The sequence below is a fragment of the Muscardinus avellanarius genome, assembly GCF_963383645.1.
Source record: "Muscardinus avellanarius genome assembly, chromosome: 11".
NCBI classification, from domain to species: Eukaryota; Metazoa; Chordata; class Mammalia; order Rodentia; family Gliridae; genus Muscardinus; species Muscardinus avellanarius.
This window is the reverse complement of record NC_137797.1, coordinates 11,317,993-11,387,932: the sequence shown is the minus strand read 5'-3', so window position 1 is coordinate 11,387,932 and position 69,940 is coordinate 11,317,993. Positions and strand designations below refer to the sequence as shown.

At 57.3% G+C, this 69,940-nt stretch overlaps 2 protein-coding genes across 2 annotated transcripts; both read right to left on the bottom strand.

Moving 5' to 3' along the window:
- Positions 1-20,528: 20,528 nt before the first annotated feature.
- MFNG (MFNG O-fucosylpeptide 3-beta-N-acetylglucosaminyltransferase) lies at positions 20,529-35,269 on the bottom strand (the record flags this gene model as incomplete). Its single annotated transcript, XM_080704789.1, has 8 exons — positions 20,529-20,595; positions 22,389-22,474; positions 24,971-25,136; positions 26,793-26,878; positions 29,628-29,781; positions 30,172-30,274; positions 30,660-30,708; positions 35,021-35,269. The coding sequence occupies 8 exons, from the start codon at positions 35,267-35,269 to the stop codon at positions 20,529-20,531; spliced, it is 960 nt and encodes a 319-aa protein (XP_080560915.1).
- Positions 35,270-40,450: 5,181 nt separating this feature from the next.
- CARD10 (caspase recruitment domain family member 10) lies at positions 40,451-63,447 on the bottom strand (the record flags this gene model as incomplete). The annotated part of the gene is made up of 20 exons (XM_080705059.1): positions 40,451-40,688; positions 40,827-40,939; positions 41,316-41,431; positions 41,502-41,660; positions 42,590-42,683; positions 44,227-44,296; positions 44,448-44,691; positions 45,281-45,392; positions 45,832-45,991; positions 51,057-51,180; positions 51,500-51,528; positions 52,447-52,562; positions 52,815-52,949; positions 53,881-54,072; positions 55,409-55,534; positions 56,016-56,171; positions 56,981-57,172; positions 60,080-60,405; positions 62,498-62,635; positions 63,213-63,447. The coding sequence occupies 20 exons, from the start codon at positions 63,445-63,447 to the stop codon at positions 40,451-40,453; spliced, it is 3,075 nt and encodes a 1,024-aa protein (XP_080561185.1).
- Positions 63,448-69,940: the final 6,493 nt, after the last annotated feature.

Genomic DNA, 69,940 nt, shown 5'->3' with positions numbered 1-69,940 from the left:
GGCCCAGGCCTTGCCTCCTAGGGGAGAGGCTCTCAGCTGGAAGGAAAGGCCCTGGAGGCGAGGCAGCTGCAACCTCCTCCCCACCAGGCCTCCTCCCAACTCCACCCCTTCCCCCATTGACTCCAGGAGCAAAAAGGCAGGATTTGCCTTCCCGGCCAGAGGTGATCTTTTAATCTCTTTGGCTTTAATCTTGCAGCCCAATATAAACCCAAATCCACACGGGGGAGAGGAGGAGCAGGGGGGCCATCTCCCGTCCCGGGGGGAGGCGGGTAGTCTAGGCTTCAGTCTCACTTTGCCACAGATCACACAGGCTCCTGGGAACAGGATCCAGAAGGGGCCCAGGAGGCAGCCAGACCAGGTGAGGTAAAGTGGGTTCCGGAAAGACGCCACTGCGGTAGGCAAAGCTTTCTTAAACAGGACACAAAAATCATTAGCCACAAAAGAAAAACATAAAATGGGCCTCACTGAAAAGACATGGAAAATAATAGTTTAGGGTTAGAAAAAATTAAGAGGAAGAAAAGGCCAATCCACAGATCAAAGGAAGATAGCTCAGCATTTATCTGACAAAGAACTAGTATCACCATATATAAAGAGCTCCTAAAAATCAAAACTAATAGCCCAGTATTTTATTTATTTATTTATTTATTTATTTATTTATTTATTGGTGGTACTGAGGGTGGAACCCAGAGGCTTTCTACCTCCGGGCTATACTCCCAGACGTATTTTTTTTTTTAAACAGGGTCTCACTAAGTTGCTGAGAGCCTCACTAAGTAGCTGAGGCTGGCTTCGAACCTGTGCCATCCTCCTGTCTCAGCCTCCCAAGCGTAGGGATTACAAGCGTGCGCCACCACGACCCCCCCCTGCAAAACTAATAACCCAGTAGTTTAAATAGGGTAAAGATGTTAAATAAAGAAAAAATGTATCATAAGGGCCAATATACACTTGAAAAGACACAGTGTAGCAACCATCAAAGATATACAAGTTGAAAAGCTGGATGCGGTGGTACAAGCCTGTCATCCCAGTACTAGGGAGGCTGAGACAGGAGGTTTGCAGGTTTGAAGACAGCCTCAGCAAGTAGTGAGACTCTCATCAACATTAGGAGACCCTGTTTTAAAATAAAAAATAAAATAGGGCTGGGCTGTAGCTCAGAGGTAGAATGCCCCTGGGTTCAATCCTTAGTAACACACACACACACACACACACACACACACACACACACACACACAGATATACCAGTTGAAATTATCCCAAGTTATTCACACCCATCAGACTGGCCAAAATTTAAGAGACTGAAAATAACAAGAACTGGAATAATGAGAATCAGCTCTCGCCCAGATAACAGAGGTGTCAACTAAGCTGCCGATGTGGTAGTACCCCGCCCGGGGTTAGAAGAGAGGCTCAAGGTAGCCCCTTCTGCTATCTGAGGGTACAGCAAGAAGGCACGTGCCCTCACCAGACGCTGCACCTGCCAGCGTCTTGATGTCGGACTTCTCAGTCTCTAGAACTCTGTGCAATGAATGTCTGTTAGTTAGAAGCTTCCCAGTCTCCAGTGTTTTGCTATAGTAGCAGGAATGGACCAAGACACTTAGATAAATAGACACCTGCCCACTTCCTGAAACCAACCCAGACGAAATGAAAGCATTTGTCTATACAATAATCATAAATTTACTCCAGACAGAAAACACCCAAACTCGCATCAACAGGTCCCTGGTGATAGTGTCAAGCCGCTTGCTGACCCTGGACTCCTTCCCCATGACACGTTTTATGTAAGAGAGACACAGCTTCGATGTTGCGTGAGTCACGAGTACCCAGGTCTACCTGCAGCGGGAAGCCGTCCAGGCCAGTCCAGTCCACCAAAGCCCACAGGAGGACATGCACCTCCCTCATGCACCCCCATCCCACAGGGGTACCCCTGGCCTCCCTGACTCCCTCCCACACCTCCACAATGCCCCAAACACCAGCATCCACGTCCCAGTGCCAGCTGCTGTGAACCAGCCTCGGTGGGACCTGGAGCGGCTCCGTGACCACAGCGCCATGCACCCAACACGGGCGGCCAACGCAGGGCTCCAGACGTGAGCCCTGAGACGGCAAGTTCCATGTGAGGGCAGGGCCTGCTGTGCAGGAGAAGGAGAAGCCGGTAGTATTTATAAATCACAAGGAACAAGCAAGTGATACAGATCCTAGCTAGGAAGGTAAATTTGGCCTCTTCTGTTTGGCCATTAAAATAGAGTAGCCCACAATAAAACATTCCTCTGAGGCTCAGGCTGGTGGGACCCCGAGAAGCCACCCATGTCTGTGTCTCAGGGCGGCCTGTGGCAGGGTGTCTGTCAAGGGCACCAGACGCCCTGAGCTCAAATCTCTTACCAGGCGTGGTGGCGCACGCTTATAATCCCAGTACTTGGGAGGCTGAGACAGGAGGATCGCAGATGTGAGGACAGCCTCGGCAAGACAGTGGCACTCACAGCAACATAGCAAGACCTTGCTTCAAATGAAAAAATAAAAGAGAGCTGGGGGTGTGGCTCAGGGGTAGAACTTCCATAGGTTCGATGCCCAGTACCACACACACACACACACACACACACCTCCTACCCAGAGGCCATCATGGACACCCAGCCCAGGCCAGCTGAACCACTGGACAGCAGCAGCCCCAGCACACATCTGGCTGCTGCCATGTGAGAACCACCCAGCTCAGCTCTTCCTGAATGCCTGAAAATTCAAACTTGTGAGCAGAATAAAATGGTAATTTTTTTTTTTTTTTTGCAGTACTGGGGGTGGAACCCAGGAGCATTCTACCTCTGAGCTACACCCCCAGCCCTATTTTTTATTCTTTATTTTGAAACAGTGTCTGACTGAGTTGCAAAGGGCCTCACTAAGTAGCTGAGGCTGTCTGCCGAACCTCAATTCTACTGTCTCAGTCTCCGAATGCTGGGATGACAAGTGTGCGCCACCACGCCCAGCTCACCACTAGAATTTTTTGTTGTTGTTGTTGTTTTGGGTTTTTTGTTTGTTTGTTTGTTTTTGGTGGTACTAAGGGTAGAACCCAGGGGCTTTCTACCTCCGAGCTATACTCCCAGACCTATTTTATATATTTTTTGGAAACAGGGTCTCACTAAGTTGCTGAGAGCCTCACTAAGTAGCCGAGGCTGGCTTCGAACCCGCGCGATCCTCCTGTCTCAGCCTCCCAAGCGCGGGGATGACAAGCGTGTGCCACCACGCCCGGCTGTTAGAATTTTAATAACCATTAGTGAGCAGAAGGCTTAGAACTCATCCGGTCTCCATTTGTCAGAGAGGAACGGGGCTGCTTGCCCACGTGCTGAGTCCCAGCCAGGAGAGGGGAGCAGGCGATCCCCGTGCTCCACCTCTGATCCTAAGGGGAGAACGCAAAGCTGACAGCTGAGGCGGGACCGTGTGAGAGGAGCCAGGCTGGCCCTCCGTGGGGTGAGGGAGGCCAGGCCTCGCCCATTTTGGACAGAGGTGCTGGGCGGCACCGCGGCACCTTCAGGCCCTGAGCGCTTCTGCCCAACTCACCACTGATTTCACATTGCAAATGTGAAAAATGTCAGGGAGTAAAAGTTGACCAACCCCTCCTTCATCTAAAGACCCCAAACCACCGGGGACCCGCAGGGCTGCGAGGAGGCCATGGGGAGGCCCCATCCCTGGCGCCAAGCATCTCGAGTCAGGGCACCCAGAAGCTTCCCGGCAAAAGATATTAGAACCATAAAACTTAAAGCACAGGATGTCTAGCTGCACCTTGGCCTCGTCTCCTGCAACCTGCCAGCCCGGGCAAGGCCAGCAAACCCACGTGCAGCGGAGCCCGGCTCCACACTGCGGCCGGGGCGGCAGGGCCGGGGGTGAACCGCCAAGGAGTCCGAGAGGAGACCTGCCCTGGGCCCCTGGGGCGGGCAGCCGCGGGGGGGGGGTGACCCGGATGGCGGCCCAGGGCTCCCACCGGAAGGCCCCACACATGATCTAATGCCTGCTCCTGCTCTCTCGAACCCCTAATACTCTCAAACGAGGGTCCCCATCTTCATGCCTGCGGGGCCACAGTCTGCCCCCGGTCCAGGCTGGAGGTCAGGGCTGGCCGCAGATGGAAAACCTCGGGCGGGCACAGGGCAGGCAGAGCTGGAGCCAGGGGACCTAAGGGAGTGCAGGCAGCCACTGGCCCGAGACCTCTCAGCTAGAAAGTTGAGGGCACGGAGACTTGAAGCCAGGCTAAGGGGGTCCAAGGCCGTGCTCTTGAACACCACTCCCCTGCCTCCTGGGCTGGACCTCACAGCAGGATGCTCTCCCATGCCTACAACTGTGGCCCTCTCCTCCAGGGAGCCCTCTTGGGTCTCTCCTTCCCTGTCGTGTGCGTACCACGCCTTCCTTCCTTCATCCTTCCTTTCCTGTCATGCACCAGCCCCTCTCTACCTTCCCATCCTGTAAAATGGACTCCTGAGAAAGGCATGGGGACTTGGGGAGCCACGCTAAGACCGAAGCGGCTATTAAGCATCAGTCGGTGTCAGTTTCATGGCGAGAACTTAATTTCCTCATTGTGTGTTTCTTAGAGGAGACGGAATTTACTCACCAGTGTTGGAACAGTCCGCGCTCCTATTATAATTAACCCCCGCGTGGTCTCTTGGCAGCAGAAGGAGCAGCCCCGAGCTTCCCCCTTGCTTGGGTTTAGGGAGGTGACAATCGGTGGTGATTATCAGTGATTTGTTTGTCAAACACAAGGTCAAACAGCCCATTTTGTCTCGCTGTCACTAAGGCGGCGTCAGGAGGCTCCCGCATCCCAAACTCTCCCGCCTCTGACACCAGCGGAAATCCCACCGTTAGATCCAGAGGACCCCGAGGGCAAGAAGCGATTTCGGAGCATCGTGGGGTAAATGCACGTATCCAGGTCAGCGGGGAGGAAGCCGGGCCAGGAAAAGGAGGAAGCCACTGGCAGTCTTTGGGATCCACTCTGGGTAGCTGAGGGTTTCGCAGCCCGAGAGGCTGTGTACTCAGACACACACACACACACACACACACACACACACACACACACACACTGGTAATCCCTTTGCCCAGCAGTAGGGGCTTAAGCCTCTATCTAGGCTAGCCCCACCCACGTCCTCAGCTGCACTGGCCGCCAGTGTCCCTAGGCGCGGTTCCCAGTCACTGAGCAAGGAGACCCCGCAGGGCTGGGAGCTGAGCCCCACGGAGATACCCGTGGAAACATTCAGCTCACACGCACACACTCATGTGCCTGCGCACACGGACACACAGCCAGAAACAACGTGCTAGACACAGGCACACACGGGTTTGTCCTTTCAAAGACAACACAAATCCAGAGACGCCGAGCCATCCCATCTTGGGGAAGCCTACGGAAACATGGGAGATGCACGCTGCCGCTCCCACATAGACCCCTGCCCTGGATCTGCCTGGCTCGCTCCTCCAGGGAGCCCCAAATCTCCACAGGGAGTCAAGCCCAGCCGGGGTTACCCGCCTCCCTCCCCTCCTCCAGGGATCCCTCCCACCCAGTTCTCCTCCTTCGCTGCCCTCTGAGGCTGGGACTGTGGAAAGCCAGGCACCAGCCCTTGCCATTCTCCGCTGGCCTCCTGGCCCTGCCACTGAGGCTGCGCAGTAGGTGAACACACCCCCCTTGCTTAGGGCTCCCCACCCCCTCTAGGAGCTAGCAGCTCTTTTCTAGCACGCGTGTGAAAACACAGATCAGAGCAATCAGAGAAGAGTCATCGCAGGCGAAGGGAGTCGCCACGAGCCGCCATCACCTAATTACAGCCCCGTGAAGAGGGATGGGAGGCCCGCAGCCGCGGCATTCCAGAGCAGGCCAGCGGCCCGCTTTGTCTAGGCCCTTCTCTGTTCTCTGCAGCTCGCTTAAGAGGCAGACAGGGTGGGAATGATCTCAGCCCTGTTTCACAGAAGGGGAAACTGAGGCCCGGGGCCGAGGCGACAGACAGCTGCAGAAGGTCCAGTCCACCCAGGCTGGTCTCTTTCTGCCCGGAGGTGGGGATGGGGATGGCGAGGCCTGTGACTCTGCTCAGAGGTCCCCACGGGGTCACGGTCCTGCTCTCTGTCCTTCTCCTCCCTAGAAAGAGCCCATGGGGCTGAGCTGGAGGGCGGGCTGGGCATCAGGCCTTGGCGAGCGCTCAAAGAGTGGGGCAGACTTGCTCTTCCCAAATGAAGGATTACTTAACTGATGGCTTCTGTCCCCAGCCGGTCCTGTTTGTTAAGCCTGGTAAAGAGAGACATGCTGTGTCACTTTCTTCCCCTGGTCAGGAGGTTTTTCTTAGAATCTGAGTACAAGAAGCCCAGGGTGATGCCCTACCTCCCGTAAGGTCCCTCTCGAGCCTAGTCTGATCCCCCCAGCAGCACCCCAAACATCCCAACCTTCTGACCAGGCCCACCTTGCCCAGGCTCCGGCCTGGGTGAGAAGCCGGCGGTGAGGCATGGACGCCCCCTGCTGGCGGCAGCCTGCACTGCCCACTGGGACGCCAACCCTGGGCCCAGGTGGCGGCTGTCTGCACGCGCAGGCTCGCACATCTCCAGGACCGCTGACCGGGGACACGCAGGGCACCTGTGGGGTGCACTGAGGAGAAGCCTCAGCAGGGCATGAAGAAGTCGGGGTAGCTCCATTACTGTCCCAGCAGCGCAGAGTGTAGCTAGGGGGGGGGGCAGGTTCCTGGGGGGAGGGGGACACCAGGCAAGGTCAAGCAAGAGGGCAGGAAGGGACCAGACATTGAGCATGGACCATCAGGAGCCTCAGGAAATGCGGGCTGGGAGAAGGAAGGATGGATATATGGGTGGATGTCATGTTTCCTGAAAGGTTATGTGAATAACTCGAGTGACCCACGAGGCCATTTTTAGATGATAGTGACGAACCTATTTACAAGTTTTTATTCTGATGCATATTAGATAAGATGTATCCGCCCATCACATCCATGATGTTTAAAACAATGCCTTTCACCAGGCGTGGTGGCGCACGCTTGCAATCCCCGCACTTGGGAGGCTGAGACAGGAGGATCGCACAGGTTCAGAGCCAGCCTCAGCTACTGAGTGAGGCTCTCAGCAACTTAGTGAGACCCTGTTTCCAAATAAAATATAAAAAATAGATCTGGGAGTATAGTCTGGAGGTAGAAAAGCCCCTGGGTTCCAACTCCAGTACCACACACACACACACACACACACACACACACACACACACACACAAAATGCCTTTCGGTACAAAAGGGCAAAGGTGGGAGAAAACCCCGAGTAAATAACGTGTGTCTCCTCAGCACGGAGCCCGGGGATTCAATGAACGGTCGCCACGAATGGACGGAAGGAGGGCAACCAGATGCGGTAGTCTCGGTAGTCTCGGCAGAGCGGTGGGTCCCCCTTAGCTGTTCAGCGCGGCCACCTGCAAGCCTGTGTCTCCGGATCTTGGGGGGCTAAGGAGGAAGCTGCTGTGTCCTGGGCGGCCCACAAAGGACAGGAAAGCCACAGGCACCGGATCTGGGCGCGCCATAAGGAGCAGCCCGGCTGCCCTGTCTTTTGAGAGTGAAACCGCCATCACTGGAGGAATCAAGCTGTGCTCAGGCCACCTGGGATTCCTCTGCTGGGGAACAGCTTGAGCTGGATGGACGCCAAGGTCTCATGCGTGAGAAGAGAGCAAGCTGGTATTTATGTAAACCTGCTTCTGGGCTGACGCGGTGTAAACGGAATGTGTGTCGACTCGGGTGTTAATGGGTCCTGATGAGGTGTCTCGTGTGTTCACCCCGCAAACCATGTTTTACTTGGCATATGTCTTTATTAACAGTTAGTATCAATATTACATTGGCTGCGGTGCAGAGCATATAGGATCTGCTGTCCTGAGTTCCTTTATAAGCTAGCCCATCATGAGACTTTTCTTCCCTTAAAATAATAAGTGGTGACGCACACTCGTAATCCCAGTACTTGGGAAGTTGAGACAGGAAGATCTCAGGTTTGCGGTCAGCCTCAGCAATGTAGTGAGGCCCTCCACAACTTAGTAAGACCCTGTTTCAATATAAAAAGAATGAATTTGGGCTGGGGTTAGAGCTGAGAGGTAGAATTCCTCAGGGTTCCAACCCCAGTGCCACAAAAAGCCCCCCAAGATGGGCAGAGTGGTGCACACCTGTAATCCCAGGACTTGGGAGCTTGAAACAGGAAGATCACAGGTTCAAGGATAGCCTCAGCAATTTAAGGAGAGCCTCAGTAACTTAGGCAATGTGTCAGAATATATATATATTTTTTGGCAGTACTTACTGGGGATGGAACCCAGGAGCACTCTACCTCCAAGCGACACCCTCAGCCCTATTTTTTATCCTTCATTTGGAAACAGGGTCTCACTGAGTTGCAGAGGGCCTCACTAAGTAGCTGAGACGAACCACGATCCTCCTGTCTCAGCCTCCCAAAGGCTGGGATTATGAACGTGTGCCACCACGCCTGGCCCAAAATAAAAATTTTTTAAAAGGGCTGAGGTATAGGTCAGAGCGAGAATGCCCCTGGGTTCAATAGAGAGACCATGTGTAAAATAAAAGATCTTAAGAAGCGCTGGGGTACGCCGGGCGTGGTGGCGCACGCTTGTAATCCCCGCGCTTGGGAGGCGGAGACAGGAGGATCGAGCAGGTTCAAAGCCAGCCGCGCCGGTTTAAGAGACCCTGTTTCCAAATAAAAAAGTATAAAATAGGTCTGAGAGTGTAGCCCGGAGGTCGAAGGGCTTCCAGAAACCCCAGTACCACCACCACCAAAAAAAAAAAGGGCTGGGGTATAGCTCGGAGTAAGAATGTACCTGGGTTCAATCTCCAGTACCACAAAAACAAATTTTTTTTTTTTTTTTTTTTGGTGGTACTGGGGTTCCTGGAAGCCCTTCGACCTCCGGGCTACACTCCCAGACCTATTTTTACATTTTTATTTGGAAACAGGGTCTCCTAAGCCAGCGCGTGCAGCTGGCTTCGAACCTGCGCAATTCTCCTGTCTCTGCCTCCCAAGCGCGGGGATGACAAGCGTGCGCCACCACGCCCGGCTAAAAATAAATTCTTTTTATACTTGAAAACTGTGACTGGTTTAAGTTTATCGTAAACATATAAAAATATAATGTAGCTAATATGGTTATAATCTGTTTCTCTCTTTTTATTGGGCCCTGAATTGTCCATAACAATTTTTAGTTTCTCTCAATTGAAGTTGGAGGAGCATACACTCAGATGTGGACTTTGTTTGTATCTAAATACAAACAGGGTTTGTATCCCTAAGCCCACACACACTATAGAATGTGCAAGTTAAGACTGTTTGATGTGTGAGGAGTTCGGTTATCTCATTAGATGCCCCTGATAAGAGATTTTCAGTCATAAATTTTCATGGCCATACCTCTGGGAAAGAACTGAGAAAAATAAATTTTGTCCTCGTCAAGAAGATTGGCAGACACGCTGCCATTAAGTCTGATTTTTATATCAGTTTAATGGTACTCACATGGCAGATTTTTTTTTTTTTAGCTTCAAGGGGATTTTTAAAACATAAAGCATAAATAGATTTGTCATAGTACAGGGTCAGAATTAGTTCGGTTAAGGCAAGTTATTCAATATTAATTCTATTTTATGAACAAATGCAATTGAGTTGCAAATCCCTTAACAGAGTGCAATGTTAGGCCAATGTTTTAATTGGTATTAGAAAATGTCAGATTAGCATCCCCAAGGAAGACAAAATCTTTGGCACAATACTGAAAACATATGTGTTGGTTTTGAAGCTGCGCCTTGCTCTTTTTCATGACGACTGGGAATGGAAATCAGTACATCCACACAAGGGCAGCTGGACAGTCCCCACCTGGGTGATGAACACACTTTTTCTTTAATTCATCAATCCCAAGGCCGGATATTTATTCTCCAATATGCTCACGTGTGCATATAGCAGGTAGACACAAAAACTCATTGTACCACGTGATTGGGAAAAAACCCTGGATATCTAGAAACAGAGGACTACTTGATAGAAAACCGTGTAACTGTTGTTTGCAATTCCGCATGGCTATAGAAAAGAATGGGGATTCGACAAAAAAAAAAAAAATCCCAATTAAAAATTGTCAGAGGACGGCTGGGCGTGGTGGCACACGCTTGTAATCCCAGCATTTGGGAGGCTGAGACAGGAAGATCGCAGTTCGCGGACAGCCACGGCTACTTAATGAGGCTCTTTGCAACTCAGTGAGATCCTATTTCAAAATAAAAGATAAAAAATAAAGCCTGGCGTGGTGGCGCACGCTTGTAATCCCAGCACCTGGGAGGCTGAGACCGGAGGATTGCGGTTTGCCAACTGCCTCATCTACTTAGTGAAGCCCTCTGCAACTTAGTGAGACCCTGTTTCAAAATAAAGAATAAATAAATAGGGCAGGGGGTATAGCTTGGAGGTTGAATGCCCCTAGGTTCCATCCCCAGGGGCTAAAAAAAAAAAAAAAAGATTAAAAAATAGGGCTCAGCATGTAGCTCGAAGGTAGAATGTCCTTGGGTTCTATCCCCAGTACTGGGAAAAAAAACTGTCAAAGGAGCCAGGCATGGCACCCACCACAATCCCAGTTATTAGGAGGCTGAAATGAGGATTGCAGGTTCAAGACCAGCCTCAGCAATTTAGTGAGACTCTCAGCAACCTAGAAAGACCCTATTTCAAAACAAAACAAAAATTTAAAAGGGGTGTAGCTCAAAGGAGAATGCCTCTGGGTTCCATCCTCAGTAACACACACACACACACACACACACACACACACACCAGAAAATAAGTATTGATGAAATGTGGAGAAACTGGAACTCTTGTGTATTTCTGTTAGGAATATAAAATGATGTAGCTGCTATGAAAATAGTGAATCCTTAAAAAAATTTGAACACAAGCCGGGCAGGGTGGTGCCTGTTTATAATCCCAGTACTTGGGAGGCTGAGACAGGATTGCAAGTTCATGGCCAGCCTCAGCAACTTGCAAGGCCCTCAGCTACTTAGTGAGACCCTATTTCAAAATAAAGAATAATATAGGGGTGGGAGTATAGCTCAGACATAGAATGCCCCTGGGTTCCATCCCCAGTACCACACACACACACAAAAAAAAAAAATTAAACACAGAATTATTAAATGATCCAGCAATTCCACTGCTGGGTATATACCCTAAAGAAATGAAAGCAAGGACCTGAACAGATATTTTCACACCCATATGAAAGCCTTCTTAGTCATCAGCTCTGAGATCACCTCGGCCTGGGTTGGGAGGGGCACAAACTCCCACCTAAAGACCAAATGGGACCGATAACCAGGAAGCCTAATGATAAACAGGGACCCTGACAACTTTCCTGTTTACCCTGATTCATCCGTGACTACCTTGATGTTTTTCCCCTGACTCATCCCATGACTATTTTGCTGTCTCCTGTGATTAATCATTTTTACAATGTTTTGGCTAAAACTCTCAATAAAAGAAAGATGCTGGTAGGAAGACAGGAGTCCTTCGCTCTTCTCTCCAACTGCCCTATGCTTCCAAATTATTCTGACTCTGTGTCATTCATGTGAGGTATTTTTAATTTCATCAGCCCGTCAACAACGCCATTCGCGACTCCCATGTTCATAGCGGCGTCATTCACAGGTGCCAAAAGATGAAAGCAGCCCAAGGATCCATCAAAAAGGGAATGGATCAGCAAATGTGACAGATACTCACAGTGGAATGTTGTATGTTGTAAACAGGAATGAGATCCTGAGAGCTGCTACAAAATGCATGAATCTTGAAAACATTGCACTTAGAAATTATGATAAAGTTTTGGTGGTAGTCATACAACATTGCAAATGCAATTAATGCTGTTGAATTATGTATTTAAACAGGACTAAAATGGCAAAATTCATGGTATGCATATTTTAACACAATTTTTAAAATGAGTTCAGTTGTCTAAAGGAAGTCTAAATCCCTTTCCTTTGAACCCCTGCTGTCTTTCTTGCTGGCTTCTAATAAAGGGGCACTGTCTGACTTCCTTGGTGAAGTCAGAGGAGGCGACAGCTTCTACCCACCCGCTGTCTTGGCTGGAGCCCTGAGCCGCCCTGCAATGCCATACTGGACAGCCCTCAGAGAGGTGGGGAATGAGGACTCGGGGGCCCACCGTGGCAGCTCCAGCCATTGGAGGCTTCCCTACTCAGGCCTCCGACAAGTGAGAGACCTGGGCCACCCCAGCCGACTCCATCCAGGTGGAGCAGAGGTGGGCCGTTCCACCACGGCCTACCAGACTGTAGACCCATGAGCTATAAGTGTCATTGCTGTTTTAAGCCACTGAGCTTGGGGATGGTTATGCAGCCATAGATAAATGGAACAGTACATATATTGCTTATGCATTCAAATTTATTTCAGTTTGATTTAAGTAAAATTATTCAGACTACCTAAGTGTCTCTTGCTAACCAATTGGTAAATTGGGTGGGTTTCATTCTCTCTAAAGTCCCTAAACACGCAAGATTGCTTTCACCCCAATGCTAAATGAAGCTGGGGTCCAGAAGTCGGAGAGACAGGAGATTGTAGTCCCACTGGGAGAGCCCTTTACCCAGAAGTCAAGGATGTGGGTGGGAAGGAGAAAGTTTGCTGGGGTGCATGGCATGAAGGGGCAGGTCTCCAAGCCAGCCCCAGCCAGGGGTTCTGCTCCAGAGGTCCTTGAAACGGAATCAGAATGAAGAGGCGTGGAGTGAGCCATTCGTATGTCACATAAGATAGGATTTCAAGAGACTTGAGCAGAAATTATACGACCAGATCAAGAGGACTTCAGACCAGGACCCTTGAGAGGCTGGAGGTTTATTAGTCAGGCTTGGAAGAATCTAAAAATAAATTCTTAGTGTACCTTCCCCCACAGATGCTCACTGTCTCCTGTTTGCGTCCTCCCTTCTCCAATACTCTCCAAAAGTCTCACTTATTTTTACCTGTCTGTTGTGTGTGTGTCTGTCTGTCTGTCTAGTCAAGGTGGCAGGAGCTCTGTGACAAAGCCCCCAAACCTGGGGGTTCAATTCAACACAAGTTCCTTCCTGGATGTGCATGGGAGGATTCTGGGACCTGGGCCCCGCCCACCTCCAGGCTCCACCCCCTCTAGTCCAGGTCCACTTCACCTAGCAGGGGCGAGGACAGGAAGAGCATATCTCAGGCAGGAGGGTCAGATGGGCCAGGCCTATAGGACCCATCACACAGCACTCAGCCACATGGCCCCTGGGAAGAGGACCAGGAGGAAGAGAAGAAATGCCATGTCTGTCTGCATTACTCCCCAAGATAGGATGCCCTGGTGCCAACTCTCATCCACTCTATTCATGCCTGGCACTGCTGGGGGCACAGTGGGCCTTCAGCAAATGTGGAGCCTGAGCCAGGGCATGGTGCTCGGGCTGGTTCTAGGCACTGGACCCAGTGGGCGTTTTCCTCAAACATGCCCAGGATAACTGGGGTCAAGAGGGAGGTCATCAGCTCCATTTCCCAGGTTAGGAAAGTGAGGCTGGGGGCACTATGCGGCATGCACAAGGCCATGCATCATCTCATCAGGGCCAGGTCTCAGGCTCGGGAAACCTCTGCGTTCACGTGCCCATGCCCTCCATGCGCCCGCTGCCTCTCCAGTACACACACTTGCTGCCTGGGGGCCTGGTTATCCCCAAGGCAGCTCTCCCTTCCAGCAATCAATGAAGCCTGTTTGACCAGCTGTGGGCTCCTTGGGGTGGCAGATACATCTCACTCACCCCAACAAGGCCCTTGGCTCCCAGCAGGGCCCTTGAACACAATAGGAGCTCAGACTGTGTTTGGGGATTAATTTGCTCACACCAGCCCGAGCTTTTCTGCTTTCACAGTACTGGGGCTGCTCATAAGTTATGAAAGAAATCAAGGGGATATTGGTGCAGACTCAGAACTGTGCCTGCAGCAGGACCAATGGCCTCTCTGAATGTTGCTCCTGAAACAGGGCCAAGGGGCCAAAACCACAGGTGTCACCTGGCTCCCATCAGGGCTGGATTAGGACACACATACACACAGAGTGATGTGGCCCCAGATCCAGCTAAACACAGGAAGGCAAGTAAAGGCGTGCTGCAGTGCTGGGCCCTGTCCGTGGTGCTGAACCAACCCCACCTTCACCTTGCTCTCTAGCCCAGGCCCCCTCAGACCCTCCCTAGGGCCAGGTACAAACAAATCCAGGTTCTCCGGCACCTTGTCTGGACACGTGGGTTCTGAGGGTCTACTGAGGATGCCGGGAGTCTGGATTCACCAAGCACCAGTTGTGATTCTGTGCACCAGCTTGGTACTGGCCCACGTTCAAAGGCTCACGTCAGGACTCCTGTGGTCCTCACGGAGGGCCTAGAGACAGGGAAGCTCGGTGCTGCAGCGGCAGGGTCTCTGCTCTGGGGGAGTTTACAAGGTGAGTCAGTGGATGTAAAGGCAGGAAGGAGGGAGAGTCACGCTCCTGCTTGGCGTGGACACTGCGCATGCTCAGCCTTCCTCAGACCAGATCAGCGGGGTTGAGAAGACAGTGGTCGCCCGACCAGAGCCGATGGCCACCTCGCTCCCTGGCCTCTCTCAGCACTACCTGCAAGGCAGGGCATGATGCACTCCACTCCTTCTTCCCCCTTGTGGCTCAAGGCCCCAGCCCCAAGACACTGCCATCCACATCAGCTGCTCCTGATTCCTGGTGCCCCCCACACCGTCCAGAATCCCACCCTTCCCCCTGCTCCCACCATCTCATCATTCTTACATGAGATGTGCTGTGCCCGCTGGGTTTCAGCTCCCTGCTGAGGGCAGGGTTTGCATCTGCTTCCTCCTGGGTAGCATCTAACACCATTCCATCCCCACCCCACTCTCAACCTGCCCCAGGGTTATAAAACAGCTGGGACTACTGCCTGGAGCCCAAAGAAACCAGGGTGGGCCTCGGGGACACCAGGCACCGGCCCTGGCTATAAATCAGGCCAGTGGCACCCGATCAAGGGCTGCCTCTCCTCTTCCTGGGTGTGTGGGGAGAACAGGAAGTGGAGCTGGGACAGCTGTGCCTGATACAAACAGATGTTCTCAGGGCCTGAGTGTGGGGCGGGGAGGAGGAGGAGGCAGGGGCCGGGGGAGGGAGGGGAGGCCACAGCCAGCACCATGGGACAGCCTCAGATCCTCTCGTATTATTGAACGTTACTTTATTATGGCAATTTCCAAACCCATGCAGAAGTGGAGGGGACGGCCTAATGAACCCCCATGTACCCATCTCCCGGCTTCAACAGCCACCCCAACTCTGCCACGCTCATTCCATGCCTCCCCTCGGGCCCCTTTTCAGTGAAAACTCCAGACATTCTATCATTTTACCCATAAATATTTCAGAGTGTGTCTCTCACATATTAGAACATTTCTCACAATGATCTCAATATCGTTGCCACTCCTAATAACATTAACAATTGCTTAATATCATCGAATACACGATCCCTGTTCAAATTTTCTCATTTTCCCCACAACTGCCTTTTAGGGCCCATTGATCTGAATCACAATCAAAACCGGGTCCATAGATCATATTTTGGTGCTGTGTCTCTTTCTCTTAATCCCTTTAGTTTCTTTCTCCCCTTCTCCCCACCCCAAGTACTGGGGATTGAACCCAGGGGCACTCTACACTGAGCTATACCTCCAACCCCTTATTTTTTTATTCTAAAGCAGGGTCTGTCTCGCTAAGTTACCACATGCTGGCCTTGAACCTGCCATCGTCCTACCTCAGCCTCCCAAGTCCTGGGATTATAGTTATGTGCCATTCACCCCCCTTCCTTTTTAATGCCATTGTTCTTGTTGAAGAAACCAGGTCTTAGTGGTGTACGCCTGTAATCCCAGTACTTGGGAGGCTAACACAAGAGAATCGAAGGTTCTCGGCCAACTTCAGCTACTTAGTGAGGCCCTCTGCAACTTAGTGAGACCCTATCTCAAAATAAAGAATAAAAAAATAGGGCTGGGGATATAGCTGGGAGGTAGAATGCCCCTGAGTTCCAACCCCGGTACCACAAAAAAAAAATTTTAATTAAAAAATTGAACTGGAGCCGAGCGTGGTGGCGCACGCTTGTAATCCCCGCGCTTGGGAGGCAGAGACAGGAGGATCGCGCAGGTTCGAAGCCAGCCATGCGCGCTGACTTAGGAGACCCTGTTTCCAAATAAAAATGTAAAAAAAAAAAAAATAGGTCTGGGAGTGTAGCCTGGAGGTAGAAGGGCTTCCAGGAACCCCAGTACCACAAAAAAAAAAAAAAATTGAACTGGTGGTATAGCTCAGAGGTAGAATGCACCTGGGTTCAATCTCCAGTACCAAAAAGGAAGGAAGGAAGGAAGGAAGAAAGGAAGGAAGGAAGGAAGGACAGACAGAAGTCGGTCCTTGGTCCTGCAGAATCATCCCCATGGCCGCACTGTGCATGGAGCCTCACCGTGCCATTTACCGCGCTCAGGCATCATTCCCTTTGGGATGATACTAAGAAGGGCCACCGAGCTCCTGAGTCTCCGGGCTTCTTCCTCCATCGCGAAGCCCCTTCCCCACCAGCTGGCCCCAGAGGTGCCAGTGCCCTGCACAGAACCCCAACACTGGCGTCCGATGCTGGAAGAGGCCTGAGGAGCCACCCACTCGTTTTTCTACTCATTCCCCAAATATTTGTTGAGCGTCCAGGATGCCGGGTCCTGAGCTGCAGCAAGCAGGGCGGCTGGGCGGCTGCACGCTGAGTATCAGCCGGGTGGCCGTGACGGTGAACACCAGGAAGGCTGGGCCACCAACCAGAGCCCGGCCATGGGGGCAAGGTGACCGACCGACAGCAGGGCGAGGCGGCGGACTGCAGCCTGGCGGCAGCTGCTGCCAGATGATCCGGGAGGGCCTCGCCGGGAGGGACAGTGGAGCTCCCTGAGAACAAGCCAGCGGGCAGTGGGGGGCAGGGAGGAAGAGCCTGCAGAGAACCTGACCCCCAGGGGAGGCCGGACACCATCCTGCAGGAGCTAATGGGCAGTGGAACCTGGAAAGCCCGTGACCTGGACCCAGGGCCTCCTCCCTCACTGCGCCTCAGCTTCCTAACCTGTAAAATGGGAAAAATGCACCTACTTCGAAGAGGTGGAGATGAATTGAGCCAGGTGATGTCCAGTGCTTAGAATGGCGTGCAGCCGCCCTCGGTGCTGGCTTGCGTCTCATCTCTAGGGACAGCCGAGAACCAGGTCCCCAGTCTGCCGTCCATCTTGTCCCCTGACTGCACAAGGCTCGGCTCACAGAATGTGCAGGGGCGGGGATGCTGGGAGGGTCCTGGTCCCCGGGGAGTATCTCCAGGTTCCTAAGGCCTGCCCCAGGGTCAGTGGTCACCCATAGTCCTCAACTTATCCCATCCATGTGCACCCTCAGAGGGGCAGGCAGCCCAGCAACTCAGAAGGCCAAGACAGGAAGGTTGCAGGTTCAAGACCAGCCTTGGCAACTTAGCAGGCCCCTGTCTCAAAATGCAGAATAAAAAGGGTTGGGGAGCCAGGCGTGGTGGCGCATGCGTGTAGTCCCAATATTCAGGAGGCTGAGACAGTAGGATCACGGTTCAAGGACATCCTTAGCTACTACTTAGTGAGGCCCTTTGCAGCTCAGTGAGACCCTTATTCAAAATAAAAAATAAGCCGGGCGTGGTGGCACACGCTTATAATCCCAGAACTTGGGAGCCTGAGACAGGAGAATCGCACAAGTTCTAGCCAGCCTTACCTACTTAATGAAGCTCTCAGCATTTGGGAGGCAGAGACCAGAGGATCACGGTTCATAGACAACCTCAGCTACTTAGCAAGACCCTTCACAACTCAGTGAGACACCCCCCCCCCCGTTTCAAAAATAAACCAACTACACCGGGCGTGGTGGCGCACGCTTGTAATCCCCACGCTTGAGAGGCAGAAACAGCGCACACTGGCTTAGGAGACCCTGTTTCCAAATAAAAATATAAAATAGGTCTGGGAGTGTAGCCCAGAGGTAGAAGGGCTTCCAGGAACCCCAGTACCACAAAAATAAATAAATAAACAAACAGACTAGTCGGGCGTGGTGGCACACGCTTGTAATCCCAGCATTCGGGAGGCTGAGACTGGAGGATCGCGGTTCGCAGACACCCTCAGCTACTTAGTAAGGCCCTCCGCAACTTAGTGTGACCCTGTTTCAAAATAAAAAGAATAAAAAATAGGGCAGGGGGTGTGGCTCAGAGGTCAAATGCCCCTGGGTTCCATCCCCAGACCCGCAAAAAAATAAAAAACAAAACAGACTAAAAAATAGAGCTGGGGGTGTAGCTCTGAGGTATAATACCCCTGGTTTCCATCCCTGGTACCGCAAAAAAAATAATTAATAAATAAGATAAAATAGGGCCGGGCAGGCCTCAGCAGACTGAGGGTCACAGCAAGGCCGAGACGGGGGATCCAAACCTGCCACCCCACTCTCAGCACCTGCCTCTGGGCCCCAGATCGGCCCCTCAGCAGAGGACACAGGCAGCTTCAAAACCTCCCCTAGACACACAACGGTTAAACCGGACGCCGGCCTGATCGCTGACTCGGCTCCCCCGCCCGCCCCTTGGCTATTCTGGGACAATGGAAGCAGCAGATGGCCCGAGCCCCGTTCCCTTCACCCGACCCTCAGGATCTGGGAACGACCCGAAAATCTGCTGCTGCTTCTAAAATGAGGCCAGCCGGCCAGCAGCCTCCCACGCAGGGTGAGGAGGGGAGCGGCTATGCGTGGCACCACTCTGGCCCTGCCAGGCGCGGGGTCAGGGGCCGCCTCCACTCAGCAAACTGTGTTGCAAACCGGCCTCAGGGTGAGCCAGGAAGAGCGCGGGCTTTGGAAGAACCAGTGCGCCCAGGATCCAGCTGCCCTGCTGGGCAACCATGGGCACAGGCAGCCCTCTCTGGGCCCAGGCTCCCCCCTTGGGAAACGGGCAGCAGTTGGGGCTTGGTGGTTCCAGATGGCTCAGGCCCAGATGTGCCAGGACAAAGGTCACGTTCCAAAGGTGCCCCCGGCACTGGCTGCCTGGGTGAGGCCCCGCCAGCCACCAGGATCTCTGCGCCCTCCTCTTCCTCCACCCAGAGCCCCACTGTGACCCCAAGGCCCAGCATCACTGGCCACGAGACAGGGAGAGGAGAAGAGACGTCCATCCTGGACACTCTCCCTCCCGTGTGCCACCAAGCTGGAACCTGCCGGTCATGTTCACCCATTCATCTGGCCTCTTTGGAACCTGAAACCCCCAAGGCACTTGATTGTGCTCAGGACCTGCCTGGGAGGCCAGATAGTGCCTGTGTCCTCTATCTGACATCCGAGGCAAAACTCCCAGCTCTGTGGGTCTGTGCTGCCGCCCCAACCCACGCCCCAAAGGCACAGAAAAGGGGGACGGAGACCAACGTGGCAGCACCCCTCCATGCACACACTCAAACGTGCTGACATCATGCACACGTGTGTGCGGCTCAGCCACACACATTCCACACGAGCATGCTTAGGCAGAGATGCACGGGAACCCATCACGCGCACCTCCGTGCACACCCTCGCACGCCCCGTCACGGCGCACTGAGCCTCTCCTTTCCGTGCCAGGCTTGGCGCTGTGCATTTTATCATGCCACTGAGAGTGACGACTGCCACCACGGTGACAGATAAGAGATCTAGGTTCCTGTCCAGTCGGGAGCACCCGGGCTGCGTAAAACAGAAAATTGGACCAAAAGAGATTTAAATAAGGGTTTCATTTTTTTTTTTTTTTAACAGAACCAGATGCGAGAGAAGCTAACTGCAGATGATTGTCTTAGCCTCTCCTTTACGGTGGCAAAGTGGCTTCCCCGATGCAGCCATCATACCCATGTTCACAACAGGAAGATGAGGTATGGGGCGGTGAAACCTCCCCCAGAAACCTGTCAGCTCTGCTTGGTTCCCACCAGCCAGAGCGGGCCACAGGGTAGCTCAGCACAAGGGAGGCTGGGAACGTGAGCAGGAGGTCATGGCGGCTGGCCGGGACGCATTCAGGTCCACTGTCTAAATCTAAGCATCGCTGAGGCTTCAAACAAATACAAGTCTGTTAGCAAGAGGTAGGCAGCAAGGGGGTCCTGCCTGGAGACCAGTCAGCATCAGCATCATCTGTCACAGATTGAATTTTCCTATGATTCCTCCCAGGTCCCCTTCGCAAAAAGGGGTCCAGCCAAGGAAGCCAGGAGCGGGCGGCCCAGATCTTAAGCCCCAGGAGAAGGACACAGAGCCTGGGGCCAGGGGCAGGGGCCAGCCCAACCTGGAGGTCCGTGCCACTCTCTAAAGGGTGAGGTCCCCAGGCCCCAGCCTCTCAAATGCCCCCTGCTTGTTCAGTTCAGCTACCCAAGGCCGACGGAGCCCTGCCCAGGAGCCTCTCCGGTCATCACCTACTCCACCTGGTCCCCAGATATCCAACCACCTTGCAGGAGCCTGGGACACCTTCCATGACAGCTACCATCCGGATCCTGTGTCTTCCCACCAGCCAGAGGCCCTGCCAGGAGCCACCTTCCACAGGCGCAGCCCAGGCCCTCGGTGCAGCTGTGTGGGGCAAGGAGCAGCCAGGAGCCTCGGGCCACGCTCGCCCACAGTTCAGGACTCACTGGACAACCAGCTGTGGACACCAGTGCGTGTCTGGGTAGAGGAGACAGTGGAGGGAGCGGAACCTGCAGAGAGACCAGAAAGGGACAAGACGGTCACCCGTCCCCAGCCTCACCCGCACGGGCTCCAGGAAGGCAAGTGTCCCAGCACTATCAACATTTGGAGCCAAATAGTTCTGTGTTGGGTGGGGATGGCCTGAGCCTCAAGGAGGCTGGACACATCCTGGCCTCTGCCCGCTCCATGCCAGTGGTACGCCCCCAAGTGGTAACGATGGGAATGTCTCTAATCAAAGGTCCCCTGGAGGGCCACATCACCCTGGTTGAGAACCACTGGCTTAGAGAAACTGCGAAGGCCAGAGGCAGGAAGAGACCTTGGCTGAGCCCAGACCACCTGACCCCACGGAGCTGAGACCCCAGGTGGCCTCAGCCCCATTAGGGAAGAAACCCATCTAGCATCAATTCTTAGGCCTTGGCAGCAGAGCTAGACCTTACACACCTCTCCTCATGGGCGGCTCACTACATTAGAAAGTATTTCCTTTCATCCTGGGATTTTGAATTTTATTCCTCTCTACTGACCCACACTAGCACCTGGGGACACGTGACTTGTTCCCGTGGCCCTGGCCCCAGGCCTTGAGCAGCTGGGAGCTCTCTGCCGCAGAGCTAGAGCCCTGGTCCCCACCCCACCACGGGTCACATGCTTCAGATAGATCAGACAGCCTTGGGGCGGGCCCCTGCCACCTCCCCAACCAAATCAGACACCAGTTTCTCCTCCTCTCTGCATTCTGGCCACGCTGGCTTGCTTGATCAGGAAAAGACCTGTCACCTACTGCCTGTCCTCTGCAAACACCGTCCCCTCTGCCTGGAGCACCGTGCCATCCGCCTCCTGGGGATGGCTGCTAGCCTTTGAGGTCCTCCACGCCATCCTCCACGTCACCTCCTCCGAGAGGCCTTCCCGGCCATCCCCGTGTCCCCATGGACACCAGGGCCCTGACACGCCCCCAGGGCAGCCACGCTCTTCCCCTTCAGCCCCACACAGACAGTGTCCCAGCCCTCCAACCCCGGACTCCTCTGGACAAGGCTCCATCCTCAGGGTGCCGGGGCTGGCGTCACCTCTCGTCTCCCTGAGCCCCAGCTCCTTCCCCAGGCTCTGCAGTCACTCACAATGGGCAGAAGTAGAAGAGCTGGGGACAGTCGTGCTGCCCAGCGATCACAGATACCACGCGAGGAGGAGCCCCCGTGGCTGGAGGCAGGGAAGCTGTGCCAGCCCGCTGCCTGGCGAGGACGCTGGGAGAGGCCAGGCATCAGTTCTGGGATTGGAGCGCTGGGCTCAGAGTCCACGTGCCCCCCAATCCTCCCCACCCCTCCCACTGCCACCTAGCCAGGAGCACGAGCCACTTTTGCTGCAAGGGGGGGGGGCAGGGAGAAAGTTACACATTACGGGCTGTATGCTAACTCTGCTCCATAACTGCTGACCTGGTCGGAGTAGAACTGGAAGGTGCCATCCCAACCCTCCACCCATCAAGGAGGATCAGAGAAACAGAAAGCCCAAAAAACACAGAATAAAAATTCCCCAGCGGTGCCTCAAGTCCCACCAGTTCCAGGGGCGCCTGAGGAATCCCAGAGGTCCAGAGCCGGGAAGCCCCATACACCAACGGTGTCCAGCCTCCAAGTGTTACATTTGGGAAGACTGGAGCCCAGACAGGGCAAGACACTTGCCTGAGGGTACACAGCAAGCCAGTGAAGCCGGGGTTGGAATCCACTTCCTCCACTCCCGGGCCACACACAGGTAGCCTCTCCCTCCCGGCCCCCACCCCTGGGCTCAGCCCCGCACTCCTCCCATCCTCCAGTTTCAGACCCACCTGGAAGGGTCCTCATCAGGGGAGAAGGGACCTGGCAGCTTAATTACATTGAGTTTCCCCTCAAAGACACCATAGCTGAGGGTGACCTGGGAAGAGAGAAGCAGAGTATGTTGGGGTGCCCCACTGGGATCCCCACAAGGGGGCAGTTGTAGAGAAGACAGCAGGGGCATTTGGGGGGCACAGAAGGCCCCCAACTCCTGCCCCACTGCCCCACGGCGGCCCCCAGCCTTCAGGGCTCAGTCATCCGCGACCCCTTGGCAATACCCTGGTCCCACAGACTTGGAAGCCAAGCCTCGGTGAGGCTTTGAACAAGCCGCAGAGTTGCCAGGACCAGAGAGAAGCGAGGCTTCCGAGGCTCCCTGTGGACCTCGACAGAGCCCAAGCCCCGCCGCACCTGGCCAGGACAGGGACAGTGTCTTCAGGGGAGACGGGCACACCTGAGTCAGAGGCTGTAGGACCGGGGCCACCAGACGGGGCTCAAGTTGCTCCACCCTACGCTAGCTGCGTGCAATGTCAGTTCAGCTCTCTGGGCCTCAGTTTCCCCATCCACAGAATGGGGATAACATTTGCACAGGTGGCCCTCCATATCCACATCTGGAGATTCCAAAATATTTAACACCTTTGAATCTGTACTGAATGCGTACAAATGTTTTCTACTCATAATTGCCTAGACAATGGTTTACATAACGTTTACGTTCTATTAAGTATTGTAAGTAATCTAGAATTTTTTTCTTTTTTTTTTTTTTTTTTTTTGGCCGTACTGGTGCCCTGCCACGGAGCCATATCCCCTGCCCTTTTTATTATTTAGATCTCCAACTAGTTTTTTACTTTGAATAGGGTCTTGCCAAGTTGTCCAGACTAGCTTCAAACTTGCGATACTAGCCAGGCTTCGTGGTGCACGCCCATAATCCCAGCACTTGGGAGGCTGAGACGGGGGGATCACAGGTTCACAACCAGCCTCAGCAACTTATAGTGAGTCCCTCCGAAACTCAGTGAAGCCCTGTTTCAAAATAAAATCTAAAAAACAGGCCCGGGAGCCAGGCGTGGTGGTGCACCCTTGTCATCCCAGCATTCGGGAGGCTGAGACAGGAGGATCCGGGCTTGCGGACAGCCTCAGTTACTTAGTGACGCCCTTTGCAACTCAAGGTATCCTGTTTCAAATTAAAAAATAAAAAACAGGGCTTGAGGGTGTAGCGCAGAGGTAGAACGCCCCTGGGTTCCATCCCCAGTACTGCAAAATATAAATTTAAAAAATAATAGGGCTGAGGTGTAGCTCAGAGGCAGAATGCCCCTGGAGTCAACCCTCAATATCTCTCTCTCTCTCTCTCTCTCTCTCTCTTTCACACACACAACACACACACACACACACACACACACACACACACACACACAATTATCATTCCTGGCAAGATGATTTAAAGTGTACAGAAGGATGTGGGTAAGTTCTATGCAAGTACTATCACATTTTATATAAGGGATTAAGCATCTGAGAATTCTGGAGTCTGAGGTGTTGCTGGAACCAGCCCCAGACACTCCTTAGGGACCAGAGTGCTGACCCCACGTGAGTACTGGAGGAACCAGACGGTTAAGAAGCTGAGCCCTTAACGCCCCCGGGGGCGGCGCCTGGCATGGAGGGTACTCCAGAAACCCCAACCAATGGGGTGGCCTCCTTTTTGTTGCTCCAAATCTACCCCCTTTCCTGGCATCGGGCCCTGCAGTCCTAATGGGGTGACCCTGCACCCCAGTTTCAGGCCTAGCTGATCACCCCTAACTCCAGGTGCCGGCAAACTGGTCATGGTGAAGTGGAACCTGGGGCCTGACTTGCTACCAAGAGCGGTGAGCCTGTCTGAAGATGAGGCTAACAAGGGGAGAGGAGATGGAGTCCCGGGGTGCCTTCCAAACAGCCAGCAGACCTCCTGAGTCAGGCCCTGTGCCTCTCGGCGGCGCCCGCTGATATGTTTCTTTTTTTTTTCTTTTTTTTCTTTTTCTTTTTTTTTTTTTTTTTTGGTACTGGAGATGGAACCCAAGGGCATTCTACCTCTGTGCTACACCCCCAGCCCTATTTTTTATTCTTTATTTAGAAACAGGGTCTCCCTGGGTTGCAAAGGGCCTCATTAAGTAGCTGAGGCTGTCGTCGAACTGCGATTCTCCTGTCTCAGCCTCCCAAATGCTGGGATTACAAGCATGTGCCAACACGCCCGGCTGATACTTTTCCTCTTGTTCAACTAGTCTGTGCTTTCTGCCACTGGCACCCCAAAGGGTCTGGGTCACACAACTGAATAGAAGATCCCAGAGGCCTCCCCAGCCAGGACCATCTACAGGATGACCCAGGAGCATGGTGACCCCTCACCAAGGGACCAGAACAGAGTCACCGTATCTCGGGTGCTAATCCTTGAGGGTTAAAGAGGGCTGCGCCCCTGTGCTCCTCTAAGGAGTCCTCTGCCATCCTGGGCCTCAGTTTTCCCATCCAGAAGGGAGAGCCAAGCCCCATAATCTCGAGTTCCAGATTGGTTTCAAATATTCATGTTCCTCTGGGGGGCTTCCTATCACCCCCACTGCCACCTGCCCCACAGCCGGCTCACCTGCTCCGGGAGCTGGCCGGCCCCCAGCAGCTGCAGGGTCTCCAGGTGGGAATGGAAGAGGGGGCTGGGCTGCAGGCGGCCCCCCAGCTTGCACTCCACGATGTAGCCCACAGTGCAGTCGTCAGGGAGCCGGATGCGCGCGGAGGTGTCCACCAAGTGGGAGCCGCTGAAAACAGAGCGGAGCTGAAGCGCCAAGCGGGGCCTGGCCACCTCCGGGCAAGTCAGGGAGCCTGGGAGCCTCAGCCTCCCCCATCACAGGAGGCGTGGAGAGGCAACCACCTGGACATGAGCCCCTCTTCTCCCCCCTCATTCATTCATCCACTGTTGATTCACTAGTGAGCTCGAGAACCTGCCTGCCGCCAAACAGTGTCTTCTAGGGGAAGACAGACCTGTGGCTAGGTGTCTGGAACCAGCCTGGTGCTAAATCAGAGGGAGGCACATGATGGTGGGGGGGTACAGGGAGAGCAAGGTGGGCTCCCCAAGGAGGCGGCCATGGCGCGGGCGCAGGGGCGCGCACGTGTGTGTGTGTGTGTGTGTGTGTGTGTGTGTGTGTGTGTGTGTTCTGGGGTTTGAAACTAGGAGTATTCCTCCTCTGAGCTATACCCCCCAGCCCTTTTGATTTTGAATCAGAGTCTCGCTAAGTTGCTGGAGCTGTCCTAGAACCCACAATCCTCCTGTCTCAGCCTCCCAAGGACTAAGGTTACAGGCATTCACAGCTACACCCAGAGATGGAGTCTCGTGGTGGGGAGCTGCAGTCCTAGCATGCCCCTCCCCAGCACACCGGACCAGGGGTGAGTGGGCACAGAAATCCAGCCTGTGTCCCCTCCGCCGCCTTCTCCCCTCCTTCTGGATGGGGACGAGGGAGCTTTCTCTAAGTCACACAGAGGCACGAAGAAGGATGGCAAAAGCCCAGATGGGGCACCGTAGGCACAGGCTAGAGCCCTGGCCCCATGCACACATCTGCCAAAGCAAGATGGGCATCTGCCGTGCCTAGGACAACCTGCCGCCCCCAGCAGGAATCCCCAGGAGCCCTCCCGCCTAGGACGAGGCGGCCTGTGGGCGTGAAGGGCGCTGGGCCTCCTCAAAGCTGGGCGGCCTGGGACTCGCTTCACAGCTTGGAGCCTCAGCTTCCTCAGAGGCAGAGAGGATGCTAACACCGTCTTCTCTCCCTGGTGCTGCGGTCCTGTGGTGAAACGGCAGTCTAGCTCACATCCAACCCTCCGTGCAAGCTCACAGACGGTGATGCTCAGAATGGCCCACCCAGGAGACCTGGAGAGGCCAGGCTTCTACTGCGTCTGGAATGCCCGTGGCCCCACCCATACCGAGGGCCTCTGCTACCTCTAGGACACCCTGTCTCTGAGGCCCTCTAGGGAGGTCTTAGGTCAAATGCTACCTCTTCCAGGAAGTCCTCCCTTCTGTCCCAAACAAAAAGGCCCTTCCCGCTCCTCCGAGAGCCTCTGCACTTGGCCGTCACCTCCACTGTGACACTGACTGGATGGAGGCGCAGAAAAAGGCCGAGGGATGGGCCTGGTGCTTCCCCGGCCCCACCAGATGCCCGCCGGACAGGCTCATTTACCCTCACAACGTCATGAGCCGTGAGTGCTCGAGCCCACTTACAAATGGGGAAACTGAGGCTCCCAAAGCTTGCCTGTGGGCATCAGAGTGCACGTGCACCCTCTGGGGCCCTGCTCACCAGGACCCGGGCCACACTAACACCAGCAGACGAGAGGCAGTCCCCCCTGAGCCGGCCCTTCCTGCCGCAAGGCCTCCTGCACAGCGCGGCCGCCCTCCCATCCTCTCGCCGCCCCGCGTCTTGGCTTACCTTGCCCAGGGGGCCATCTTCAAAGCCAGTCTGCGGTTGATGCAGAAGCCAGCACCCCCCGTAGCGAACCAGAACTGAACCAGCCGCTGGGGAGAGGAAGCCAAGGGGCAGGGTGAGCTGAGGGAATGGATGGCCAGGCAGCCAGCACCTCCAACCTGCAGGGCTCGAAACCTATGTGTCTGTGTCTATGCTACTGTGGACTGGACCCAGGGGCGGTCCACCTCTGAGCTATACCCTCAGACTTTTTTCTTCTTCTTCTTCTTCTTTTTTTTTTTTTTTTTTTTTTTTTTGAGTACTGGGATGGAACGCAGGGGTCTTCTACCTCCAAGCTATACCACCAGCCCTATTTTTTATTCTTTTTTTTTTTTTTTGCAGTACTAGGGATGGAACCCAGGGGCATTCTACCTCCAAGCTACACCCTCAGCCCCATTTTTAACTCTTTATTTTGAAACAGGGTCTCACTGAGTTGCGAAGGGCCTCGCTAAGTAGCTGAGGCTGTTCTCAAACCATGATCCTCTGGTCTCCACCTCCCAAATTCTGGGATTACAAGCGTGTGCCACCATGCCCGGCTTATTTTTGATTCTTTATTTTGAAACAAGGTCTTACTGAGTTGCAAAGGGCCTCACTAAGTAGTAGCTGAGGCTGTTCTCGAACCGCGATCCTCCTGTCTCAGCCTCCCAAATGCTGGGATTACAAGCATGCGCCACCACGCCTGGCTCCTATTTCTTATTCTTTATTTGGAAACAGAACCTCACTAAGTTGCAGAGAACTCACTAAGTAGTTGAGGCTGGCCAGGGACTTTGATCCTCCTTGCCTCAGCTTCCCAAGTACTGGGATTATTGCAGGCACCACACCCAGTTTAACCCACTTTCTGACTCAGTCCAGGTCCTCTTCCCCCTCCTCTGTGAGAACCCCTGAACTAACCCATGGATTTCTCTAGACATTTGGGGGGTACATTACCCTTTCGGCTGTACCATCTCTTAGTCTAACAAGGTCCTCAAGGTTACCTTCTCCCAAGCACACAGCTGGTGTTTAATTCATGCGCGTTGGTCTGGGCTGAGCTATCTCCCATGATGCAGCAGTGAGCAAAGCCTGAGTCTGGGTCTGGGCCTCCTCCCCACCCATCCGTGTGACCTGGAGACGACACTTCCCTGCTCTGGGCCTCAGAGTCACCGCTGCTGAGCACGTTTGCTCCAGTTCTCAACCCTGCGGTTCTCCTGCACAGAGGTGGCCTGCTCCCAGAAACCTCCATTAGCTAACTTCTAGAAAGGCTGCCCTTCAGAGAAAGGTCAGGGCTCAGCAAGGCAGGCAGGGCGAGTGGCTCCTCAGGACCTGGCCCACAGGAGGTACCCACAGGGGCTGGTTCTTTTAAAGTCAGGAGCCTGCGGGCTCCCCTCCCAGCTACTTACATAACAGGAGCAGCAGGAGCCGAGCCCACAGCTGGTCCTGAGTGCCGCCTGGACCCCCAAGCTGAGCACTGAGGCCACAGAGAACGGAGGCCACTTGCCTGAGGTCTGGAGTGGGACAGACCCCAAGCCAGAGCTGCTGGCCCTCTGCCATCCAGGATCTACCCATGGCAGAGTCCTGGGATCCCGCCCTGGGGAGTATGCCAAGGAGGGCATCCTGGGCATCCCGGGCACAGGCCTCAGGTGTGCTCACAGGGGAAGGTCAGGCTGCAGGGGTGGGGCGAGCTGAGTTTGGCACTGGTTGCTTCCTGGTACCTCTTCTGTGCCAGGCCTTCTGCCCAGGACTTGGAAAGACGCCCCCACTTAATTTTTTTTTTAAACGGGTCTGGGGATGGAACCCAGGGGCATCTGACCTCCGAGCTACACCCCCCTGCCCAGTTTTTTATTCTTAATTTTGAAACAGGGTCTCACGAGTTGTGAAAGGCCTCACTAAGTAGCCGAGGCTGTCCACGAACCGCGATCCTCCGGTCTCAGCCTCCCGAATGCTGGGATGACAAGCGTGCGCCACCACGCCCGGCTCCCACTTAATTCTATGCTCACGACCACCTTGTGAGAAGGGGCTGCTGTTGCCTGAGGTTTGGTGACTCCAGTCAAGGTCACAAAGCCAAGAGGTGGCAGAGCGGGCACTCCTGGGGGAGTCGGGCACCAGCTCCAGAGGCAAACTTCTCCAGCCAGGTGAGAGGCTGGGGTGAAATGTGTGCGAGCCTGGGGGCCTCGGCTCACCTGGAATCACTCACACTGCCCCGGGGCCTGGGAGAACTTAATTAGGGTTCAGAGGCTGACTGACGGGCTGCTGATAATTAAGACTTCGGTTCCCTAGTGAAACAGATGGTGCCCGGGAGGGAGAGCAAGCCCCACAGCGGCCCAGCGCAGGCTGCAGACGCTGCCTGCAGAGAAGGGACCTCCCCCTCCTTCTCCCTGGGCCAAGGGAGCCCTGGGGCCGGACCACCCCAACATCTGTAGCCCAGAAGGAAGGGGGAGACATATTAAGAAATTCTTCATTGCTTTCTGAAAGTCAAATTTAACAGGGTATCCCCGGGGCCTTTGTTTGCTAAGTCTGACAGCATCTTACTGACCTGCACAGCCACATGGGACCAGGTGGCAGGAGCCCCGGCCATGGGTAGGGAAGCCACAGCGCACCTGCCGCTCACCGCGTGACCAAGCCAGGCTGGGGCTTCTGGGCGACTGCAGCTTTATTATGTGCTCATTTCGGGCATTACCTGCATCAGCTCTGTTCCTCAGAGAAGCCACCGACTGGCCCAAAACCTCAAAGAAGGCCTCGAACTGCAACCCGGACCCACCCCTCGCCTCCACCGCGGCCCCGCCCCGAGCCCCACGGCCAATGGGCGAGGGAGGAGCGGGCACGCACTGTGCGGTTGTGCGGCTGGGGCTCCGCAGCGTGGATGGGCCGGTTCAGGCTGGGCCTGCCCACGTAGACGTCCAGGCTCTGCGGGAAGGCGCGCAGCAGCTGCAGCAGCGCCCTGGGGTTCACATAGTTGTCGTCGTCCACGTGGCAGAACCACCTGTGTGGGTGGAAGGGGGACAGTGAACCTGCGGGGTACCAGGTACCCCTGTACCCCAACATCAACAAACCCCAACCAGGGTGGGGTGGTCCACTGAAGACCTCTGCTTTGTACTGCGCAGGTGCCCTGGGAGTTCTACAGAAGCTATTCCACTGAATAGATGAGGACCAAGACTCTGAGAGGCTAAGATGCTGGCCCGAGGCCACACAGCCTGGCAGGATTTGAGCCCAGTCGGTTGCGCACAGAGTGCCAGATGGACAGTGGGTGAGTCAGAACCGGGAGGCCCCGGGGTTCTGTTTAATGGCCACAGCACTTCAGCTGTTTGACACATGCTCCATGGGTATCCTAGAGCAAAGGCCACGCTGCCCCCAGAAACCCAGGCGCGCTCACCTGAGCCCGCTGGCCAAGAAGGCATCGAACTCAGCCGCCGTCTTGCAGGACAGAGCCGGGTGGCTGTGTTCTGAGGAACAGTTGGTGACTACGAGGTGGGACCCTGGAGAGGGGAGGAGGAGTCAGGGGACCTGCCCAGCTCTTGCCCACAGCCCTGAGCACCGAGGCCACGGAGCCAGGCCGGGCCCAGAAAGCCCGGCAGGCCACCTGTTCCCAGTTCACCCCAGGGAAACTGAGACCCGGGACCAGCCCTGGACCAGAGAGCTCGTGGACAGTAGGTTGGAATGCAGGTGTCTAGGGCTTTGTTTAGTAGATCTCCAGGTACCTGCACACATTTCCAGGGAACAAGACTCTTTCCCTCCTAGGCAAAGAAAAACCCAGTGCAAGAGGTGGGTGGCCCCACTTCCCGGGAATCCCCCGGGCCAGAGCATAGCCACGTGGCTTTGCCCAGCAACAGCTGAAGGCCCCATCCCGCAAAGCAGAGTTACCCAGTCTCTCCTGGAGGCCTTCATCTGGGCTGTCAGTAAAAATGAAGGTCTGCAAAGAAAAAGAAGGGTCGGGATGGGTCAGTCCAGGGCAGCCCTGGCCAACCACGGCCTGGCCCAGGCTGACCACCTGCCCCAGAGGATCTACAGCAGACTCTGTCCTCCTCCGCGGACAGACACACCCCTCATGCGGTCACGCACGCCTTTAGGACAACATGCAACGGACACACACGTCGGCTTTAGTAGATGCACCTTCAGAGCACACAGCCCCGCCTCACGCACGCCCTGGACAGCATCACACCTGCCTCTACCACACGCGGCAGTCGCCCAGGGCCACTCCACGACCGCACAGGCACAGGCCGAAGCCCCATGCTGGGAGACAGATTCTGAAAGACCCACGTCTGCGCCCCGGGACGCCAAACCACCCAGGGAGCCCGTGATGCTCTCACAGCCACAAATGCCACGCAGGTGCCGCGTCCTGAGCATCACAGAAGCTGTGCGTTGCGGCCGTCCTGCTCCCTCTGTTGGACACGCACAAGCGGGGACCATAACCCACACCTGCTCCCCAGCACCTCTGGAAACCGCCCACGGCAGGTGTTTTGATCTGTCCCCTTCACCGATGACAAAACAGAGGCTAATTGAGGTTCACGGTTGGCAAGCACAGAACTGGGATTCCAGCCCATAATCCCTGCACCTTCCCTCCCACGCGGATGTCACTTAACCCCTAAGTAAGCCAAATGCAAGCCCAGAAAGAGGCAGAGACAAGCCCTTCCTGAGCCAGCCTGGGCGAGGAGACATGCTGGCCAATGGCTGTCCAGACGCATCCAGGCCCAGCCCCGCACCTGCAGGGCTGCGTTGCTTTTGTCCACCAAGCACCCCAAAGGCTTCAAGGGCCTCCCTGACCCCTGGGCCTCCCTGCCCAGGACGAGAGGCTTATTAACCCTCCTCAGTGAGGACCAAGGAGAAAGTGCCTCCCTACTCAAAGCCCCAGGGGCCCTGCCCCCACCGGCCCACACCTGTGGCCTAGCCCTACCCCGTCCTGGCGCAGGGTCCCAGCTACAAGGCCCTTCGGATTAGAACAGCCCCTGCCTTAAGCCTCAGCTTGCCCCGCTCTAAAATGGGGATAGTCGCATTTGTGAGAATAAAGGGAGATTGCATGTAAAGACAGTAAGTTAGCAGCGAAGCTAGGCTCTGCTTCTTATAACTTGGGAAACAGGACCGGGAGCCAAAGCCAGCGTTAGGCCAGGGAGGGGAAGGCGGGGACCAGGGTTCTCTCCCAAGGCCCATGGCCGCAGGCCTGCGTCTCAACCACTGTCCTCTCCCAGTGGACGGTTGTAACTTCCACACCTATACCCCCTGCTAACACCTTCCATGGCTCCCTACCATCCTTGGGGAAAAGGTCGGCCTCCAAAGAGTGACGGGGACTCCTGACCCTGGCCACCTGACTCAGCCCTATCTCAGTACTTTCTACCCCACTCCCTGGGCTTCTTTGTTCAAATTTCTTTCACTTCCCCCAATGTGCCCCCACCGCCTGCACACTCATATACACACGCACACGCCCTAAGCCTCTGCGACTGCTCCGTCCTCTTCCCACCCCCACCTCAGGCATTGCCATCCTGGGAAGCCTTCCCCGACACCCTGCAGCGACTCCAGGCCCCCCCTGTGTCCTCGCCTGCCTCCCCCACCCCGTTCCTCCTCTGAGAACTGCGACTTCCTAGTAATGGAAGTGTACCTCCCACCAAGAGGCTGCATCCTAGAAGCCAGGGGCCAGGCCCCATCCTCCTTGTCCCAGCACCTGGCTCTCCTCTGGGAGGCCTGGGCACCATCCATCTACTAAGCCCCTCTTCCCGGGGTCTGCCTGAGATACAGCTAGCACTGGATTTTCATGAGGAGAATGGGGGGCAAGCGGGTCTTCCTCTCCACCCTGCCTTTCCCCTGGCAGAGGCTGAAGACCCTCCTACCTGCACCCCCAGCCCTGGCTGCTCTTGCCTTGAGGGCTTAGCAGCCAGACTGAGCACCGACAAGAAAATATATATATGCAGGGAGTGTTGCTTAGTGGTTTAGTGGTTAGCGCCGGCCCAGCATGCATGAGGCTCTAGGTTCCAAGCCCAGCACCAAAGAAAAACTAAAAATAAACAAGCCCGAGCCCCTGTACTTCTCCCTCTGGCTCTGCCTTCTGCTGCTGGCACCCAGGACCTTGGAGCTGCTGCTGCTTTCCCCTCACCCTTCAAATGTCCTTCCCACCAAGCCCCAAGGCCAGCCCGGGGCCAGCCCACCTGCACGGCCTCTGCCTGCTGGGCCAGATGTCCTTGTCCCGGGCCTCCTGCTCTGAGTCCTCCATCCAAGGCACTCTGCGACACCCTCCCCCGCCACACACACAGGAAGCCTGTAAAAGGAGTCAGGCCTTCCTTTCCTGCCCCAGGACAGACTTCTGCCACCAGACAGACGGACTCATGGGCCAAATGGATAGGAAACCTTCCTTGAAGAAGAACAAAGCCAGATAGATGGCGGGGGGGGGGGGGGGCTGGGGCTGAGCAGAGAAAGGGGCTCTGAGGGCGCATGCGCTGGGGTGGTTCAGACTTGGGGAACCCCAATGTTGGCAGGGAGCAATGGGCAGAATTTCCTCCGAGCCAAAGGCTGCATTTGATTTGTTTAAGGACAGGACCCTGACAATGGTTAAAACTTCACAGGCCCCTGAACAAAAGCCCCAGCAGCCTGCGGGGCTAGGGAGGGGCCCGGGCCGGGTGGCCAGGCCATCTGCTGCAGGGGAGGGCAGATGCATGGCCCTTGCCACCCCCCCGGCCCCGCCCACAGGGGACCAGGGGACTGTAGGGCAGAGAAAGGCTCCCTCAAGCACAACACACACACACAATGCGCCTCCCCGCCCACCCTCCGCGGGAACAAAGGGGGCTTGGTGCCCAGGCCCACCTGCCACCCGCCACCTAACCAGCCGCAGTGCTGGCCTTAACCAGCTGGGGCCCTTTCAGATGCTCCTGTGCTGGGCAGAGGGGAAAATGGAGGGCAAAGAGGGGAAGGGCCTGGGCCAAGGTCACAGAGAAGAGCCCATGGGTGAGAGCTGATGGGGGTGGGGGGCGTGGTTCGGGTCTCTTTCAACTTAAAGGGCAAGCTTTCTAGACTCCGACCCTTGAGGGGCACTTCCAGGCACAGGCACCCAGAGGTGACAGCCAGGTCAGAGCACTGGGATCTGCCGGCCAGGCCCTCGGAGGGACACCGGTGAGCACCGCCTCCTCTCGGGTCTCAGTTTCCTCCTCTGAGGCAGGGCATCACCGTGGGGAGCCAGACAAGACAGGAAGGAGCTGGGACCACGTGAGGTTGGGTACACACAGGCCGCGCCATAAACAGGAAGGTCTGCGGGGAGGGCCAGCCTCCGCGGCTTCCTGCCCCACATGAGGGGCCTGGAGGAACTGGGTTGTGGGGGGCCCTGCTGGAAGGCGCTTATCCCTGTGGGGCCCCGGCCTCCTCCAGCCTCGCTGCCTCTCCTTGGGCACCATCACTTCCTCCCATGGAGCCACGCAGACAGGGCACCCGTGCGCATGTGTCCACGCCCGCCTCCCCAGGCCCCAGCACCCCAGGTCACTGGCTTTGCTTGAGGATGCTGTGGGGTGGGGAAGAGCTGGAAGAGATTCAGTCAGAGCTGCCTCCGGGAGGGCGGGAGCCACGGGCCCATGTCACCCGAAGGCCTGTTGCCACTGCATGTTAACACACTTGGGCTCCAGGGGTGTGAACATGTGTATGCACACGCACACACAATCCCACATGCCCAGAAGGCCTCCACCAGCCTCTCAGCCTCCCTCCTGGATACTTCCTCCTGGCACACTCTCCCCACCCCAAGTAGCCCCAGGAAACCGGTGCTAGGCAAGGGGCGCATACGCGCATGCGCGCACACACACACACACACACACACACACACACACACACACACATGCTCCCTATACACCCTAAGCCTCCCCGAGCAGCCCCCCTGGTCTCCCCACCGCCCAGCCCCGTCCTCCACCCTCAGAGCCAGGGCAAGACAGGTCAGGGTCAGGGCCCCTACCCCAGCTGCCTCACACCCACCAATGCCCCCGACTCTGGGCCCAGTTGGGTAGACATGCAGCCCCCATGGAGGGGCCAGGGAATACAGGGACCCCGGGAGGGACCCAGGAGCCTGCAACAGGCCCAGGCTAGCCGTCAGCAGAGAGGAATGGTGAGTCTGAGGACCACCTGGACGCAGGGCCAGTGAGGACCATGGCAGAGGAGGATGGGGGCGGGGGACACAGCATGTCCCTTGAGGAGAAAGGCCCCGCCCACAGAAGACCTGGGCCAGGCGCCACTCCCAGGGCCCAGAATCACCCGCCGGTCACCTGTTGCCTGGTCCTGGAGACCCACGTGTCCAGCAGCAGGTCCAGGCGGGAGCGGTGGAAGGCCCTGGTCGTCTTGACCGCGATGAAAACTTCCTGCAGCTGCAGCTCCTGGGGCCCCGGCAGGCTAGGCCTAGGGGTCTCCTGCACCCCCTGGGGGCGCAGACTCGAGTAGTAGTGCAGGGATAGGAGCCCCATGCACAGGAGGGTGAGGAGGGCTCCGGCCAGGCCCCGGAGGAGCCGGCTTTGCATTGGCTCTGGGACCCTGGAAGGCTCAGCCCCCGAGGCCCAGGCAGTGTGGGATGGGGGAGGCTGGTCAGGCAGGGGCCTGGCAGGTATGGGGGCGGCAAGGCGGGAGGAGGGGGAACTGGGGCTCTGGCCCCTCCAGCGGCCACCCTCCACCTGCTCCTCAGCCTTCCCCAGAGCCGGCTGCCAGGCTGCCGGCCCGCCCCGCCTCGGCCCGAGGGGCGGGGCCAGCCCAGGAGCCTCAGAGGAGCCTGGAGAGCTGCGGCTGAAGGGACCCCCAGCCCTGCCAGCTGCTGCCGTGGGTGGCAGCGACAAGAAGCCTCGGGCTGGGAAGGAGAGGGGCCCCAGTCTTCCCCCTCCCCAGAGACCGTCAGCCTGACTCCTGCAGGCCCATCATGTACAACAGGCAGGCCTGTCCAGGCCCGGCTCTGGCTCAGCCTCTCCTGAACCCGGCATCTCGTGCCCTCCTCGCCCCCCGCTCACCAGGCTGAAGGCTATTTGACCTTAAAGCTCAGCCCCAGGGTCCTTCCTCCAGGAAGCCTACCCTGATGGCCCCCTATCCCACAGAGTTTGTTCAGTTCCTCTGGTCTTCACAAGAGTCCTGGGGCTTCCTCTGTGTACAGCTGAGGCCCTGCGGCCCCAGGACACTGTCCAGAGACTCAAGGCAGAGCCAGCGGATGGGGCCTCTGGTCCTCGTCTGGCCAAAAGGGGGCCCCAGAGGAGCGTGTCCAGCCGTGGTCCGCCCTGTGCCTGGTCTCTCTTGGCAGTTTCCATGGCTGCCTCTCCAGTCAGGCCAGTGGCTGGACCAGGCCCCCCGGCCCCCACTCCATCTCGTTTTGCACAAGGTCACCCATATCTCCTTCCTCTGCTCCTCAGCTTCCCCGGGCAGTGGGCAGATGCTCCTTCGCTGGCTCGCATCCCCCCCCAAAAAGCCAGGCAGCACACCCCAGCCCACAAGGCCATGAGCAAGCTGGGCCCAGGCCCACCCCGCACCTTACACCTCTCCCTTTGCCCCTTCAGTCAGATCGGCTGGGCCTGAGGGGCCAGGCACACGCCTACTCGGGGCCTTTGCACCTGCTCTTCCCACCTCAGCACTCTCCCTCGAGATCTGCATGCCTACTCCTTTTCTTCATCAGGTCTTTACACACATGGCACTTCCTCCCCAAGGCCTTGCCTGATCACTTTATTAAGTCTGCAGCCCAGCCGGGCGTGGTGGCGCACGCTTGTAATCCCCGCGCTTGGGAGGCTGAGACAGGAGGATCGCACAGGTTCGAAGCCAGCCTCAGCTACTTAGTGAGGCTCTCAGCAACTTAGTGAGACCCTGTTTCAAATAAAATATAAAATGGGTCTGGGAGTATAGCCTGGAGGTAGAAGGCCTCTGGGTTCTACCCCCAGTACCACCAAAAAAAAAAAAAAGTCTGCAGTCCCTCTCTCCCGGCCCCCCAGGCTCGCCCCACACGCGGACCTCCTTCCCCGCTGTGTTCTCAGTAGGTCTTTGCCTCTTCCAACATCCAATACATCTTGCTCATTTACCGTCTGAGCCCCCACTCCCCAGCACTTACAACTGCCTGGCGCACACTAGAAGCTCAATAAACACTTGTAATTAAAATCGAGGTGTCAGGTGGCTCGTGAATGGCACATCCCCGCGTTAGGGCAGGGGACAGGAGTGGAAAGCCAGCCCCTGAGAGCCCTCCTGCGGGCCAGCCCGCCAGGCCTCTCCCCAGCCGGCCCCCTCTGGCTCCCCCAGGGGCAGTGTCAGGCGCTGTGCTTGTTCACATCCCAACCGAGCCGGCCCCTGGCTGTGTGGCTTCAGGAAAAATATTTTCATCATCTTTTTTTTTTTTTTTTTGCGGTACTGGGGATGGAACCCAGCAGCATTCTACCTCCGAGCTACACTCCCAACTCTATTTTTTATTCTTTTATTTTCAAACAGGGTCTCACTGAGTTGCAAAGGACCTAAGTAGCTGAGGCTGTCCGCAAACCCAGATCCTCCCGTCTCAGCCTCCCAAGTACTGGGATTACAAGCGTGGCCACCACACCTAGCTTTTTCATTATTTATAAATTGGGAACAAAAAGAGAGCTTCGTGGGTTAGGCACAGTGGCACACACCTGTAATCCCAGAGACTCGGGAAGCTGAGGCAGGGCAGGTCACAAGTTTGAGGTCAGCCTGCACAACTCAGACTCTGCCTCAAAATAAAATGAAGAACTGGGTGTGGGGGCGTACATTGTAATCCGCGCTTGGGAGGCGGAGACAGGAGGATCCCCCAGGTTCAAAGAGACCCTGTTTCCAAATAAAAATATAAAATAGGTCTGGGAGTGTAGCCCGGAGGTAGAAGGGTTCCATCCCCAGTACCACAAAAATAAATAAATTAAATAAATAAATAAATAAATAAATAAATAAATAAAACAAAGAGTTGAGGATATAGCTCAGTGATAGAGTGCCCCTGGTCCAATCCCAAGTACTGAAAAAGGAAAGGGGGGGAAATCACATATACATGTGGCTTGGTGACAACGACGGGCTTCCCCCTCCCACAGAGGGGCAGTGGGCAGGGCAGCTGATCCCCTGGGCAGAAGCGAGCCCCAGACCCATGTGTCCACACTCCAAGCACAGCAGACCGGCCGTGTGCCAGGTGGGGAGAGGCACCCCTTAGCCAAAGGACCATGATCCCATCCGTCCCCACGCCCGGTGAGCCCCAAGCAGCCACCCCAAGCGGCTGCACAGACCCACCACCCTGCCCAGGCAGAATGAGGCCTGGCTTGGAGAAGTCCCAAGGGCTGGGGACCCAGTGGGCTTCCTGGAGGTGGCGTCTCAGCCAGGCATCAAAGAACAGTCCATTCAGGCCGGAAGAGTGGCTCAGACAGTCAGGATGTGTGAAAGGCCGCTAGAGCCGCTGCCTGAGGACGGACACAGAGGAGGTGTGCTCAGGGAACTGCAAGGCCCCGCCCCAGAGTGGCTCGTTCAAGGTCCCTTCCTGTCCCTGTGGCCCTTGCCGGCCCCTCCTGGGGAAGGCAGAGGTTCTTAGGCACAGCCATACGCAGCCACACTCAGCCCAGCCCATCCGGCGCCACCTCCCGCCCCAACCCACCACCCCAATGCCTGTGCCCCGGCAAGGGGAGTCTGCGGCGGTTACGGGGAACACCCGGCTGGCAGGTACAGCGCTGGTGAGACTCCAGCTGTTCCACTGGGCAAGAACATCCTGGGCACTACTACCCACCCTGGCCCGGCGTCCCTCCCCCTCCCTGCACCCCTTCTTGAACCTCTCTTCCAGGCCCTTCACCCCCTCCACTTCCCTGGTCCTCTCTCCACCCATCACCCCAAATCTTCAGGCCTGATTCTTCTTAGGCTCAAGGTCTTTTACCAACAGCAGATACACACGCTGGAGCCCCAGAGAGCCCTGACCCCCGTGCTCTGCCCCACCGCCCAGTCCCCACGTCCCCCTCCCCAGCCTGGACGCTGCCCACCATGGCCACTGGGTCAACCCAGTATGCCCACCTCCGCTCCAGCCCCAGGACGATCCTCCACCTGGGCTCGGACCTCAGCCTTGCGGCGCCTGACCCCCAGGCAACCAGCTCAACCCAGTTTCTGCCTCCAACTGGTACACCCACTCTCCCCAAACCCCCTTAGGGCCTGCCCAAGCTCGTCAGTGAGATGGACAGTTGCCTGTGCGTGGGTCCAAGCAATACTCTTTGTGTGTGTGGAGGGCGGTACTGGGGATGGAACCCAGGGACATTCTACCTCTGAGCTACACCTCCAGCCCTAGTTTTTATTCTTTATTTTGAAACAGGGTCTCACTGAGTTGCAGAGGGCCTCACTCAGTAGCTGAGGCTGTCTGCGAACCGCGATCCTCCTGTATTGGCCTCCCGAGTGCTAGGATTACAAGCGTGCGCCTCCACACCTGGCTTGTTGTTTTGTTTTTTTAAAAGGCTCTCACTAAGCTGCAGAGGGCCTAAGTTCCTGAGGCTGGCTGAGAACCTGCACCCCTCCTGTCTCAGCCTCCCAAGTACTGAGATTACAAGTGTGCACCACCCCAACAAATACTTCTTGAAGAAGGGGTGGAATCCCAACCCTCTGGTTCAAGTAGCACCTCCTCCAGTCAGTCTGCCTGGATTGCTCCTGCTGGAGGTGACCGTCCTCTCTGGTGCAGCCATCTCAGGCCTGGACACCACCCTGAGGGTTTACCCTTGGTCTCCTGGATTCAGTGGCGGGGTCCTCTAAGTCCGAGAGCAGGCCTTGCTGGCTGCCATCCCTGCTCCAGAGAGGAGACTCCCCTGCAGGGCGGCTGGGCACTGGGGTGGCCCTCTAAGGGGCCCTCCGCCTGTCACTCGGGAGCAGGTAAGGTGATGCCGCCACAGATGGCCAGCGGCTCTGGGATGAGTCGGGATTGAAACCCAAGCCTCCCGCGGGCGAGCGGGAGCTGAACGGTGGACTGGCCTGGGCGGAGGGGCACAGGGGAAGGCAGGAGGGGGCCCAGGCCAGGGGCGCAGCAGGCAGAAGGCTGCAGGCACCGGTGAGAAAGTGTTTAATGCTCCACAGTTAGCGGTCTCCGAGTGACCAGGCCGCAGTAAGGCTACTGCCGAAGGCCGAACATTCTTGAGGCAGAGCGGCGGCCCCTGCGGCCTCAGAGCTGGGTGCCGGGCAGGGAGCCGGCTGTGAGAACGTGGTCCGGTGTGCTCACGGGGAGCACACATTTGTTAGTGCCGAGTATCATGGATGGAGGGAGCGGGATATTACACAGGAGAGAACCCACACACGCACGGGAGGCGGAGACACGAAGGTGTACAGGAGACGGAGGCGCCACCAGGTCCGCGCGTGGCCCGGCGTAAGCTGAGGGTGGGAGTCGCTGGCGCTGGGCTCGGGGTCCTGTGAGCCAGCAGGCGAGGGCGGCAGGGCCCGCGTCAGGGAGACAACTGAAGCCGCCCGGCGGGCCCTTGGGTGTGGAAACCCATGCACGGCTGCCGGGACTCCGGGGAGTGTTCAAGGAAAGGACACGGACAGGGGACCCCAAGTTGACAAGTAGGGAGGCCCGAGCAGCAGGGGCAGGGGCAAGTTCTGCCCCGTGGGCTCCCGCAGGCTTTGCAGAGCCAGTGACAAGGTCCCACCGGGAGAGTCCGAGGTCAAGGAGGCTCAGGATGGGGAGGCCCGCAGCCTCCACGGTACGGGTGGAAGCCAGGGCGTCCGAGGGGCCCTCAGGCCTCACTGCTGCTGCTGCCCCCGCCTCGCCCGCTGCCTCGCTCCACCCACACGAGGCGAGCCTGCTCCTGCAGGATGCGGCCGCGCACCACCTTGGCCAGCTCCTCTGCGTGGCCCCACGCATGCGCAGGCACCTGTGCCCAGGAGCAGGGCAGCCCCCAGAGCGCCTGCGCGGAGCCGCGGCACTGGCGGAGCAGCTCCGAGTCCCGCCAGCCTGGCCGGCCCAGCAGGCCCCTGCAGGGAGAGGACGGTGGGCGGCGGTCAGAGGGGATGGAGGGAGGGGGTGGCCAAAGAAATGAAGAGTCCGAGTGAGAAGACAACGATCGGGCAGTCACGGAAGGAGGGAAGGCCGCAGGCCCCGCCCCGCCTCACCTGACTTCCCGGACATTCTTCTCTGTCACCTCCACGTGGATGACGATGGGGTAGACGTCGCTCTGGACCAGCTCCCGCACGCCCCGCACACCCAGCTCCAACAGACAGTGCTTCTTCTCAGCAGAGAGAGACCATGTCCACCTCAGCCCAGGGACACGGGTCCCCCAGAGCCGCCCACAGTGGCCCCTACCGCAGCTCCCAGATGCAAGTCCCCGCAGAGGAGCCCAGTGAACCCCACCCACCTGCTGCCCACCACCTACAGCCCCCAGCCAGCCCCCAGGACAGCAGTGACTTCGATGATGAGGACGTACAGGTAAGATGCCGGCCCAGCACCTTCAGGACCACCCACATGAGGGCAAGGGTCTTGACCCACCCATGCCGCCCATGCCACAGGTGAAGAAGCTTAGCACCCCCAGAGGTGTCTGAGACACTGGCTCTTGGGCTCAGGATAGCAGACCAGCCCCTCGAGTCCTGCCCCCCAGAACCTACCTTTCCAACAGATTCCTGGATGGTGCGGATCCTGCTGCCCAGGCCTGGGGTGGCGGGCCGGGCCTTGGGGGCCCCAGGAGCCGAGAAGCAGCACTGTTCCTCCCCGGAGAGGCTTTCTGCAGCGGGGAGCAGGGTCATGGGTCTGGCTCACTGGGGGCCCCCACCCCTCCCAGACGGCAGGCTCACCTGCTGGGCACACTTGGAAGTCCGTCCGGGAGCTGGGCAGGTCAAGCAGGTTGCGGATGAGCCGGGGCGCCAAGCACTCCGGCAGCAGCACCACGGGCCGAAGGGCAGGCACCAGCAGGGGCCGCACCAGGCTGTAGGGCCTGAGGCTCCGCTCTGGCTCTGCGGTGGGGAGGGGCGAGAAGAGATGAGGGTCCCAGCAGGCTTCTAGCTCCTCATTCCCTCCAAACTCAAAATCTTCCCCTCACCTGCCTCCCATCTGTTGCTGCTCCTAGACACACACATGCACACGCGTGCGCGCGCGCGCGCGCGCGCGCGCGCGCACACACACACACACACACACACACACACACAAACGGGCACACTTGACCCTGCAGGGCTGTTTCCCTGGCTAGGACCCTTCAGTAGGCTCCTCCCGGATCCCTGTCTCACCCTGCCCCCTACAGGTCACCCTGCTCTCAGCAGCCAGAGGCTTCAAAACAAAGCAAGGTCATGTGACTTCCCAGCTACCCAGGGCAAAGGCCACATCCTCTGAGTGGGATGCGCCTGAGAGCCAGGAAGACTGGCCAGACCCCACTCGGCCTGGGCCCTGCCTTGGCGCCCCTGAAGCCCACCCCGCCCACCTCCCCTGGTCCCCAGGCCTGAGGTTCCTGGCAGGTCCCCATAGCACCTAGTTCTCCTGCCTCACACACCCCACACTCTAGCTGTGCCCACGGTGTGATGCGGTTCGAGGGACCCCGGTGTCCCCTGGCCCCAGCAACACCCCTCGCTGTGCCCGTTACCTCCATCTCCTGCCTGGAACAAGCTCTTCTGCACCCGCGAAGGCCCCTGCTGAAACCACCTTTCCTCCAGTCCTCCCTAACCGCCCTGCCCTTCATCCTCATAACTGCCACTCCCTCATCTCCCTCATCCCAGCCTGCCCTGCCGACCTGCCTCTGCTGTCCCTGCTGTCCTTCCGGGGTCCTCGGGCCTCTGCGCCACACACCTGTGAGCTCAGGTGCACCCACTGACCACCAGGGCGAGCCTGTCCCCAGGACAGCAAGCCTCTAGGCCGAGGGACACGGCTGACGGGCCCTGGACACCACACTCACCTGAACAGGGCTCCAGCAGCGGCTGCTCGGGGGAATCGCCTGCAGGACCCCCCACCGGCTTGGGCCTCACGAGCCCCAAGGCTCGCTTCTTCAGCTGGGGAGGACAGAATGGAAGAGGGTCACCTCCCTTAGGGACAGAGGGAGTACACAGGACCCCAGGCAGAGCAGACCCCACTGCCACTACTATCCAGGCTAACCCGGAGAGCCTGGGTCCATGCGAGACCGCGGAGATGGCTGGCCCTGGCCCAGCACAGCCCCCCAGACAGGTGAGGGCCACCGTCCCCATGGGCCAGGGGAAGCAAACCAGCAGCGCCCACTAGAGGAGCCTTAGGTGCACCCCTCTTGCAGGTGGGGAGACTGGAGCCCAGAGACCACCAGGAACTTGGTGCCACATAAGAGACAACCTGAAGGTTCTTTTTTTTTTTTTTTTTTTTTTTTGCGGCACTGGGGATGGAACCCAGGGCATTCTACTTCCGAGCTATACCCTCAGTCCTATTTTTTTATTATTCTGAAATAGGGTCTCCCTGAGTTGCAGAGGGCCTCACTAAGTAGCTGAGGCTGTCCGTGACCTGCGATCCTCCGGTCTCAGCCTCCCAATAATTTTTGTTCTTTATTTTAATAGTCTTTTTCTTTTACTTCATAAAGAAATTTATTTTGGCAGTACTGGGGATTGAACCCAGGAGCATTATACCTCTGAGCTGCACCCCTAGCCATATTTTATTTTGGGGAACTGGGAGTGGAACCCAGGGATATTCTACCACCAAGCTACACCCCTAGCCCTATTTTTATTCTTTATTTGGAAACAGGGTCTCCCTGAGTTGCAAAGGGCCTCACTATGTAGCTAAGGCAGTCCGCGAACCATGATCCTCCTGTCTCAGCCTCCCAGATGCTGGGATTATTAGCGTGCACCACCATGCCCGACTCACTGAAGGTTCTCTGATGAATCAGCAGTGGGACTGTGGGGAGGAAAATTAGTAAAACCAATAACCATGGAACTAATTATACGACAGCGGACAGGTCCCGCCTGCCCGCCCGCTGCACAGGGCAGGCTTTTAACCTCTGGTGTGTAGGAATTCACTAAAGATAGCATACTGTCTAGGGAGGCATAGTTGCCTCTCACCTTGCAGATAAGGAAAACTGCCTGAGGGACAAAGGAGGGAGCAGCAGAGAGGAGGGAGACAGAGACTTCCAAAGTCACAGGCTGTGACCGGCTGAGCTGGGATTCCAATCCAGGCCTCTGCCCAGGACCCAGGCGCTCAGCTCTCCAGACGGCCTGCGCCTCTTCTTTGTATGATTGGCGAGGGTCCAGAACCTAACATTCTTGACTTGAGGCTCGTGGGCTGGCGACCCTGCCCAGCCCTCGCCCAGGGGTTGGAAAAGGTGACCACAGGACTGTTGTCAGATACCTATGTGCCTGACAATCGTGGATGGCAAAGCTACTGTATTGTTTTGTTTTGTTTTCTTATTTGCTGGGCACATAATAGTTGGTCAGTTAAAAACTCAGTGAAGGCACAAGGTGGGCCTTGCCCTCCTCTCCTCCCCAGGGGCTGCCAGACGTGGAGCGTGCCCCTCCCTTTGGTCTCCATCCTCAGTGTCCTGCTGCCCCCAGCCCTGTCCTGCCCCCCAACCCTGCTTACATTGCTGCGGGGGCTTCGGTGCCGGCTGGAGGACAGGCATTTCTCCTGCACTTCCAGTAGCTGCTGGGCTCTGTGGGAGAGAGCCTGCCGTGAACTTGTAAGAAGGCAGTCCCTGGTCCTCTCTCCTCCAACCCCCATCCTGTCTCAGTGGATGGTGAGAGCCCCCACCCCAGTTCCAGCTCCCAGCGGGATGCCACCCCAGGCTCCGAGCTCCTCATCACCTCTGATAATTGGGCACCGTGCCCCGGTCCAGGTCCCGCAGCGTGAGGGGGTCGACCCGGGCGCAGAACCATTCCTGCCGGCGCTTGTACGCTGGCTCCAGCAGCCGCAGGATCTCCTGGGCTTTCACACAGAGGGCGTGGGGATCTGCCTGCTCGGGCAGGGCGAAGTTGGCTCGAATGTAGAAGGGCTCAGCACCCGGGCCCTTCACCCAGGTATCAAGGGCCTCGTGAAAGGACTGGCAGGCTGAGCATTGACAGGACAGGGAGACAGAGAAAGATGGCGCAGTGAGCGCGTGGCCTTGAGTGAAGGCCCAGCTGCCAGGACTGTCTTCCTTCTTCAAGGTTAGAGAAGATGGAGACTTGCCCAAGGCCTCTCAGCCTACCAGAGCCAGAGCCAGAGCTCAGGCCTGAGTCTCTGGACTCCTAATGCAGTGCTCCTCTCAAGAAGACAGAGAAAGCTCACGGCAAAGGGCTTTGTGGCCCTCAAGGGAGGCGGGCAACTGGGGCAAGGTCCTTCTTGGTCCTTGTCTCCCCTGCACCAGAGGCTGGGTGAGCCTTCTCTTGAACCAACAGTTCTGTTTTGGGTATTTGTTTTTGTGGTACTGGGGACTGAACCCAGGGGCATTCTACCTCCAAGCTATACCCCCAGCCCTATTTTATTTTGAAGCAGTGTCTTGCTAGATTGTTGAGAGTCTCACTGACTTGCAAAAGCTGGTCTCGAACCTGCAATCCTCTAGGTACTGGGATTACAGGCCTGTACCACCACACCGGGCCGGCCCAGGAGCTCTGACCACCTAACTCATGAGCTGCAGGCACTCCCCGGCCAGGCTTACCCTTCGAGTCCAGCTGGAAGGGATGTGCAGACACCTGGTTCCACGGCAAGGTTCTCTGCAGGGCCTCGGCTTCCTGGCCCGGCCCCTCCAAGCCAGCAGCTTCAGCCTTCTGCTGGGAGATAACCCAGGCAGGGAGGGGAAAAACTGATTTAAGGGTGGGAATGTCAAGGTGTTGCCCTGCCTCCAGGTCTCTACCCACCCATTAGATTTTTTTTTTTTTCCAGTACCAGGGGCATTCGAGCTCTGAGCTATACTCCTAGCCCTATTTTGTTTTTTATTCTTTATCTGGAAACAGGGGTCTCACTGAGTTGCAGAGGGCCTCACTAAGGAGCTGAGGCTGTCCACAAACCATGACCCTCCTGTCTCAGCCTCCCAAATGCTGGGATTAAGAGCGAGCACCACCATGCCCTGATTTACCCAATTTGGTTTAACACTGGCTGAGGCGGGGCAACCAGCAACTAATCACTGAGCCTGTTTCTGCTGTAGCCAATAACCAGGAGTTCCACCCAGTGATCCTGCCCCACCAATTGGCTCAGGGAGTGGGGCCTCACCTCTCTTGGTTCTGTCCTGGCAGATCCAGGCCCCGACAGCACCCTCCGCACCACCACCCCAGACCATCTCTCCCCAAGGAATGATGGGCCATCTGGACCCTTGTCCTGGAAGTCGGGGCCCCCTGGGGGGCTCCAGCCAGACACTCGGATAGCCAACGACCTGAGAAGAGAGAAGGAAGATGGGAACTAAGAGTTTAGTCAAGCCGGGCATGGTGGCGCGCGCTTGTAATCCCCGCGCTTGGGAGGCTGAGACAGAAGGATCCTGGTTCGCAGACAGCCGCAGCTACTTAGTGAGGGCCTTGGCAACTCAGAGAGACCCTATTTTGAAATAAAGAAAAAAATTAGTTCTGGGGGTATCGCTAAGAGGTAGAATGCTCCTGGATTCAATCCCCAGTACCACACACACAAACACCCACAGATAAAGAGTTTAAAGCTTCAGGTCAAAAGCAGCCTTCAAAGCTCAGGTCAAGAGCAGCCTTTGCTCCAGGCCCCTGTCCGCAGGCGCACGCCAACCGCTCCGTGCCAACCTCCCTGAGCCAACCGCCCATGCCGGGTTTGGCATTTCCCCTTCTGTTACATCACCAGAAAGAAGACTCAGCACCAGACCGCAGGAGACGGTTCCAGCCGGTGCTGGGAGCAGGGCTCATGGCGGCTTCCTGGGGAAGAAGTCCCCAGGTACACCTTGGTGAAGACCAGAGGCGCTTTGGGGACAGAGGGAAAGGAGCCGGTGCTCCAGGCTGACGGCCCAGCACAGCAAGGCTTGCAGGGCAGAGTCCAGGGAGTGGGGGACCCAGCAGCAGCAGCACTGACTGGGTGCTGCCCATGGCCAGGCACCACGTGCAGCTCCGTGCCCTAATTACTAATTTAACATCCTGGGAAGCAGCTTCCAGAAAAGATGAGCTGGAGCCAGCCTCAGGAGGGATGGGAGGAGGCATCTGGCCTTCCTCCCGCAGGCAGTGGGGCCACTGACAGCTGAGACAGTCACCAAGATCTCCAGCATTGCAGGGCCCCACTGCCCCGATGAGAACCGGTGAGGGCCTGCAGCCAGGCGCAGATGAACTGACCCCAAGTCCCTCTGTTCCGGGCAGAGCCTCCCCACCTACCCGCTGCGAAAGAGCGCATCCACCTGCACTGCCCCCTGCTGGTATCCCGGGGTAGCACAGGCTGCAAGCTCTGCCCTGATCAGCACCCCTGGGGAGCAGGGACCTTTGGCCCCAGGGAGCCGTCCTCCGCCCTCAGCAGAAAGCCAGGCCTGAGGGGTTGGGGCACATGGTGACGTGAAAAGGCCTGGAATTACAGGGCGGCCTGAGACCGGCCTGGCCAGTGCCTGGAACAAGACAGACCCCCCCAGCTAAGCTGTGCCGGGGCTTAGGAAAAGGGGCCAGCAAGGACAAAGAGGGCAGCCTCTGCCACTGTGGGCGTGAGCGTCTGATGAAGGGAAAGAGGAGACAGATGCACGAGGACCTAGAGGGCTCTGCAGGCCTGTCCCCCGGATCGCAGATTCACAGGTCTTGACTGGTTTTTTAATGGAATGGGATAGAAAACTGAATCCTGCCTCCTCCTAGGTAACCCAACTCTCGTCTCTGCCTTTTGCTTGAGGCCCCTCTTGGGTTTGCCACTGTGAGTGTGGTCAGAACAGCTTGAGGAAAGGGCAAGGGCAGGATTCCAGGGCGGTCTGGCTGCTCAGCGCACACGTGAAAGTGCAGAGCGCGCAGCGCCCGGCAAGCGCCGTCCCAAAGGCGGGACTCAGAGCGGGGCCTCTCTGGCCTCAGCTCCCCTGCCTGTTACAAACCCAGACAACTGGCCAGAGCGGCCAAGCAGCCTGCACTCAGGCCCCGACCCGCGCCCGACGCAGCACTGGGACCGACCCTGACTCCCACAGCTCCCTAAGACCCAGCTCTGGTTGGTGTGTTGCGCACACAGGCACGTGCACGCAGGCACACAAACACGCACGCACATGCCAGGACACCCTGGCACCTGTCCTGAGGTCGCCAAAGGACCAAGGGCTTTTTCCTGGGCCTCCCTGGAGCAGACTCTCTGCACATCTCGGGGTCCTTGGATCCTGGGGTCTGGCTGGGAGCAGGACCCACATCAGGTACCTCTCGAGCAGGAGCAGGAGAGAAGGCAGACCTGGGGAGCCAACTGCTCCCGCCTCCCTCACTGGCTGAGTATGCTGACCCTAGCCCTGGGGCGGGCGTGAGGAAGGGGTCCTCCAGCCCCTCCCTGACCTGAGCCAGGGCAAGAGGCCGGGTCACAGGCAAATGGGAACAGACAAGTGGCAGTGATGGGCCTCCATGGGTGTCCCCAGCCCCAGGGCATTGTGGGAGAATCTCTAGGCAGTATGCATGCCGCTCTGCGCCAGGTCAGGGACCTGAAATGTAGAGACTTGAGCTTGTCACACAGATTCCCACATGTAACCCTCCTGACAACCCTCCGGGAGGCATCTGTCATTGACCCCGTGCTAGAAATGAGGGCAACTGTAGCCGGGCGTGATGGCACACGCTTGTAATCCCCGCGCCTGGGAGGCTGAGACAGGAGGATCACACAGGTTTGAAGCCAGCCTCAGCTACTTAGTGAGGCTCTCAGCAACTTGGTGAGACCCTGTTTCTAAATAAAATATAAAATAGGTCTGGGAACGCAGCCAGGAGGTAGAAACTTCTCTAGTATTTTCCCTGCCCCCACCCAATGACTCACTTCACTCCTGGGCTCTTCCCCACTGCCCCCCGACTGGCCATCGCAGGCCATCCTTCAGCCCTCGCACCCCCAATGTCCATCGTCCCCTGCCCCACCCTGGCAGGGGGCCCAGCCACCTGACCTGGCAGAGAGCAGAGAGAGAGAGGGAGAGAGAGAGAGAGGGAGAGGGAGAGATGGCCGGAAATTAGGAAGAGGAGGAGTGTCCAGCACAGAGCCCAAGACATGGTGGGCAGCGACAAGTGTGAGATTAAAAGTAGCTGAGACAGCGGGCATGGTGGCGCACGCCCATAATCCCCGTACTTAAGGGCTGAGACAGAAGGACCGCAGGTTCCAGGTCAACCTCAGCAACTCAGCGAGGCCCTCAGCAACTGAGCTAGACCTCATCCCAAAATTTAAAAATAAAATAAAAAATCAATAGGGCTGGGGACGTAGCTCAGAGGTAGAATGCTCCTGGTTCAAGCCCTAGTACCAGAAAAACCCCACACACCGGCTCACACAGGAGGCCCAATGGAACCCAACACCAGCACCAAGTGGCCTGTGCCATGGGGTAAATTCCTGACCCTGTGCTGGGTGTACCCAGCCAGGTCACGGGGCCGCGGAGCTCCTGGGCGGTACGCCGACAGGTACTTAACTTGCTCGGAGGCAGCACTGTTCTGAGCACTCTAGGAAAACCACACAAGCCCACCACAAAGGGGGCAGCCATCGAGCACAGAGAGGCACTGCTGTGACTGTTTCACAGAGCAGGAGGCCGGGGCCCCGGGAGTTACCTGACCTGCCCACGGCCCCACCACAGCCAGAGAGGAGATGTGGGTCCAGGGAGGCGGCTCCAGCCCACCCTTCCCGGCTGGCACAGCGCTGCCCACCTCCCCTCCGCTCTGCCCGGCTGGCTGTCCACCTCCTCCTCCCTCCGCCACCCTGCCCCCGCCCCAATCTGTGCTCTTCCTCCAGCCCCCCCAAAACAGCGTGGGCAGAGATGGCCCCACGTGACCACAGGGCCGGGCAGGGGCCAGGCCAGAGCCTCGGCTGCCTTCTGCATCCTGGCGCCCCCTGGCCAGCAGCCAGGCCCCCGCTGCATGGAGGAAGGGCCAAGGCAGGCAGGAAGGGAGGCACCCCGCCCCTTCCCCCAGAAGCATGTCCTGCACAGCAGAAACAATGTCCCACTGCAGGGTGGGGGCAGGGGCCTGGACACCGCCTGCGCGGCCGCCTCGTCGCTCTGCCCTGATGTTGCATGACCTGCCCCGCACCCCGCATCACACACCCAGCTCTGACACTCAGGGCTTTCCCCACCAGTTCCAAAGCCCGAATCTGACCAGGCCGCTGCGGCCCTGGCCCTGGTACTTCTCAGCTGTGTGACCTCCGACAATTCCTCCACCTCTCTGAGCCGCAGCTTCCTCATCTATGAGCCAGGATTAATCACGACAATGCCTAGTCCCGGGACAACAGCTGGCCTCGCTGTGTGTGTTTGGGGGGGGGGGGGGTACTGGGGATGGAACCCCGGGGCATTCGACCTCCAAGCGACATCTCCAGCCCTACTTTTTATTCTTTCTTTCTATTTATTTATTTATTTATTTTTGGTGGTACTGGGGTTCCTGGAAGCCCTTCTACCTCCGGGCTACACTCCCAGACCTATTTTTATATTTTTTATTTGGAAACAGGGTCTCCTAAGCCAGCGCGCGGGGCTGGCTTCGAACCTGCGCAATCCTCCTGTCTCTGCCTCCCAAGCGCGGGGATTACAAGCGTGTGCCACCATGCCCGGCTTATTCTTTATTTTAAAACAGGGTCTCACTGAGTTGCAAAGGGCCTAAGTAGTAGCTGAGGCTGTCCGCGAACCGCACTCCTCCCGTTTTAGCCTCCCAAATGGTGGGATTACAAGTGTGCGCCACCACGCCTGGCTCCCAGCCCTACTTTTTATTCTTTATTTTGAAACAGGGTCCCCCTGATTTGCATAGGGCCTCACTAAACAGCTGAGGCTGTCCACAAACGGTGATCCCCTGTGCACCACCACGCCCGGCTTTGGCCTCGCTTTAACGTGAGCTGAACCCTCCTCACTTCCCAGAATGCGGAAGCCAAAGTCCCCAGCTCCCGGCCTGACTCAGGCCCCATTGTGGCTCCCAACCTGGACTTTCAACTTTCCTTTCCTCCCTGGCCAGCTGCCCTCTACGGAGAGTTCAAGGGTCACATTTTCAGCTCGGCCGGCCCACCCCCCAGCCCTGCTCAAAGCCACTGGCCAGCCTGAACGGGGGCCGCGGGACAGAGCAAGCCTGTGCTAATGTTTTGTGACTCCAGTATGGCGCCTGTGGCTCCCATGATGGCCCCGGGGCTCAGGGACAGGGACGACTGGCCAGCTGGCAGCTGGGACTGGACAGTGTTTACGGAGGCTCGTGACAGCAGGGATCGCTGGCCCCCTTCACCAGCGACTGGGGCTGGTCACACAGATGGTCGGCAGGGTTTGAACCTAAGGGCTGCAGGGAGCAAAGGCCTCCCCTGCACCTGCTCCTTCCCAGCAGCGAGACCCGCCCAGGCCCACATACCTGTTGAGGAGGTCCAGGCCGCAGCTCCGGCCCAGGAGGCCCTCGGGCTTCCCCAGGGGCCACACGCTGTCGGAGGACGATGAAGAAGAGAGGCCGGGGGACCAGGGCTTAAGCGTCACACTTCCTAGGAGGAAGAGTGAAGTCTGGGGTTGGGACTGGGAAGAAGGGAAGGTCCAGGCCCGTGAGAGGGGCCCTGGGGTGGAGGCCCCAGGAGCATCCCGGCCCCTCTGGGCTCCCTGTTCCTGGAGAGATGGCGGCCAGGACCTGAGGGGCCTGCACCATGTCCAGGCTCAGAGAGAGCAGCCTGTCCCAACTCCCAGGAGCTCTGGGGCAAGCCCCTGGCCTGGGGCAGGAGATGCCGCCAAGGGCCTAGAAGGCAGCGTGTGTGCCTCGCAGGCGGCAGGTCCCTCCCATGAAGTCGTGAAAGTCCCCGGGGCTGTTACCTGTGATGTCCGACATGCTGCTGAAGGACCTGTATGGAAAGGATCAGAGCAGGGACAGATGAGCCACAGGGCGTGCTCTGCCCGCCCCTCCTCCTGCCCCAGGCCCCCAACAGGCCCCAGTGTCCCCAGGTGAATGCGACCCAGAACCCAGTCAAGGGCCCAGGCAGAGGACCCACGCCGCCCAGCCCTCTACAGCCCCAGGGCAAGAGGTTAGCGCCCTGCCTCGGCCCCATGTGCCACAGCTGGGCTGGCCTGGCCTGCGCCGCCTCCTGCCAGCCTCCCCTGACCTGTGGCTCCCAGGACAGCCCCGAATTAGACCGCGCCTGCCCATCACATGCAGGCGCTCACGCGGATCAAGCGATCCCGCAGAGGTCGCAAGGGAAACCTGGAGGGCTCTCTGGGGGACGCGGGGCGGGACACCCCAGGAGGCAGGAATCTCCCAGCCCGGGTCTTGCCTCCAGCAGAGGTAGCCGGCTTCTCTGCCTCCTGCTCACTGCCGAGGCTGGGCCTAAGCCTGAGTTCTTGCCTTAGGTCCCTGGCCACAAAGCAGTCTCCACATCCCTAAGTCTTTTTCTTTCCCTTTTTATTTCTTTCCCTTTTCTTTCCCTTTTTATTTGTTTTTGTGGTGCTAGGGGTTGAACCAGGGATATTCTACCCTTGAGGTATGCTCTCCGACTTAATTTTTGTTTTGAAACAGGTCTAAGTTGCTGAGGGTGTCACTAACCTGCTGAGGCTGGCCTCAGACCTGAGATCCTCCTGACCCAGCCTCCCATCTGGCCTTTTCTTAACCTCTGACGCAGCCCGTCCTATGACTCCTGAGTTTCCGGAGCTCCAGCCACTTCAAGGCAGTCAAGGGAGATGACCGCCCGGCCCTGACTCTGACATCCTAGGAAGATGTCTGTTCAGGAAAGAGCAGCCCACCTTCCTGCCATCTCTGGGCCGCTTACCTCTTAGGGGGCTCTGGGTCCTCCTCACGCTGCCGCCGGAGGATGGAGCCGGCGCTGGGGGGGAAGGGCAGGATGGAGAGACGGTTAATCTCCTTCTCGCTGTCTGTGGCCTCCTCCTGCAACACAGGACAGGGCTGGGCCACCCACCGCCTGGCACACCTGGCGTGTACCCATTCCACAGATGAGACCCAGGGCCCGGAGCCAAGGAGCAGGAGCCACGAGATTAGTGTGCCAGCAGCTCCCAGGTCTCCATGCGCCCAGAGAAGGTTCTCGGCCTCCCCGGGCCGGGCCTCGCGTCCCCACCTTCAGGGTGGAGGCTGCTCTACACAGTGGTGATTACAGGAATGGGTGGTGGGCGGGCATCTTACCGAGGTGGGGGGCTCGGATCCCCCTGCAACGGCGGCTTCCCCAGCACCTTCGGGGCCTCCCAGCGGGGAGGGAAGCTCGCTGAGGCTCCAGGTGCTGCTGAGGTTGGAGCACAAGGAGTGGGAGGAGGCACAGGCCTGGAAGAGGACGAGGGGCGGTGAGCAGCGGCCAGCCCGCCAGCCCCAGCGTCGCTGAGCACACGCCAGGCACAGGGCCAGAGCCTGCCCGCCTGGCACGTCACGGCCCGTAGTGGGAGAGAGACTGCAAACCAGCAGACAGGAAGAGGACCCAGCAGTGCTGAGAGCAGAAGGGGGTGCCCAGAGCGCAAGAGGCCCTCGAAGGCTGGACGTCAGAGCGCCCTCCAGAGAAAGCAGGGTCTGGACTGAGAGCGCCTAGGCGCTAAGTGGGTATCATGGGAAGGATGGGGCAGGCAGATAGATGGCATGTGCAAAGGCCCTGCGACAACTCCAAGAACTAAAATGCTGAGACCCAGAGAGCCAGGCTAGAGGGAGGAGGCATCCGACATGCAGGGCCTCCTGAGCATGGGGGGGGCTCAGTCTTGAGCCAAGAGCAAAAGGTCGCTGAGTGTTCCCCAAGTGAGAGGCCTGAACCCGTGCCCCTCCTTGGACTCCTCCAGGCCCCACTGCAGCAGCGGCAGGCCTGCTGAGTTCAGACAAGAGCCCTGGGAGCGAAAGGCGGAGCTCCGGGCAGCGGGCCGATTTGTCAGTGTCTGGTTCACAAAGGGTCTGGGGCCAGGCTCCGGTACTACCAGGCCGTGTGGCCTCGGGCAAGCCCCTGATCCTCTCTGGATCCTGTGCAAGGAGGGAATTCGACCAGCTGGTCTCTGGGGACTTTCAGGCCCAACGAAACCAGACTCACTGGTCTCTGAGGCCGAAGCTTTACATTCCAATGTTCTCACGGACCCTCAGGCAAACAGGCTGGCCCAGCTATATGCAAAGGCAGGTTTCAAATATCCCTAGAGTCCCAGGAGAAACCGCGAGATCCGAGAGATCCGCGCGTGCCAACCCTTGGCAGTCGCTCCCTGCCCCACCTGGGAGCCCCCCTCACCTTGAGGCAGGACCCGCCCTGGGTGCGCTGCAGCTGCACCTCCAGCAGGGCCTTGGCGCCCTCCAGCCTGGTGAGCGCGGTCAGCAGCTCGTCCCTCTCGGCCTCCAGCCCCCGCACCTGCTTGCGGTACTGGTCCTTCTCGATGAGGCTCTGTGAGTACTGCAGCTGGACGCGGTCGCGGCTCTGGATGGCCTGGAGCGAGCAGGGGCCCAGCAGTGAGCGCACCACACTGGCTCAGCCAGCCCAGCCTCCGACCTCAAGAAAGGGTAGCAAGGATGGCTGCTCTCCTCAAGAAAGGGTAGCAAGGATGGCTGCTCTTGTGCACAGAGCACTTCCTGCGGGTAAATATCAGCTCACGCAATCTTCACACTAACACACTAAAGGACAGTTAGATATGCTATCATCATTCGCATTTTGCAGATACAGAAATCATGCCAGCCTAACCGGGGTTCCAGCTACGTAGTCCAGAGTCTTACATTTCACCAAGAGCAACTTAAAATGCTTCCAGGAGACCTACTGTGCGCCTGGGGCTTTATTCACAGCTTCCCAATCAGGGCAGGAGTCAAACCCAGCCTATTGCACCCAAAGCGCTTTTCTCTCTATGAAGACCAGGATCCCTGGGACACGGGCCCGTGGCCCAGACCTGCTACCCTCTGCCTCAGATGGTGCTGCAGCCAGCAGCCCAGGGGCTGGGAGCGGCCTGATGATGCAGACTCCCTGGCCTCGCCCCCGGCCACCTGAATCAGGACGTCCAGGGAGGACTCCAAATCTGCGTTCTCAAGCACCCACTGTGGAGTCTGAGGTCCATTCCAATGTGTGGCCACCACGTCCTCTTGTGGAATTCAAACATGGTCAGGGACAAAACCCTGCTGCCCTCCCCCCACGCAGGGAGCCTCCCACGGGACAGCAGGGCCTGGGGGACTGGCCTGCGGTCCTCAGCCCACCCTCAGCCTACGCAGGAGACAGGGCTGTGATACCAAAACTTTCCAGAATGTCCTCATCAGCAAATATCTGCAGGCACCTCCCAGTGTGAGCCCTCGATGTAGAGAGAACAAGGGATTCCACACAGGACCCATTTCTGTAACCGTCCCGGGGCTCAGGTGAGGCGTGGGCCTGGGGTCAGGGTAACTCAAGGCTGGAGGAGAAAGGCCCTGCAAGCAGCACCCCGAAACCCCTGTCCGTTCACACAGGGTCTAGAAGCCCGCCCCAGGGCTGCCAGGCTGTGACCTCAAGTGAGCCCCTCACCCTGGCTGGGTCCTGTGCAATGAGGGGATTAGACCAGCCAAGCTCCACGGAGCTCTTAGGCCCACAGTGGACAAACTTGCTAGCCTCTGAGGTGCACGGCTTGCATCCGAACATGACCGCAGACCCACAGGCAGCCAGGCTGACCCAGGTGACACTGGCCTCTGGCTGCCTGGCCTCCCTGCCCCATCCTGAGCCGACGGGAACTCCATTAAAGTGTCTTTCCGAATTTGCAGCAGAACCGATGGCGGGGCCCAGAGCCGGTGCGCAGCAGGCTGGCGCTCACCTGGTCCCGCTCCTTCTCGATCTCCTCCAGCTGGGCCAGGACGGTGGCCATGCGGTGCTTGTACAGATCGCAGTCCTTCTGCAGCGTGCGGTGCTTGAGCCGCAAGTCCTCCATCTCCTGCAGGTACTGCGGGCAGGGCAGGTGGGGCAGGCTCAGACCATGGGGCCCAGGACCCAGCAGGTCCAGTAAGAGAGGCCTGAGCCGGGGCACAGGAGCACCTCCCCAGCAGGATGGCCTGGCCCACCAGCTCCACCTCACGGGGCCTCGGCTGCCTAATCTGTAAAACGGGGCTACTAGTGATCACGGCACCTCGGGGCCACTTTGGCCCCCACTGCCACCCGCGGCCCCCGTCTCATGGGACGCATTGCATGTCTTGGCCTAGACCCTCTGCTGCGTGAAAAGGTTCCTTAGGATAACGTGTGTGGCCCCTGGTCTCCCTGGCCACAGTTTCCCTCTGTGAAAGAGGGGCCTCTGCCGTGAGCACTGATGAGTCCCAAGGGTCCCCTGGCAATATTCAAGAAGGAAAGGGTGCGTAGCTGTTAGCCTGGTGCCCGCCTGAGATGCCCAGGGAAGGCTGGCGGTAGCCAACCGCGATGCCCCCGCACACCTTGTCACGCAGCTCCTCGGCCCACTGCAGCTCCCCCTGCGCCGCGTGCAGCTTCTGGCACAGCTCCTGCCTGCTGTCCTGCGCCTCGCGCCAGTCGTGCTCCAGGATGTCCAGGAGGATGCGCTCGGACCCTGGGGCCCCCGGCCGGCTCGCCTCCTGGGGGTCAGAGCGCAGGCACCTCAGCATCTCACCAGGGCCCGCCTCGGCTGTGGCCAGGAAGCGGACGGAGGCCTCGGCCCTGAACGCCACCCACAGGCTCCGCCATCTTGGCCTAGACCCTCTGGTTCTGGGTCTGCCCATGTGGAGAGTGGGCGAGGCCCCACCGGGGAACGTCTGGGATATAAAGGGGGTGAGGGGGTGAGGGAATGCGCTGTGAGTTCAGCCAGGACCTCGGCCCTGAATGAAGCCTGGCCCACCTCCTCTTGCCCTGGGCCCCCACTCTAGCACCCCAGGGAGCAGAGTGGCTCTTCACACCATCTGCCAGGGAGTCTTCCAGGGGCTGACACCAGGCCTAAGATCCAGCCCCCAGGTCCACACCCAGCCAGGGACCGCCAGCCCCATGAAACATACAGCTCCCACCCCCCACTTCCCACGTGGACTGATAGCCAGGACGCAGGCCTGCTGGTGCTGCGACCTGCCACAGGACTCCAGGCAAGTCCGGGGGCCATCCACGCCTCAGGATCCCACCCTCCAACCGCTTTAGGGTCAGGAAGAGGAAATCCCAGGAAAGCCGTGCCCTCTCCTCGGGACAATGCCCACACGCAAAATCAGGAGGTCCAGGGGATACAGAGAGCTCCTGAAGGCCATCCACAGGCCCCAGACTAAGCCTGCAGGGCCACCAGCGCAGGAAGAGTCGTTGGCAGGACGGCGCCCAGGCCTCAGACCCTGGCTCTGAAACCCTTGGTTCTCCAGGCCTTGGGAGGCCTAGTGAGCAGCGGGGGAGCCTGCTTCAGCCAGCCTCCTACCTGCTGCAGCCCCTCCTGCAGCTCCTGCAGCGATGCCGTCAGCCGCTGGTTCTCAGCCCGCAGCTCAGAGACCAGGTCCACACTGTCCTTCTCCTTCTCCTTCTCCTCGGCCCCGGGGGGCGGGCCCCTGGCCCTCCGCAGCAGCACACACTCCTCCTCCAGCCGGCTGACCTTGAGCTTCAGCTGATCCACCTGGGGCCCAAGACACGCTCATCCTCACTCCTGGGTGCCCCAGGACCCCAGAGGGGCCTGGGCAAGAGTCCCTGGGGCCTTGCCTGTGAATCGGGGCAGGCTGGGCGAATATGGAGCTGACTGGGAGGAGGGGCAGAAGGCCACCAAGGGCCTCCCGGGGATCTGCCTGTCTGCACCCAGAGGGGAGAAGGGAAACCGCAATGGGCCTGGGGGGGTCTCACCCGGCCCCGGAGCTGGGGTGCCCATCCCCAACCTGACCTCAGCTCCACACACTCAGAGCAGATATGAGCTGGGCCTCCCTTAAAAAAATCCCCAACAGAGCCTCTATTACAAGAGGCCGGGCTGTCCACCCACCCTCTTCTCACCGGTGCTGCAGACCTCCAGGCCCAAGGTTCAGGTTTTGATTTTACCACGATTAGGCTCTGTCATCCTGATCAAGCCCCTCGTGCGAGGCCTGCTTCCTCTTCAGTAAAATGGGCCCAGTCCATCCCCTACCCCTCCACCTAAGGTCCTCACAAGAACAAGCCAGTGAGGGGACGGGGCCTCTGACCCCTACGAGGGCAGTAGAGCTGGCACCATGTGGCATAGGGGCCTTCGCTGTTTAAAATCAAAGCCCAGGCCCATAGCTGGTCACCAGCTGGGCGCCTGAGGCCAGAGACTGGCCTGAGCTAGGGCGGCTGGGGGACGGCCGGCTGGCTGGGGCAGCTACGCATGACCAGCTGGCCAGATTAACTCGTGCGCTCAATCGAGGCGTTGTCCACGGTCCTGTGGGGTCTTGGGGGCCAGACCATGATCAAGAAACGGCACAATGCCGTCACGCCGACCGGGGCGCCTGCGGTATGCCAACATCCATGCCAGGGCAGTGTCCCGGCCTCTCTTAGAAAATGACTTGTGAAGCCCGGCATGGTGGTGCACGCTTGTCATCCCAGCATTTGGGGGGCTGAGATGGAAGGATCGCGGTTGGAGGACAACCTCAGCTACTACTTAGTGAGGCCCTCTGCAACTCAGTGAGACCCTGTTTCAAAATAAAGAATAAAAAATAGGACTGGGGGTGTAGCTTCGAGGTAGAACACCCCTGGGTTCCATCCCCAGTACCAGAAAAAAAAGAAAGAAAATGACTTGTGAGGCCCCAGCCCTCGAAGCCCAGAAGGGCAACACACACACACACACACACACACACACACACACACACACACACACACACGGGTCGGGAGACTGGGTCTGGCAGTTCCACGAATTAACAGTGCGCTCCTCCTCCACAAAGACTCAGAAAGAAATCCATGACTCCCGCATTCCTTTCCACTCACAAAACACGCTTTGTGACCCGCCAGAGAAAGACAGCCAGTCTCAAGGACAGGCACCGTCACAGCAAACCGCAGCCGCGCACCACGGCCTCTGCGGACCCGCAGCCAGCTGGCTTCCCGATGAGCTCAGAGGACGGGACACCTGGGAGTCTCCGCCGAGCACCCGGAAACACGGCTGCGTTTAATCCTGGTGTACAAACCCACTTAGCACAAAATTATAGTGCCCATCCCCTCAGTTTATGTTTCTTGGAAATAACAGCTCATTACATCTGCACCTTATAAAACACGGTATTAAACAGCAGCCGCCACACACCTGCCCGTGGGGAGGGGCCCCGAGCTGCCAAGCCTGGCACGGTACCCATCTGTGGTGCCTTCTTAACTTGGGTGGCAGAAAGGTTCCAAAAAGTTGAGGCAAATCCCCAGGAGCTTATCTGTAAGCTCCACCTCCTCCCTTGCCCTGTGCCCCCTATATATACTGGTAGCCACAATGGTAGATGGCCTCGCTGATGGGCAATGAGGGCTGTTCTGCAGACACACAGAGGCACCTCCCATCGCCGCGTCTCCAGCCCAGCAGCCCAGATGGCCGATGGTAGTGCACACCTGACACTGCAGGGGTCACAAATCACACCCAACCTTCCAACACCCTGACCGAGGCTCCCTTCCCCAAAACGTCCACACGCCCAGCAAGCACAAAGCCAGCCCCTGGAAGCCTGCATCCACAGACACTCTCCAACACCGGCACACCGCAGCCACTGCCTGGGGCTGCTGGGGTCAGGCCTCAGCCCCACAGCCAGCATCCCACAGTGGAGGTGGAATGCTAAAGATTCCTATAATCCCAGCCACTCGGGAGGCTGAGGCAGGAGGATCACAAGCTCAAGGCCAGACTGGGCAACTTGATAAGACCCCGTCTCAAAATAAACGAAAAAGAGACAGGGGTCCAGCTCGTGGATAGTGCCCTCGCTTCGCTCCCCAGTACAAAAAAAAAAAAAAAGAAGCCATGCGTGTGTGGCAGAGCTTCTTGGCCTGCCAAGGCTCAATCCCTCTGCCGCTGTGAAGAATCAGGTGAGGCTGAGCCTGGACCAGGAGCACTGGGAACCCGGGATACGGTGCTTCCGCGAGGGTCAGACAACACGATGCGGGCAGCATGCGTGCACGTCGACAACACGAGGCAACAGTAATAACCGTAGCCAACAGTGCCAGGCTGGGCGCCAAGCATCTGAAAATCTGCACCTTAAACTCACCGCGTCCTGGCAGCCCGCCATTCCTCCCTTCTGGTGCTACTGACATTTGGGGCTAGATAAGTCATCGAACGGGCTGTCCTGTGCAATGCGGAACGTTTAGCCCCATCCCGGCCTCTACCCACAAGACACCAAAAACATCCTTAGTATGACACCTACAGATGTTCCAGGACATGGCCAAATACTTCCGTAGCAGGGGCAAGAGTGTCCCCAGTTGAGACCAACAGTCTGCGCCCAGGAAATACAAACATAAGCAGCAAAGGACTTGTCCGTGGTCAGGAGCAGGCGGGTGGTGGCTCGGGGCAAGAGCTGGCTCCCACGGGGATGTCGCCCCTTTCCCCGCCCCGCCCACCGCCAGGACCCACCGCCAGCTGCAGGTCGCGGCTGCGCAGCACAGCCGAGTTCTTCTCCTCGCTGAGCTGGGCCAGACGCATGGCAATCATGTAGTTCTCGTCCTTGAGCCGCAGCAGCTCCAGGCTGCCGGCCTCCCAGTCCTCACGCAGCCGCTGGCAGCGCTCCTGCGCCTGCTGCTGTTCCCGCAGCCGCTGCTCCAGCGCGGCCTGCTCCTCCTCCAGGGCCCGGTTCCGGGCCAGCAGCTGCTGCTCCCGCTGCAGCTGGCTCTTGCGAGCTTCCCGCAACCTCCGCACCTCGGTCATCAGGAACTGGGTCAGGCCCTCGGGCCCCTCCTCGTCTACCAGGACAGGGCAGAGAATAGTCAGGAGGGGCAAAGGAAACCAAGGAGAGAGGAGACTGCACAGAAAAGCCCAAGTCGTAAGACCCCTAGAGAGCGATTCTAAAACATCTTCTTTGTCGTTTAGGGATAGGGAAGCCCTTCCTAAACAAGGCACAAAATCCAAACGTTACCAGAGAAAAGGTGGACAAATCCGTATAAATCTCTGAAAAGTAAGAGATGTTGTAACCGAGTAAAAAGACAAGCAAAAGAGTAGGCAAGAAATATAGCGAATGACTCGAGCCCATCATATATAAAGAGCTCCTACAAACCAATAAGGAAAGGCAAATGACTGAATTAGCATATGGGCAAATGCCAGGCATGATGGCACACACCTGTAATCTCATTATTTGGGAGGCTAAGACAGGAGGATCACAGGTTCAAGGCCAGCCTCAGCAAGCTAAAGAGACCCTCAGTAACTAAGCAAGATCCTGTTTCAAAATAAAAGTGGTTGGGTATACTTCAGACATAGAGTGCCCCTGGGTTGAATCCCACAGGCACCAAAAGTAGGAGAGGTAAAAGCTATCAGTAGGCAAATCCCAAAATAAAAGTGGCTGAAAAACACAGGAAAATAGGTGCCAATCCACCGGCAAAATAAGAGTGGTAACTAAAAATAGTGACTTCATTCTTCACGTTACCTACTTTATTAATTTGCTTAATATTTACGACAACACTATAAGGTTGATATTATTGTACCCATCTTGGGAAAAAAAGCAGAGGCAAATAAAAATCGAGTCATCTGTCCGAGGTTTACAAAGTACTAAGTCATGAACTATATCACTCAGTGAAATATAAATCTGGGACAATACTATTATATTTTATATATCCATCTTATAAAAACATTTAAAAATAATCCCCAAGATTCATGAGGTTACAGCACAATGGACATTCATGTAACTGCTGGTGAGAGGTATCTGACTATAACACTTAAAATACACGTATACAGCTAGAAAAATTCTATTGCAGAAAGTCTCCCTGATTCCAAGAAGTAGGACTACATAAAGACAAGCCGACATGGACATGGACGTTCCCAGCGTCACAGTGTTACAAAACTGGAAACAACGTAGATATCCATTAATGAGGGATGGCTCAAAAACGATGCCACTTCTTCACTAATGAATGCGACCCAGTGACTTGAACAAGCAGAACAGCCAGGTGTGGTAGTGGCACCTGTAAATCCTACTTACTCAGGAGGCTGATCAAAAGCTTAAGGCCAGCCTCTGCCGCTTAGCAAGACCCTATCTCAAAATATAAATAATAAATAAATAATGCCAGGAGCGGTGGCACACATGTATAATCCTAGTACTTGGGAGGCTGAGGCAGGCGGATCACAGACAGGTTCACAGCCAGCCTCAGCAACTTAGTGAGGCCCTCTGCAACTCAGTAAGACCCTGTTTCAAAATAAAGGAATAAAATAGGGCTGGGGGTATAGAATGCCCCTGGGTTCCATCCCCAGTACCATAAAAATAAGAAAATCAGTAAAAATTAAAAAAAAAAAGGGCTGAAGACGTAGCTCAGTGGTAGAGCACCCCTGGGTGCTTGATCGAATCCCTAGTACCAACCAAAAACAAAACAGTAAAACAGATATGGAAGACTTGCTGAAATCAACCACTCTGAGAAAAAGTAAGATCCTGGGCAACACCCAGGGCCAGCCAGTGTGTGCCTCTAAACGCTCAGACGAGGGGCCTGGCCAGACTGCTACCAGCACCACAGAGCAGCAGGAAGGAGGCAAAATCTCCGTTTATTCTAGAGTCACCTGGCGCCTTTAAGTATTTCATATAAGAAACTAAAGCCCATACGTGCCGGCCATCTCATATCCGAAGAGAACATTACGGGAAGAACCATGTTCAGCAAGTGGGCGCCCAGCTCAGACTAACTCGATTAGAATCCCAGCAGCCAGCTCTCGGTCTACCAGGGGCCCCTGGGAAACCGCATCCGCATGTGCCTCAGTTTCCCTCTCTGCTCAACAGGGATGATGGAGGTGCTTGCCTGGCAGGGAACCTGCACACAAGTGGCCGTCGGAGGCTCGGGCAGCCACCGCAGGCCCACTTACCCAGGATCATGGAACAGCGCTGGGCGGGCTCCTGGCCCGTGAGCAGCGTGAAGTGTTCTGGGTAATAGAACTCCAGGGCTTCCAGGAAGGCCTCATAGCCCCTCTTGCCACGGCAGCGCAAGATGTCCATCAGACGCCCTGGAGGGAGTCCACGGGGTCAGGATGAGGGCTTCCCCGACAGCTGGCTGCAGCCGCCCCTAACATGCTCCAGGGCCCACGTTCCCCAAATTTTTCGGCGAATGACACACACACACGGGGCCTGTCCCGACACATCAGGGAGGAAAGCCCGGCTGCCAGCCCGGGACAGCCAGAGCCCTGCACCGCACCTGCACTCCAGCAGCCCCCAGCCCCCCCACCCTGGCCCCGCCGAGGGAAGACCAGCCAGTGAGGCCCCTCTGTGCCCAGAGCGGAGCGCTTCCCCGCTGGCCTGCGCCAGAAATGCCACCACTGGACCCTCTTCTCTGCCAGCTCTGGTTCAGACATGCCCTGGGAGAGGGGACCCTGGTAAAACTGATGGGGCTTGAGGGGAAATGCCTTTCTACCGGGAGGGGCGGAAAGGAGCCCGGGAGGTCAAAAGGCACAGGAAGGGTGTCCAGGCCACCAGCCCTAACCTGGAGGTCCCAGGCCTCACGACCACGACCACATCCACCCCTCCGCGCTAACGCAGCCAGGAAGTGGGAGCGACCCCCGGCGGCAGGCCCGCGGGCGCCCTCACCCGTGCGGTTGGCGCGGCACGGGAGGCGGTAGGTGCTCAGCACCTCCTCCTCGTCCTGCTCGTCGATGACCCGGCACTGGCGCAGGTACGGCGTGAGCTTGGCCGGGTTCAGGGCGCGCGCCAGCCGGTGCCGGACGCCCTCGATCCGCTCCCACAGCGCGTCCTCCTCGGCCTCCGAGCCCGAGCCGGCGCCGGCCTCCTCCTCCGCCTCCCCCGCCTCGGCGGGGCCCGGCATGGCGCGTCCCGGGGTCGGCGGCCGGCGGCGGGGGCCCCGTCCCGGAGCGGCCCGCGCAGGCTGCGCGCTCGGGCGGCGGCTCGGCGGAGGGGCGGCGCCCCGCGGCCCCCGGCTCCGCCCCCCGCCCCCGCCGGCCCGCCCCGCCCCCCGGCCCCGCCCGCGCCCGCCGCACCTGCCTGCGCGCGGCCGCGCACCTGCGCGCCCACCTGCGCACCCGCCGTCCCCCGGCCCCAGGAGCCCAGGCCCCGCTCTGGCCCCGCTCAGCCGAGCCGCGAGCACCGTCGGGGAGCACCGCCTTCGGATCCCCCGAGCAAGGGCACCTCACGGCCCCCAAACGCAGGGCGGCACCGCCCCCGGGTGGGCAGCAGAGGGCAGAGGTCACAGGTGCCTCCTTAGAGATGCGAGTCAGTGCCCGCGCCACCCCGTTACCCCCTTCCCGTAAGAAGTCCGACGGCGGCACGTGGGACCCTTTCTCCAAGGGGGTGCTGGTTCCAGGGATGCTGGGAGGGGCGTCTGTGGTTAAAGTCAGACCCGTTTGAGAAATGCTGAACCCCAACTCCCCGGCCCTCTTTGGGGACCCAGGCCACGCCACAGGATAAGGTCCGAGCGTGCTCGTATTTCCCCATACGTGGGATACCACCTCTCTGTGTGCTGGAATCCTGCAATGGTACCTGCGAGGGGGGAGCGCCGGGGGGGGGGGGGGGGGCTTCAGCTAGCCCAGGAAGCGAGTCCCCAAAACCCTCCCACACCTCCGGACAGATGCTTTAGGTGCACATACTTACTACTCGTCCAAAGAAAAGTGTTTAAACAATAAAGTCTCTGAAAAGCCCCGCAATAAAACCGGCTTAACTCATGCTGAATTCTGGTGCAAATCCATCAATTAGCAGAGGAGGGAGCAGAGGCCCAGAAAGGGCAAGGAACTTGCCCAAATTCAGCTGTGGGATGAGTCAGCCCGGCGCCTGCCCTGCCCCTCCCCCGCTGTGTCCAGGGCACCAGGCCGCCGGGGCGCACCTTCCCTCCGGGCGGCCCTGGGTGCCCTGGCCTCCCACACCTTCCCTCCCGGCGGCCCTGGGTGCCCTGGCCTCCCGCTGCCCTCCCTCCGGCCGACTCCTCCCTCCGGCAGCCCGGCTCATTGTGTATATTTTCAACTTGGCCAAGAGAACAGAATGAAAGCTTTGGAAAATGAGTTTATGGTTAATTATTTTCTCATCAAGAAGCCAATACAGGGCCTAGAGATCAGGCACAGAAACCAAAAATTGTGCCACTCGGCGGGTGGGCAGAGGATAAGGGGACTCTGGTTCTGAGCAGGTGGGACCGCTTTCCAGCATTCTGGAGAAGCTGTAGGGTTTTGGGGGGTCACACACACACACTTGCCCTTGTGGGCATGGAGGCAGGCAGGGGCATACCCGCTGCCTGCACCCCGCAGAGCCCCCTGGTCCATCTGCTGGCCATGGGCGGCCTGTGAGTCAGTACCACCTCTGATCTGCAGTTATCGTCCTCCTGTGAGTTCCGCTACATTCATCTTCTCCCGCAGCCATGCCAGCACAGCAGGGCAGCAGCAGGGAGACAGAGGGTCTAGACCTGGTGCCAGAGGCCCTGGATTCCATCCCAGGCTCCAGGCCAGGAAAGGCTCTTCCCTGCGCCTCCATTTCCCCAGCTGTGAAAGGCAAACAGTGAGTAATGCAGCCACGCCTACAGAGAAGAATGGACCAGAAGAGAAAGAGCACCCTGGAGACCCACGTTTGGCCTTAGTTCCGTCTCCTTGGACGAGCTCCTTCCCACCTATTTTCCCACATCTTTAAAACGGCGCTAAGTCGTCCCCGTGTGGGAAAGCGCGCAGCACCGGAGCTGCGGTTCCCTCAGGGGGTGGGACACGGCCGGTCCTCCCCCCAACCCATCTCAAAGCAGGTCTCCAAGTCTCAAAGGCCCGTCCCACCACCTGGGCCCCTTCTGCGCTGCGCCTGGGCTCTGCGCTACACACAGTGTGATCTCCATTCAGCAGCAAAGAGAACTTTTTTTGGTTTCTTGGGTTCCGCGTGTGTGTGTGTGTGTGTGTGTGTGTGTGTGTGTGTTTTACTGGGGACTGAGTATAGGGGTATTCCACCACTAAGCTACAACCCCAGTTCTTTTCAGTTTTTATTTTGAAACAGAGCCTCACAAAGTTACCATGAACTAACCTCAAATCTGCTATCCTCTGTCTCAGCCTCCCAAATACTGGGATTATAGGTATTCATCACCGTGCCCTGCTTGGTTTTTTTGTTTTTGTTTTTGTTTTTGGTTTTGTTTTGGTTTTGGTTTTTTGGTTTGGTGTGGGTTTTTTTTTTTTTTTCTTCTTTTCTCTCTCTCTCTCTCTCTCTCTTTTTTTTTTTTTTTTTTTTTTTGGTGGCATTAGGGTTCCTGTAAACCCTTCTACCTCCAGGCTACACTCCCAGACCTATTTTATATATTTTTAATTTGGAAACAGGGTCTCAAACCAGCGCTGCTGGCTTCGAACCTACGCGATCCTCCTTTCTCTACCTCCCAACCGCAGGGATTACAAGCGTGCGCCACCACGCCCGGCCTTTGGTGTGTGTTTGTAGTACTGGGGATTGAATTCAGGGGCATTCTACCTCTGAGCTACACCCCCTGCCCTATTTTGTTATTTTATTTTGAGTTACAGAGGGCCTCACTAAGTTGCTGAGGCTGGCTGCTAACCTGCAATCCTCCTGTCTCAGCCTCCCAAGTACTGGGATTACAAGTATGTGCCACCACACGGGGCTGATTTTTGGTTTTGTTTTTTGTTGTGTTTTGTTTTGTTGGAGGCAGGGTCTTGCTTTGTTGAAGCCCAGGCTGGCCTCGAACTCACGGGCTCAAAAGATCCTCCTGCCTCAGCTTCCCAAGCAAGTGGGACTGCAGGTGCGCAACACCGCACCCCTCAGAATGATCGCTCTTGGACTTGAAACCTCCCAACAGTGTCCCACCAAACTAGGAAAAATGCAAATGGTCCCTAAACCCACTAGTCAACCCCCCCCCCTCCTCGGTGCCCCAAAGGCTTACCACCTCATTAAATTCCTGAAAGCAGTTGACTATTACCACCCCAGGACCCTGGTTGAGCCAGTTCCTTGTGCCTGGAATTCCTGCTCCTCCACTCCCAGCTCAGGGTGGGGGTGGGGGTGTTCCTTCTGGCTATTCGGGTCTCGGATCAAATGTCACCTCCCTTGGGTCCAGAGCCTGCAGGCAGGGAGTCCCCGCACCCCTCCAGCCAGGCTGCACTACTTTCCCTGGTCCTGCCTCCCTGGCTCCAGTTTCCACCCAAGGACAAAGCCATCCTCGGTTAGAGGGACTGGGCTGCAATGTTCCGAGAACACAGAGGATGAGAGGCGGAGGTAGGAGGGCCACAGGTGTGCGGCCAGCCTCAGCAACATGGGGAGGCCCTCAGCAGGTCAGCGAGACCCTGTTTCAAAATAAAAAATAAGTCAGGGCTGGGGGGTATAGCTTAGAGTTAGAATGGCCCTGGATTCAACCCCCAGTAATGAAAAGTAAAATAAAAATAGGGCTGGGGGGTGTATCTCAGAAGCAGAATGCCCCTTGGTTTGATCCCTAGGACCAAGAAACCAAAGCAAAGAAAAATCAATAGGATGGGGAGGGGAGAGAGGGAGGAGAGGAGGTCAGGAAGCAGGCAGGGCGACCGCGGGCCCTGAGGTCATCAGCCAGACTCTGGCCCTGGCCTTCACCATAATGACGATGAACTCCTCCTGCCATCCCCAGACCAGCCGTAGCCTCCACAGCAGGCAGGATCCCCTTTCTGTGGCCACTCTCCAAGGGTGCCCTGGCCCCAGAACCGCCCACTTCCTTTCACTTGGTAATTGTACTCACTTATTTATTTCCGTCCTGAGGGTGGAACCTTGTGGCTTTCCACCTTCTAGCTCCAATCCCAGCCCTTCTCATCTTTGGGTTTGAAACGGAGCCTCTCTGGGTTGCTGAGAGTGTCCACAAGCTGCTGAGGCTGTCCTCAAACCTAACCTAAGCGCCTCCTGTCTCAGCCTCCCAAATACTGGGATTACAGGCCTGCGCCATCGCGTCTGACCTCTTTTTATTTTTATATTTTTTGGTGGTACTGGGATTCCTGGAAACCCTTCTACCATGGGGATACACTCCCAGACCTATTTTATACTTTTTATTTGGAAATAGGGTCTCTTAAACCAGCTCAGCTGGCTTCGAACCTGCGTGATCCTCCTGTCTCTGCCTCCCAAGCGCAGGATTACAAGCGTGCGCCACCACGCCCGGCTTATTTTTTATTTTGAAACAGTGTCTCACTAAGTTGCTGAAGGTCTCACTAAGTGGCTGAGCCTGGTCTTGAACCTAACAATCCTCCTGTCTCAGCCTCCAAGTACTGGGATTACGGGCATAAACCTGCTCCTTGGCAACCTCCGATTGCCTGCCTCTGTGAATCTTGGCTTTCAGTTATCTGGTCTTAAATGTGGGTCCTTTCTGTGGCTCTGGTCACCAGGAGCAGAACCTGGGCCACGTGGCCCCAGCACAGAACCTGGCACACAGCAGTCGTTCAGTGGAAGATCGGCAGACTGGGGGAAAATCCTTTTGGTGGCTGCAGGACACCAGAGCCAGAGACCCAGCATTCAGACCTCAGCACCACAGGGCTTGGGCTCCTGGGCAAGGCCCCAGACCTCTCTCTGGCCCTGGCACAAAGGGGCCTGGCACAGCCTGGACACAGCAGCTGGACCCTGTGTGGACATCCTCAACTGAATCCATCCAGTAGTGTCTCAGGAGGCCTTCCCTGGACCTACACTGTGAAGGTAGGGAGGAACAGGGACCAGGGAGGCCACTGTGCCCAGTTATAGCTGTCCGAGGGGATCTTTAAGACTGCCATTTTATTTATTTGTTTATTTATTTATTTATTTATTTATGATACTGGGGATGGACCCCAAAGGCATTCTACCTCCGAGCTACACCCTCAGCCCTATTTTTTATTCTTTATTTTGAAACAGGGTCTCACTGAGTTGCCGAGGGCCTAAGTAGCTGAGGCTGTCCACGAACCACGATCCTCCTGTCTCAGCCTCCCGAATGCTGGGATTACAAGCGTGCGCCACCACGCCCGTCTTAAGACTGCCATTTTAGACAGTTGTACTGGTTCATGCCTGTTATCCCTGGACTTGGGAGGCTGAGAAAGTAGGATCACAGGTTCAAGGACAGCCACAGCAACTTAAAGACTCTCAGAAAACAAGTGAGACCCTGTTTCTTAACAAAAAATTAAAAAGGCTAGAGGTATAGCTTAGAGGTAGAATGCCCCTGGGTCAACTCCCAGGACCATAAATAAAAAAGACTACCATTTTGTAGACATTGGGGAAACTGAGGCTCCAGTGGCCCTGCAAGGCAGAGACAACAGAGAAGCAGAGAGAAGAATGGGGTCAGAAGAGCCAGGCATCGTTTAAGAGACCCTGTTTCCAAATTTTAAAAAAGTATAAAAATAGGTCTGGGAGTGTAGCCCGGAGGTAGAAGGGTTTCCAGGAACCCCAGTACCACCAAAAATAAATAAATAAAAATAAATAAATAAATAAATAAATATAAACAAACAAAAAATAGAGCTGGAGTACATGTAGCTCAGAGGTAGAATGACTCTGGGTTCCTCCCCAGTACCAAAAAAAAAAAAAAAAAAAAAAAGAATGGGGTCCGAAGCTGCTCTCCAGCTCAGAGAATTACATTTCCTAGCGAGCTGGGGCCTCTCTCAGGGGCCAGAGGGAAGGGTGCCCCTTTCTAAGCTTCCTCCCTTCCCCCTTTGCCCCCCCCCAGGAGCCTCAGCAGAGCAGAGATGGGGACTTAGCAACCTGTGCCCTCTCAATGGCCTTGGGCAGGTGTGGGGCCAGGACTGGGCTGAGCCGGGGCACAGAATGGTCAGGGCTGGGCTGAGCTGGGCTCCCCACCCTGGACACCCCTCACTTGTGGGCTCTGTGCCTCAGCGACCTCCCTGCACCCAGCCAGCCCCCTCCACCTGGGGAGTTGGAGACCCCACAGAGAAGGCGTCCAAGGAGGATTGGGGGGGGGGGGCTGCCGGCTGCACTGCCCAAGATCACTGCACTGCCCAAGATCACTGCCCCGGGCCCTGAATTCCAGAGAAAAGCCCAGGGAAGCCTCGGGTCTGAGTCAGCAGGGAAGGGCGGCCTGGGGGACGGCCAGCTTAGTCACTGAGGCCCCTGCTGGAGTGCCTTCCCCTGCCTCCTGCCCAACCTCAGGGTCACCCAGACCTGGGTTCAAATCCCAGTCCTGCCGCCTCAGCGAGGTGCCCTCCCCAGCAGGTGGTGGAGACAGCAACAGGATAGTGTCTGGTGACAGGAATGGTGTTTAACACAAAGCCAGTGCCCACTGATGCCAGAGCACACCCTTCTGTCACTTCTGTTGCCAAGGTGTGCACACACACCTTCCAGACTAGAGCCCTCCGTCTCCTTAACACACCCGCCAGGTAGGTCCTCCCGTGCCCTGAATGGGCAGATGACTGGAC